The sequence below is a fragment of the Malus domestica genome, chromosome 13 (assembly GCF_042453785.1).
Source record: "Malus domestica chromosome 13, GDT2T_hap1".
In the NCBI taxonomy this organism is placed as follows: Eukaryota; Viridiplantae; Streptophyta; class Magnoliopsida; order Rosales; family Rosaceae; genus Malus; species Malus domestica.
The window spans coordinates 5819345-5887542 of NC_091673.1; the positions used below are offsets into that span (position 1 = coordinate 5819345).

At 38.9% G+C, this 68198-nt stretch overlaps 11 protein-coding genes across 24 annotated transcripts; 6 read left to right on the forward strand and 5 right to left on the reverse strand.

Moving 5' to 3' along the window:
• Positions 1 to 455: 455 nt before the first annotated feature.
• LOC103451930 (aldehyde oxidase GLOX1-like) lies at positions 456 to 2467 on the reverse strand. Its single transcript, XM_070811063.1, has one exon. The coding sequence runs from the start codon at positions 2317 to 2319 to the stop codon at positions 718 to 720; it is 1602 nt and encodes a 533-aa protein (XP_070667164.1). The 5' UTR covers positions 2320 to 2467; the 3' UTR covers positions 456 to 717.
• A 4826-nt stretch (positions 2468 to 7293) lies between these two features.
• On the reverse strand, positions 7294 to 8923 carry LOC103451931 (uncharacterized). Its single transcript, XM_070811064.1, has 5 exons — positions 8755 to 8923; positions 8479 to 8637; positions 8319 to 8399; positions 7746 to 7869; positions 7294 to 7642 (listed from the first exon to the last, which is right to left on the reverse strand). The coding sequence occupies exons 1-5, from the start codon at positions 8883 to 8885 to the stop codon at positions 7595 to 7597; spliced, it is 543 nt and encodes a 180-aa protein (XP_070667165.1). The 5' UTR covers positions 8886 to 8923; the 3' UTR covers positions 7294 to 7594.
• Positions 8924 to 24865: 15942 nt separating this feature from the next.
• On the forward strand, positions 24866 to 27394 carry LOC103451937 (xyloglucan O-acetyltransferase 1-like). The gene is made up of 2 exons (XM_008391384.4): positions 24866 to 25509; positions 25654 to 27394. The coding sequence occupies exons 1-2, from the start codon at positions 25263 to 25265 to the stop codon at positions 26745 to 26747; spliced, it is 1341 nt and encodes a 446-aa protein (XP_008389606.3). The 5' UTR covers positions 24866 to 25262; the 3' UTR covers positions 26748 to 27394.
• Positions 27395 to 28899: 1505 nt separating this feature from the next.
• On the forward strand, positions 28900 to 31913 carry LOC103451935 (GCN5-related N-acetyltransferase 5, chloroplastic-like). 3 transcript variants are annotated; one of them, XR_531731.4, is made up of 4 exons: positions 28900 to 29887; positions 30151 to 30456; positions 30565 to 30694; positions 31237 to 31913. XR_531731.4 is itself a non-coding variant. In XM_070810602.1 (2 exons), the coding sequence occupies exons 1-2, from the start codon at positions 29067 to 29069 to the stop codon at positions 30419 to 30421; spliced, it is 1092 nt and encodes a 363-aa protein (XP_070666703.1). In that variant the 5' UTR covers positions 28900 to 29066; the 3' UTR covers positions 30422 to 30547. The 3 variants fall into 3 exon arrangements, 1 of the variants encoding a protein (XP_070666703.1); XR_011574597.1 differs by having other exon boundaries at positions 30570 to 30694; XM_070810602.1 differs by lacking the exons at positions 30565 to 30694; positions 31237 to 31913 and having other exon boundaries at positions 30151 to 30547.
• LOC103451936 (probable serine/threonine-protein kinase PBL28) lies at positions 30894 to 33687 on the reverse strand. Its single transcript, XM_008391383.4, has 7 exons — positions 33191 to 33687; positions 32899 to 33089; positions 32608 to 32806; positions 32319 to 32482; positions 32117 to 32221; positions 31654 to 31776; positions 30894 to 31562 (listed from the first exon to the last, which is right to left on the reverse strand). The coding sequence occupies exons 1-7, from the start codon at positions 33258 to 33260 to the stop codon at positions 31323 to 31325; spliced, it is 1092 nt and encodes a 363-aa protein (XP_008389605.1). The 5' UTR covers positions 33261 to 33687; the 3' UTR covers positions 30894 to 31322.
• A 1250-nt stretch (positions 33688 to 34937) lies between these two features.
• On the forward strand, positions 34938 to 36023 carry LOC103451934 (MLP-like protein 423). The gene is made up of 2 exons (XM_008391380.4): positions 34938 to 35411; positions 35534 to 36023. The coding sequence occupies exons 1-2, from the start codon at positions 35222 to 35224 to the stop codon at positions 35803 to 35805; spliced, it is 462 nt and encodes a 153-aa protein (XP_008389602.1). The 5' UTR covers positions 34938 to 35221; the 3' UTR covers positions 35806 to 36023.
• Positions 36024 to 37295: 1272 nt separating this feature from the next.
• LOC103414313 (phytosulfokine receptor 1-like) lies at positions 37296 to 39885 on the forward strand. The gene has a single exon (XM_008352712.4). It carries the CDS (start codon positions 37538 to 37540, stop codon positions 39611 to 39613), a length of 2076 nt encoding a protein of 691 aa, XP_008350934.3. The 5' UTR covers positions 37296 to 37537; the 3' UTR covers positions 39614 to 39885.
• Positions 39886 to 47628: 7743 nt separating this feature from the next.
• Positions 47629 to 51281, forward strand: LOC103452357 (probable LRR receptor-like serine/threonine-protein kinase At3g47570). 3 transcript variants are annotated; one of them, XR_003767940.2, is made up of 3 exons: positions 47629 to 50457; positions 50575 to 51001; positions 51116 to 51281. XR_003767940.2 is itself a non-coding variant. In XM_029091370.2 (2 exons), the coding sequence occupies exons 1-2, from the start codon at positions 48990 to 48992 to the stop codon at positions 50931 to 50933; spliced, it is 1827 nt and encodes a 608-aa protein (XP_028947203.1). In that variant the 5' UTR covers positions 47629 to 48989; the 3' UTR covers positions 50934 to 51013. The 3 variants fall into 3 exon arrangements, 1 of the variants encoding a protein (XP_028947203.1); XR_003767941.2 differs by having other exon boundaries at positions 47738 to 50457; positions 50575 to 50988; XM_029091370.2 differs by lacking the exon at positions 51116 to 51281 and having other exon boundaries at positions 50575 to 51013.
• Positions 47893 to 48672, forward strand: LOC139190762 (putative receptor-like protein kinase At3g47110). The gene has a single exon (XM_070811231.1). The coding sequence runs from the start codon at positions 47893 to 47895 to the stop codon at positions 48670 to 48672; it is 780 nt and encodes a 259-aa protein (XP_070667332.1).
• A 580-nt stretch (positions 51282 to 51861) lies between the features above and the next one.
• LOC103451938 (WAT1-related protein At5g40240-like) lies at positions 51862 to 55267 on the reverse strand. The gene is made up of 8 exons (XM_070810629.1): positions 54841 to 55267; positions 54616 to 54678; positions 54359 to 54472; positions 53675 to 53918; positions 53423 to 53581; positions 53179 to 53330; positions 52836 to 53042; positions 51862 to 52147 (listed from the first exon to the last, which is right to left on the reverse strand). Exons 1-7 carry the CDS (start codon positions 55017 to 55019, stop codon positions 52889 to 52891), a joined length of 1065 nt encoding a protein of 354 aa, XP_070666730.1. The 5' UTR covers positions 55020 to 55267; the 3' UTR covers positions 51862 to 52147; positions 52836 to 52888.
• A 2013-nt stretch (positions 55268 to 57280) lies between these two features.
• LOC103451939 (WAT1-related protein At5g40240-like) lies at positions 57281 to 60245 on the reverse strand. 10 transcript variants are annotated; one of them, XM_070810932.1, is made up of 7 exons: positions 59925 to 60159; positions 59584 to 59646; positions 59385 to 59497; positions 58430 to 58502; positions 58153 to 58214; positions 57838 to 57989; positions 57281 to 57634 (listed from the first exon to the last, which is right to left on the reverse strand). In XM_070810932.1, exons 4-7 carry the CDS (start codon positions 58443 to 58445, stop codon positions 57418 to 57420), a joined length of 447 nt encoding a protein of 148 aa, XP_070667033.1. In that variant the 5' UTR covers positions 58446 to 58502; positions 59385 to 59497; positions 59584 to 59646; positions 59925 to 60159; the 3' UTR covers positions 57281 to 57417. The 10 variants fall into 10 exon arrangements, with proteins under 10 accessions (XP_070667033.1, XP_008389611.1, XP_008389608.1 ...); XM_008391389.4 differs by having other exon boundaries at positions 58430 to 58667; XM_008391386.4 differs by having other exon boundaries at positions 58153 to 58311; positions 58430 to 58667.
• Between the last annotated feature and the right edge of the window lie 7953 nt (positions 60246 to 68198).

Here is a 68198-nt window from a genome sequence, read left to right on the forward strand (position 1 = left end):
GGTATCCAATGCGCTACACGCAATTGATAGAAGGGAGATTCTCCCATGCAATCCATACTTAATTTTACCGGTATCATTGTACTCAATTAAAAAAATAGGCATCTTTATTAAAGAAAAAGACTCGTCACGTATTCGAAAGAGGCACTAATCGTTCAAAATTAACAATCAACATTTTCTACTCGGCTGCACCATTTTCTAATTACCAATCTGTCTACATACAGTGCATCGTTCCATTGTTCCATTGACGATAGTCATTGACATTAGTTGAATATGATAAATTGTTAAAAACTCTTATTAAGGGGAGATGAAAGATTTGAAACTATTAAAATAATTTAGAAAAGTGCAGTTTCAAACCCAGAACGCATGGGCAGAAATCACACCCTATCCACTTGTGTGCAGAACTTGCAAAATAAACTCTTTGCAAGTACATAAAAACGCACTGGCGCCAAAAAATGTTCGATGGAAATTAATACAACTTTATTCATTAGATTAATTACAGCTTGTAATCTTTGGTAAGAAAAATCAAATACAAATTGGAAATTGCCACATAGTCCTAATTCTTTAAAATGACACAGAATTAATCAAACTGTTTGCTTTTGTAGTTTGATCTGTCTATGAACATTTTTATTTTTTCAACTCACAATTAATCTTCTTTTTTTCAAATAAAATACAAAGGAAGAGGAAACATAGTATACAAATTTAAATACCTTCATTTTATCACATAATTTGGACCCAGATGGCAGCACTTGGAATTTTTTGATGAACCACATACAGAAGATAATATCCTGAAGGTGCAAGATTACCGGAAGCCGGCGTAGTCACCTGAACTTGGTAGGCCGTTGTTCCTACCTTTTTAACGTTCTCCGCCGCAAGAACTAGCAGCCTCTGATTCATTGAGAACGAATGTGAATTAAATGAGGGCGCCACCATCGACACTGACACTGATTTTGTTGCTAGGTTTCCCTTCACCGAAAACTGAATGGATAGTTTCTTTCCGTAGTTGATCTTAGCTTGTGATATGGGCGCAACAATTTGCGGACGCAAGTTATTGTATTTAGCGTCCAAATAATCAGGACTAAATGCCTCTAATCGCAATTCAGTTGGGAAAAGCACGTTGGTGAACTCGTATTTGTCATGAGGGTTACTACCTCCAACTAGTACCCTACCATCGCGTAACAATATCGCGGTGGAATGGTACATCCGCGGTATGGTGGTAGGGTTTTGTTGTTCAAACCGTGATCCAATTGCGTTGTCAGGTCGGTACACAACCGGGTTGAGAACCGGATTGCGCCCTATTTCCCAACCTGCAGCTCCTGATGATGCACCGTTGATGAGTAGAACAGTGCCATCTGGAAGCAATAACATGTCACCCATGACTCTAGCTTGAGGCATAGTCTCCATAACCCACTGGGGTTTCGGGTTGTTTATTTTGATCCGAGCGCACGTGTTTAGAGCTTCCACAAAAGTACCCTGATTTGCCTTGACAAAAGACCCCTTTGGAGCTCCGCCGCAAACCAAAACCTCAGCCTCAACAGACGGAGCCGCCAAGTTTTTTAACGGCAGCAACACGGCTGAACCTGTGCTAGGGAAACACCTTGGGTCGCCGCCCGGTATTTGTGGATAGGTTTTGACGACATTGTTCTTTGCATAATCGAATAGAATAGCTCGATTATTCGCAAAGATAAATAAATTCCCATCCACGTTGAGGAAAACAAAAGGGTAAAGATTGTTTTCCTCGCCGGCGTCATCGGTCTGCACAAGGAAGGGCAAGCTGTAGACTTTGCTCGAAGACCCGGTCTTTGGATAAAGCTCGTAGTTGAATTGCTGCCTACCGCCGATGATGATCTGCCGTCCATTGGGCAAAATATGATCGGTAGCGTACCAACGGCGAGCGCCTAAGCCATTCTCAAACTCCTTCCAATCACAACCCGTGCAGGGCTCGAAAACCCTAACGTTGCGCTCTCCGTCGCCGTTACCCCCAGTTTGGATTAAGCGTCCACTGGGGGCTACAGCTCCGGAAGAGCACCAAACGTCGGATAAAACAGTGAGAGCGCGGACTGTGTTAGTTTTGACATCATACTCGGCTGAGTGGGCGGTGCAGTCGTTTCTAACGCATTCTCCGTTGGGTAAGGACAGGTTAGATTTGCCGAAATCTGTGCGGTCGAACATGACGACGCGGTCATTGCGCAGGAGCTGCATGTGCATGGCGGAAATGCCAACGGTTTGTTGCAAGAGCTGCCATTTGCCACCAGCGGCGTGGGTAAGAGAGAAATGAATTAAGAAGAGGATTAAGGAAAGAATGAGACAAATTGACTTCATTTTTTCTGTTTTTGAATCTCTTAATTTGTGCTTTAGCCCTGTGGGTTTGTCTCAACTCTCAACCTGCGCAGCTCTTTAAATACACGTACCATATGTATATTAGAAACGCTTGGGACCGACAGCAGGTGCCCGGTAAGTGAGAGGGACTGTAACTGTTGAGTTGGAGAACAATTCAATCTAATTAATCTGAGTTTACACAGTAGGATCCTGGATAAGCATGCTAGAGTTTAGGTGTGTGCTTTGAATCCTTCTTCTTTTTTTTTTTTTTTCTTTTTTTTTTTTTGTTACTGGTTTAGTCTTTCGTTGGTTGATGAATTTATTTCGTCTTTTTATTATACATATGTTTGGTAAATGTGGAAATATTCATTTTTTAATGTATATTTTGGTTGTTGTAATATTCTTTTTTAAGAGACAGAAGTTTGGGACAAAAATCTAAATCTTAATTTACTCATGAAGAGTGAACACTGTTTTTTCAATTCTAATTTCAACCTTTTTCATTTTGAACTTTTTTAGCTCGATGATGTCATTTTGGTTTGCATGAGGAATTTTTGTGTAGGAGAGATGGATTGTAGAGGGCAAACTTTGGCGCAACGAAAATGTTGCTATTTTGCGACCTAAAAGTCACTGATTCGAGTTGTAAAAACAGTCTCTTTACAAATGCAAGAATAAGACTGCGTACCATAGACATTTTCTCTCCCTCTGATTCTCGCAAAGTGGAAAATTTTATTAGCTTGGGGTTGCCTTTTATAGTGATGGATCGTATATTTGGCAGCTGCAGTTATTTAATGAAAAAGAGCAAGAATCTTCCGTCTGATTGAAGATTTAAGTTTTTGCTTGCAGGAGGTGAAATTCATTCATATTAATTTCACATTGTTGCATGAGCTATGTCATTGTTTAGCTAATTTGCAATATCTATAGATAATTATGCAGTTTCAAGCGAGATTAAATCTTATAATATCATGCAGGATGTTCACCTCCAAGATTTAGTCTGTACTTCCTCTTAAAAGTCCAATGAAGTCAACGTTTCCTTTGAGCAACAACACTCAAGCCTAATTCTACCAAGTGAAGTCGGCTGTATAATTTTAGAACGTTACTATGATCTTTCCAATGAGTTATTGAGTTATTTTGCCGTCTTCTTCTTCATGTGAAACTACTTTTGTACATGATGAGTTTGTACAAATTAAGTTCACATTGGATCCAAGTTCTAACTAGACTTAGGTTCACCTGATGAACATTTTAGACTTTTGCATTCCTGATTCTATCTCGTTGTATTTATCTCTCATCACGTGATGAGCAAGAAATTAAAACCGTAAGGAGGAAGAATCACCTCCAAGATTTAGTCTGTACTTCCTCTTAAAAGTCCAATAAAGTCAACGTTTACTTTGAGCAACAACACTCAAGCCTTATTCCACCAAGTGAAGTCGACTGTATAATTTTAGAATGTTACTGTGATTTTTCCAAGGAGTTATTGAGTTATTTTGCCGTCTTCTTCTTCATGTGAAACTACTTTTGTACATGAGTTTGTACAAATTAAGTTCACATTGGATCCAAGTTCTAACTAGACTTAGGTTCACCTGATGAACATTTTAGACTTTTGCATTCCTGATTCTATCTCGTTGTATTTATCTCTCATCACGTGATGAGCAAGAAATTAAAATTAAAACCGTAAGGAGGAAGAATCACCTCCAAGATTTAGTCTGTACTTCCTCTTAAAAGTCCAATAAAGTCAACGTTTACTTTGAACAACAACACTCAAGCCTTATTCCACCAAGTGAAGTCGGCTGTATAATTTTAAAATGTTACTGTGATTTTTCCAAGGAGTTATTGAGTTATTTTGCCGTCTTCTTCTTCATGTGAAACTACTTTTGTACATGAGTTTGTACAAATTAAGTTCACATTGGATCCAAGTTCTAACTAGACTTAGGTTCACTTGATGAACATTTTAGACTTTTGCATTCCTGATTCTATCTCGTTGTATTTATCTCTCATCACGTGATGAGTAACAAAATTAAAACCGTAAGGCAGATTCTTCCTCCATAGTCCTTACGAGATGAGAAACTGTGTTTAACGGATCAACTTTGGGATCACGGATTGGTGATAGTTTTGGTTGAAGGACGACCAAGTTTTTAAGAACAAGATGCCAAAGAAAATGCTCCATTAATAGCGACCCTAATAAGCCTATAGGATGTCGTGGTTATCCCTAACTTTTGTTCGTGGAGTTTGCATGGGAATATATCCAGAATTCCAAACCATTGAACAGTTCCACTTAGATATAATTAAATTATTTCTTGATGTGAAGCTTCCCATAATTTCCACTGGATAAAAAGATTGAAATTGTCTTTTATTAAGTTTAGATCTAGCTCGTGTCAATTCATGAATTGATGAGGAGTGGTAGCAGTCGGCTACAACCTTTCATGGTTCTGACCTTCCTTCCCCAAGAGATCGTTTGAAATATCAAATATTTTAAAATTTTAACCGTAAGATTTTTAGTAAAAAACATAACAATTAAAATATAACTGCCAAAATTCAAGGTATTTTATATTTTGAGAAATGCTAAAAATTTTCTCTTAAAAGTGAGAATCTTCATGAACATTCTATCACCTTACAGTTTAACGTTAATTCTCGTGTTAATATTATAAAACATTGTTCCAAAAATGAGGGGATAGAGAGTCCCACTTGTGATGAGAGATTTTCAGTGTGCAGTGAACACGGTCCGGTACACTACATGTAACAATATAATCAGTAAGACACTTGAAAGAAAATATCTAAAGCGATTATATTATTATACTTGATATATCGAACCGTGTTTCAGACACTAATAAATTTACGACTTATGAAAGAATTCCCACACCATTAAAAACATAGCAACATGGGAAAAAGTTGTATTCCCAAGCCCCCATAAAAGGCCCCATCTTTACCTTCTTTTCCCTAACCCCAAAAACATTATATAAATAGATTACGTAATCAACTTTACAAAAGAAAAGAGAAAAGAGAAATAGCTGTAATAAACAAGAAAAGCTTACTCATCAGCCATGTAAAATGGGAGGGATGGCAATTGATTCTCATGTAACGGAGTGTCCTATCTCCCATGACTCCACCACCAAGTAGAATTGACTCATCATGGTTTGAAGAAGAATGATTGCTAAGATTTGCTTAGTTAAATTCACACCATAATTCTATAATCATCTCCTCTAGAGAGATTCTTAAGTCCTAAATCCACATCATAATCCTATAATCATTCTTAAGTTCGATCGCATATTTAGGGCACCAGACACAAGTGAGTGGGTTGTGGCCCAAAATACATGGGATAAGGTGGTTTGTGAGTAGGGTCAGACGATAAACGAGTGCACTTAAAAGTTTATTCTTTTATGAATTATAATTAAAATTGTAAGTGTAATTACGTGTATATCTTTTTATGCCTATTTCTCTTCTTGGTGATAAAAAGATATAAATCCGATTACTATTAAATTTCTCCCAACTCTCCGTTGGTTGGGAGATAATGGAATGAATGAAACAGTCTTTGTCCTTAAAAGCTGTAGCCCGAGCGGTGGCTATCAGAAACAGTGGCATAAGCATCATTCGTCATAATTCCAATCTTTTGCTAAAGCCTGAAGGAAACTTCACACTAGTCTGTCGGCAACACGTAATTCTGAGAATGGTCACCTTCAGCTTGACCTTCGGCACACAAATTTGCATTTTAGATAGTAAATCAATCTTACTATGTAGATGTAGGCCCATCAATTCCCTCCAAACACCTATAAGAGCATTCATTAGGAATTTAAATTTTCTCCGGATTTCTATTCCGAAATCAACAGACCTGAAAATTCGGATTACTCAATTAAAATTTAGCGGCCCCCGTTAGCCCATCCCCTAGGAGCCCCTTCCCTTCATGTTCAAGCTCATCCATACCTCGTCCCGTCTCATATGGAATAGCAATTGGCTCGTGTTTTCTTTTTTTTTTTTTTTTTTTAAATACTTGGCTCTTCATTTGTAAAGAATATTCGTTTGTGTCGACAAATTACGTGTCCTTTCTTTCCCTTGTGTTGGAATATGACCCATCCCCGTATTTGTTGTTTACCTAGTCCATAAACCCAAAATTGGAATGGAGTGCCCACAATTTTAAGCCCAAAATAAGAATGGAGTATTTATTTGGTTAATTTGTTCTATCCACGACGTTGGATTCTTCCGTCGAATCGAATCGAATCGAGATATCTGAAAAGTCGACCCTCAAAAGTAGCAACGCTAAATTTTTTTAGACTCAACTAAACGACCAAATCCCACAAGCCAGTTTGACATCCAGCTATAAACCTTTTACATATTCAACTTTGGTACACTCCTCACCACCTCAACCCTATTTCAACAGGATTTTCTAGTACGCTTCGGGGTATTCTATATTTCGGGGGTTTTAGATGTTAGATCTTTGGTTAAAGATACAATGGTCAAAATCCAACGTTTAAAAATCTACGAGTATAGAATATCCGTATCACTAACACCACAAGAGATGAAGCATAGATTGACAAGAGTTTTCCCACTTTAATTTGAACAAAAGTGCTGTTTGACTAACACCAAAGAAGAATATAATTAACAAACAGAACCACTAAACCAAAATGCAAATTTTACATCAATCTAGAACAGAGAAGAAGTTCAACCTGCCCTTGGGAATAGACTAAATTGCCTTCTTTCTTTCTTTCCTGTCAAATCACTTTGGTTTGGTTTTTTTTTCATTTTTTCTAGTTAAATTTATACCACACTTTGCTATTCTTGAAGTTGTGTGGAAAAGCCATAATGTAGAAAGGTATTCTGGTTAGACTGCGGCATGCGGTTATCTTTATTTCAACAGAACATAAAAACCAAATAATCCAAACTCATTCTAGTTTTCTAAGTCCTATCAGATTACTTGTTCGGTTGTTCCTATTTGTAACAATCATGAGATATGCACAATCACATAGAAAGTTCCCAAACATTCAATAGGTATAAGTGTAACAATGTTGGTATAGAACTCAATGTGAGCACAACAAACTGTCTCAAACTCAAATGAACAGCACTAGAAAACACAGAAGATGAGCTTATTGTTGGAAAGACCAAAGACTAGCAACAGATCTAATGATATGCAAGAATTTAGATTGATTCTTTGATTCATGCGTTCAACTGTGTCAAGAGAACAAATAACAAGTTCCCTGAAGAGAAGGCCAAGTATACAAACATACCCATCATGAGTTATCCCTCGAGGGAAAAGTCTTTTCCTATCAGGCAATCAGGTGCAAACGTGAAACCATCATTGACCACCACCACGAGTTTGCAACCTCCTCCTCTCCAGCTCAAGCTAAAACAAAAATCAAATATATTAGCAAAGGAACACAGTGTGCTCGTGCCTATGTTTCCCTTACGAAAAATAAATCTAAAGTGGTATTTTTCAAGTATCTTACCACTTTCTTCACCCGCTCATTGGCAGCAGGAGTTCCTCCACTGACAGACTCGGGAGTATATGGACTGCTTACACGGACCTCATTCATCACAACTATGACAGTCTTGTCCCAGCGCACTGGAAGCCTGATCATCACCATCATCAATGGCACTCAGTGATCATCATCATCATCAACGGCACTCAGTCCACAAAATGTAAATTTCCAAACTTGTAAAATATAAACTTCCTACCAAACCAAGGACTGATCTACATTGCAACTAATGCTAAAATATTACAATTTGCATCCGTTCTCATGCAAGACTCATAATCATTCAAACGTTCTCTAAACAAATGAAAATGACATAAAAATGATCATCCTCAGACGTCCTGACCGAAAACCTCATAAATTCCTAATCTTTAAGCTACTCAAAAGTCCAATTCTTATTAGAAACTCCAATACAATCAGCTTCATGCAACAACATTTACACACTACAGTCAAATGGGTTATTTTGGCTGATATCATGATGCAGAAACAGCAATCCTCATAATTTTAGTTGCAACTTAAATCAGCAAGAACTGAGTAAAAACAACTCACGTCTTAGACAAGGCATCGAAAATGTTCTGCGCCTGGCCAGTGACCCCAACGCCGATCCTCTCCGACTCTGCCTCCGCTTGTCTGCAACCCAACACAAAACCCAACACTTCAGCGATCATCACTCAAAGACATTTCCCAATTGGGTCATCAAATCAATTACCTAATCGCCAATTCCTCCCTGGCTCGCAGACTATTGAGATCAAGGAAACACTTTTTGATATCAAGTGGGTCTTCCGCCTGACCCAAGTACGACAGCTCCTTTATATAGTTCGCCTTCAGCAGCCGTATGTTCCGCCGCGCGCCGCCTTTCGAACCCTCTTTTGATCCCAAAAGTTAAAGAAAAATTGCAAGAAAGATCACATTTTTTCTAGGGTTTTAAGAAAAATTGAAACGAAATTACTGACTGAATTGATAAATTGCGAACGGTGAAAGGATATGAATGACGACGATGTTGGAGGGGCGATCGAAGGTGATGACTTGGCCTTGGAAGTCGTCGCTTAGCGTGGTCTTGACGGAGACCAAGCACCCGATGGCCAACTTCTCCGTGACGCTGCCATCCATGGCCATGCCTTATTTTTCCCCAAATTGGAGTTCTGATTTTGTGATACAGAAGCCCTAGTTAATTTCGTTGCTCCTAATATTTTGGCGGGCTCCTGAGCCAAGGTGGGCTTGCACTTGGCCCAAATATTTGTGATCCAATTAAAAACTTTAGCTTTACAGTGGGTCTTCGCACACATTTTATCTATGGACACCAAGTCACCAACCAATTTTTCTTATTTCAATGAACATTTTATCCAATGTTAAATTTACCAAAATACTCAACTAAAAATTGGGTTTAAGAATTTTTTTTACCTTTATTAAAGAGATAATACAAATGAAGGTAGTAGATGACGAAAGTCCATCCTAACCACTAGCCCTACTCGAATTCGTTCATGTCTTTTATTGGATAAATGATACTTTTGTGAAACAATAGATTTTGGGTCATTTACATTCTACTTACGACTTTAAATGACAAGCATATTAACAATTATGTAATCGAAGTGTTGTTACTATCAGTAATTGTATATATAAATGATATGTTGGTAACATATATTGATATTGGATGGTTTGACATGCTACAGAATCCGACCAACTAGCGCAAGATATTTCAGTATTAAATTTCTTGGAACTGGATTCTCATTTCTTGTACTTCATTTCTACTTGTTTATCAAGAAACCAGCAAAAAAAAAAACATAGAGCTATCAATAACCCTTTGCTTTGGTTCCTTCGACGGTGCTTTAAAGCAAAATATGTCTTGTCACTCTCTCATCTTCTTCACCTCGGTATCACTCTGCAACAGTGGTCCTTCTCCTTCACGATACAAAACTGGGAGGCAGGCAAGCAAGCAAAGCTCTTTTCTCTCTCTCCCTTTTTTTTCAATTTCTTTTATATACATTTCATCAGACCGTACGTGGAATCGAATACAGGAGAAGGGTTTTTGTCGGATGAGACGTCATTGATAGCGGATTTTCAGAAAGAAGCTCAGGTTTAATTCAAATATAATTATTAATATTGAGAATAACTCAACTCTATATAAATACATGTCAAAATATCTAGCATATCAGACATTGAACTTACACTCTCAACGGTTCGTTGAACATAAGTTTCTTTTCCATACCAAAAAAAAAAAAAAAAAAAAAAAAAAAGGATATGCCCCCACATCCCCCATTACTTTGACATTTTGCCCTAATCGTGGGTCATCTGAGCTGGCCACCACTCCATACATCCGGGCATGGCGTTCAATGTTTGACATAATTCAATTCATTGCACATAGATTCGGTTTAAAAAAAAAAAATTCATAGCTCATAGACTATAATATTTTGGATAAAAAAAAAAGACGAAAATATTTATTTCCAGACTTAATTGGTAGTATTTCTTTGGGTTCTTTAGAAAAAGACCATTGAAACTCCTATTTTCCAAACAAAAACCCACATAATATTAAACATCCAAATAAAACCCAAATTTCAAATAGAGTACCATGTAGACAAATATGTAACCAATTATTATCACATATTTACAACTTATGCCACAAAACTCTAATTATGTCAATAAATATTATTACTCACCCTAATTATGATTAGCAATTAACCCCATATGGAAATTTTACCTTTCTTGTATGATAAATATTAGGAATATATATATATATATATATATATATAAATTTAGCCATGTTCATAAACAATTATGGGCACATTTTTCGTATGGAAAAAAAAAATCCTTTGTACAATTAGTTATTTTGCATCAAATAATAATATTATTTGATAAAAACAACAAAGAACCAATTAATATTCTTTTATGTTGTAGGTAAATTATTTTACCTAGATTATTACATACATTAGGCATTTTTTGTTTGTTATCATATATGCTTGTTAAAAATAATTTATCAATATTTATATGTAAAATATAAGAAAATTAATTTTGAATCAAATAGCATTTATTTTGTAGGTAAATTAAAATAGTAGTTCCATTATTTTGGTAAAGTTAAATAGTGCCTAAATTATTTCGTAAAAATTAAACCAAGACAAATTATCTCCATTAAAATAAAACGGTACATATTCAACAAAATAAATAAAAAATAAAACAATAGATACATTATTTTCTTATAAGATTAAACAATAGGTAAATTATATTGTAGGTACATTATGTTTGTAATATAAAAAAAAAATTGAAATTCATAAACAAAAAGTAGTAGATATTTTATTTTTTAATCAAATTTCCTTTATTTGTAGGTGAATTATTTTCATGTATTATTATGTATATTGGGCACATTTTACTACTAATATATATGTGTGCAATAATTTACCTATATTATTATATAAAATATGGATGAATTTATTTTGAATCAAATAACATTTTTTATTTTATAAGTTTTTTTTTTTTTTTGAGTTGAAACGATAGCAATTTTATTAATGTCAAGAAGACGACATACAATCATCCAAGAGGGTACCCTGGAGTAAATTATTTTGCATGTATCATTACATATACAGGGCAAATTTATTACTAATACACATGTCCAAATAATTTACCTATATTTTTTAAATATAGGTAAATTATTTTATAGTGCTCTTTCATATTTTCATTTGGTAAGAAAATGACAAGATTAAATTAAAATTATCTAATTTTATGCAAATTTTAAAAACAATTACGAAATCTTAAGGAAAGTATAACATTATTAGTTATTTTTTGCCTTAACAGACAATTTGTTTTGATATATTAATGCAATGATTTTAAACATTAATACATTTTTTTTTCATTAATCTCTCTCTTCAAATCTGCATGCATAGAATTAAATGTCTACATCAAAACTGTAATTAGGGGTATTTTAGGCATCTGAAAAATGCAAAATGTGTAAAGGCAAACAAAATTAATGAATTTGCTTATGTGGAGCCTAGTCATCGGGTTTTATTCAAATAAAAAGACTATGTTGGGTTTTATGTAAAGAAATTTAAGTTTCAAGGGCTAAAATTATATTTTCAGTATTTCTTTTTGAATTTTCTACGTACCTTAAAAAATCAGTTCAAATTATTGCTGTACTTTTTTGCAGCTTCCGTGATTCTGAATTCTGTCGATACAACGTTTTTCATTTACTTATTTGTATCATGGTTTGGTTCGGGCCATTCGGGTTTACTGCGGCACTGCCAGCACAACGTGCATGGCTGTATGTTTGTTTTTCCATGTTTATAAAACTAGGGTTTCACTGACCAATATATATAAAATTAGGGTTTTAAAATTCGATGCTATTTCGGAGTATGAAATATATATTTGTAATGATTAGATTTTAATTTTTGTGTTCTATATATTAATATATATGGTTGACTAGCTGGCCAATCAAATCACACATGCTTAGCTAGATAGCTCCTGCAAGTGCTCCATATCAAGATGCACGGACCGATCTTGCTAGAGCTCATTAGTTTAGTGGGAGTTTTTTTAATCATAAATTTCCAAATCAGAGGACTCCATGCTGAAAAATTATGACTTGAGGGAAGAGGAAACTTCGCTCTCGAGTGAGTGAAAGGAAGTCCAATTCGGCGGTGTGAGCCATCGCAATGATGCTATAACGTGTTCTTAATTACTAATTGTTTTTTAATTACTACTTGTTTTCTAATATAGTGCTTAGATTGAGTGTCACTTCAACTAATATTGTAGAACTATGCTGTTACTCTCATGTATAAGATGTTCTCAAAACTTTTTTTTAATTAACATCTGCCGCTCATAATTTGAACTCAGAGATTATTTTATAGTATATGCAGATTGAACGTCATTAAACTAAATCTTCATCAAAAGATATTGCGGAACTTATGGTATTTTATGTGTGTCCCTTTCCTGGATTGCATCTGAATCATTGCTACTAATTTTTTTCACTACAAATTGTCAATAAGGCGAGCCGTAGCATAACTAATAAGAAAATCAATGGTTATTTGTTTCACTACAGTTTAATGGCTCGTTGGAGAAGTGTTTTTAAACGATTGAAAACGCTTTTAGAGAAAATATTTTTGGATTCAAAAGCACTTAAAGTATTTCTTACAAGAAACACATAAATAGTGCTGTGAACACGGAAAATTCCTGAAACGAAAGAGACAAGAACAACGCGCACAAACAAATATTTGTATTTGATGATGATTTTGGGTTACAATCTCTCTTAAATTTGATCATCTGATTCGATCTCCGTAAGGTGTGTATTTGTGGATGTGTGATTGATCCAAAGGGCCGTTGGGCTTGATCTAAGGATGAACGTTCTTCAAGGGCCGTGGACTTGATCTTGAAGGTGGATTTGAGCGGATCTTCAAAGGGACTTTTGGGCTTGATCTTTGAAGAACAGTGACGAACGGATCTCCAAGGGCTTTTGGGCTTGATCTTGAAGAACAGTGATGAACGGATCTTCAAGGGCTTTTGGGCTTGATCTTGAAGAACGATTGGATGTGTGGATTTGTCGACGTTGTTGATCAAAAGGGCCGTTGGGGCCTGATCTTGGATGAACGGATGATGAACGATGGTGCTTTCTTCAAGGGCCGTCGGGGCTTGATCTTGGAAGAACGATGAACGAAGAACGAAGAACACTTTCTTCAAGGGCCGTCGGGGCTTGATCTTGAATTGGTGGATGATTGTTGATCCAAAGGGCCGTTGGGGCTTGATCTTGGAAGAACGATGAACGAAGAACGAATAAGGCTTTCTTGATTCTTCGGGAACCTGGATGCTTGAGAGCTTCGGAGTTTCAGAGCTTCAGAGCTTCAAGGTGTAATATGAATTGGTTCCTCCTAAATGAATGAAATGGGCTTGTATTTATAGAATTTATCAAGGCCTAATTTTGAATATAATATCCCAGATGAAATAAGTCGTTTCTGCCAGGTGTTGACACGTGTCCTATTTGATGACTTTTCCAACTCATTTCAATTTTCGTTGAGTCACACGCTACGTGTAAAATTTATGTAATACATGAGCGTTGACACTTTGATTTATCGGTCAACATTTATTTACCGAAATTTTGATGTCTACAAATGCCCCCACTTCAAGGCACGTCGTATACATGTGCTTGTCACGTGTAGGAGATGCATTTTGAAGTCATTTACTGTAGATGTCGATCCAAGGGCCGTCGAGGCTTGATCTTGAATTGGGCTCGAGATTTCTTCAAGGGCCGTTGATGCTTGATCTTGAATTGGGCTTGAGATTTCTTCAAGGGCCGTTGAGGCTTGTTCTTGAACTTTCGTTTGAAATTTCTTCAAGGGCCGTCGAGGCTTGATCTTGAAGGTTGAAATTGGACCACAAGGAGCTTCATGTGGTAGATGATCTTTGGCTTTGGTAGTGGGTGAATCGGCACATACTTTTGTTGCGCTTGTTGACTTTCCACAGCTTTGATCTTGAACCGGGTTGGAGGATTTTCTGGATTCCTCCAATTGTTGATTTTCCACAGCTTATTCTTGAACTAGGTTTTGATTCAAGGGTGGTAGACACTTAATCTTGAATCGGACTTTGTGATTTCCTCAAGGGCCGTCGAGGCTTGATCTTGAATTTGGCCGGAAACTTCTTCAAGGGCCGTTGGCTTGATTCTTGAAGGTTGACTCGAACATATTGCAAGCAGGCACGAAGTGAAGGTGACGACCTGTTGCTTTGTTCAATCTTTCTAATTCACACCTGAGCAGTTTGGTCAGCGGTATGATCTTCAAGATTGATGGGCTCTTCTTCCAGTTGGTGACTTGATCTTTAAGGATTTGATTCAAGGGTGGTGAATCGGCACGTGCAGCCCACAACGCCTAGTAAGTCGACCCAAGAATTTGAGGGTCAAAACGAGTTCACCGTCCTCAGGCAGATGCGGCATCTTCTCGAGTTCTTCATCTCAGACTCTTTCTGCTGAGTTGACTGTGCATGCTGCATTCTTCTCTGCTTGTTTCTTCAGGCAGATGTGGCAGCTTCTTGAGTTCCTCAGTTCGGACTCCTTCTGCTGAGTTGACCGTGCAGACCGCATTCTTCTCTGCTTGTTCCTTCTGCACGTTGTCTCCACATGCTGCAAGGTATCATTTTCACTTGCCTTATCTGTTCTTTAGGTAGATGTGGCAGCTTCTTTGGAAGTACAGCAGCAGTGGGAGACGAGTACTCGAGAGCAGTGCTAGGTAGGCAATCAGGGAAGGGTTCCAAGCAGTTGGTTCCTTACCCGAGTTTGAGTGGAGGTTCCGGCATATTGTTTTCTTTATCCTTGTCTTTGTAGGTAAGAACAAGGACAAAGGAAAGGACAGGGAGAACGCATGATATGAGATACTCTTGCTTTCTACCCTGGTGATATGAGATACTTTTGCTTTGGAGTCATTGGCTTGCAGAGGTACCCCAAGGAATAAGGAACATTGAATGACTCGAGAGGCTTCGTTGGGAAAACATTTTTTGAGATGAAGAAAGGCTCTGTATGTCTGCCTTGCTATGGAAGGCGAAGGTAGACAATTATAGGAAGTTCTTTGATACCTGTAGAGGTACTATTCTTTCACTCGTGTCGGCAACCAACGCGTGATTGATCTATATGGCTTCACGTGCTTTCTTCTTTATCAGAAATCTTCGACAAATTGTCTGTAATTTCCGCCAAGCTGAGTGTGCATGTGATAGGTGTTGACGCGGCTGAAAAAGACTGGCGCCTCTTCGATAACTGGGATCGGCGCTTCGACAAATTACCCGTGATTTCCGCAAAGCTGAGTTTGTGTGTGATGGGTGCTGGCATGGCTGAAAAAGACTGGCGCCTCTTCGATATCTGGGATCGGCGCTTCGACAAATTGCCCATGATTTTCGCAAAGCTGAGTTTGCGTGTGACGGGTGCCGACGCGTCTGGAAAAGCAAGATGCTTTTCCGATTTCTGAGCTTGCCTCTTCGATTTTTGAATGGCCTCTTCGAATTCTGAGCTCGCCTCTTCGATCTCTGAAATCCCGTCGAGTGCTGATTTTTTATAGAGGCACGCTGTTCGTTTCAAAGCACACTTGAATTTTACTTGTGAAAACTCCCTTCTTGCACTTCTAAGATCTTGATTCGTCCGACCTCTTCTTTCTTCAACACTTTGAAAATGTCAGGACCCCCCGATCGTCATTTTGATTTGAACCTTGGTGAAGAGGCAGTCCCGCCTTCTCCCGACAACATATGACGCCCATCATTCATATCCCCTACTGGTCCTCTTACCGTTGGGGATTCGGTGATGAAGAATTATATGACCGCTGCGGTGGTGGCCCGGAACCTTGTCACTCCCAAAGATAGTAGACTACTTTCCAAGCGGTATGATGAGTTGGCTGTTAAGGAGTATCTGGCTCTTAGTGTGCAGTGTGCGGGTTCTGTGTCCAACATGGCCCAACGCCTATTTGCTCGAACCCGTCAAGTTGAATCGTTGGCGGCTGAAGTGATGAGTCTCAAACAGGAGATTAGAGGGCTCAAGCATGAGAATAAACAGTTGCACAAGCTCGCACACGACTATGCCACAAACATGAAGAGGAAAATTGACCAAATGCAGGAATCTGATGGTCAGATTTTACTTGATCATCGGAGGTTTGTGGGTTTGTTCCAACAACATTTGCCTTCGTCTTCTGGGGCTGTACCGCGTAATGAAACTCCTCATGATCAACCTCCGGCTCCTCTTCTTCCTGGAGTTCCACCGAGTGGTGTGACTTCAAACAGTCAACCTCCGACGTCTCTTTTTCCTAGAGCTCCACCGAGTACTGAGACACCACCTAAGCAATAAAGACTCCCTCCCGTTTGTTTGCACATTTGTAAATTTTTTTTTTTTTTTTTTGTATGTAGAATGCAATTTTATGTAAAATTTCCAGAAAAAATAAATAAAATGGACTTTTATTTCTCTTAATGCTTTTTTTTTCTATATATATATATATATATTATACACACATATATATATACACACATACATATATACATACATACATACATACATATATATATATATATATATATATATATATATTTCACGTGGAGTGATCCACCATCCCAAAACCCATTTTCCCTTTGTTGTTTTTTTTTGCATGGTGCTAGCCACCAAGAATCCACCTTCTCCCTTTTTTTATTTTTTTATTTTTTATTTTTTATTTTTTATTTTTTTTAATTTTATATTTTTTTTTAATTTAATTTTTTTTTTATTATTTTTTTCGTCTGCTTTCACATGGTGCTTGATCCACCATTCCCTTTTTTCACGTGGTGCCAGATGCACCACCACCTCCTTTTTTTTTTTTTTTTTTAATTATATTTTATTATTTTTTTTCTGTATAAATTTGGACAATGGGTAGAGGAATTTGCAGGGAGCGGAGCAAGGAGGACGGAGAAGATGGTGCTTCGAGCTTCACGACCAGCTAGTCGTTTGACGGCGGTCGTTGAAGTCGTTGGCAGCTGCGAGGCAAGAGACGGAGCCTTTGGTGGTACCATCACCGTCAGAATCTTCAGAAGTGACGGCGTTGACGGGGACGAGGTTTTGGAACTGAAAGAACGCACGGCGAGGAAATGACCGGGGCAGGTGAACCCAGATCTGAAATCGACAAGTTGTCACTCAATACGGTTCGGAGACGACGTCGAGCCACCTGATTCGAAATCGCTGCCGCGAGCAAAAGTGTCATCGGAGTGACGGTGTTGTGACGACGGAAGCGCTGTGCAGCAACGTCGTAGGCCTTCGCATCCGTTCAGTTTCTTCTGGAAGACTGACGGAGACGACGGTTGAGAGTGGTGGTTGCGGCGTGTGCATCCATCACTGCTATTGCTGGTGTTTGTATGAACGTGTTGTTTCGACTTAATGTCACGTGTTCCACAACCAACTTGATTTATTGGTCGACGACACCCTGCGGAAGATGAGGATTGTGCTTGACTTGAAGTACCAAAACAAGGACTTACATTGGTTCGTTTTCTTGAATCACTTGTTGTGTTGACGGAACTGCCGCTGCAATTTTTTACCAGCATCCATTCTTAACTTTGCAATTTCCATCATTTCCATGCTTTGTCGATATCACTTAAGCCACAACTGTCTCGATTTCTCGGTTGTTGACCACTTGTGGAAGATGAGGACTGTGTTTGGCCTGATCTTTCATGGATTATCACACCATTTTTAGGCTTTTGACTACTAATGCAGCCAGATTTAATTGATCTTGAAGTGAAGCTCAATGAACCATTTGGATGGCATTCCAATTTTCACGGAGTTCTTGTACTCGAGTGCACACATAGCGACGGTGAACCAATGTTCTTGCACCTGATGCTGCAACACTTGGTAGTGTTTCTGCTGGCGTGGTAATTACTTCATCCGCGATACTGGTAGAACTGTCACGGACAACTGGAAGTGCAAAGTGGTCTGGAATTCTAGGGATTCTTGGGAGATACCTATTAGCCGCCGAGCTATGACCATATGATTCTTGTTCAATGTCAAAGGCCGATATATTTGGGTATGATGGTCCTAAAAGATATTCATCGTCAGAATCAAAACTAGAATCAACGTTGTCATCGTGTTCTCCTCTAATAGTAGTGCAGTCAAGGCAGAACCAATCACCTTCGGGCACAGTATTACCCAGTCCAACACAGTACGTATGAGCAGCTGAATCGCAAATATCGCAGAGCAACAGAAGATATTCATCTGCCATGCCGGGGCACACTTGACACGAAGCTTCTTCGTGACGAAGAACTTGCCCAGCCATGTTGCTAGATGGATGGTGAGCATGATCACAAGCAGGAATCTTGCCGACTCGCTCGCGGGCAAAGACGCCGTCTCTCGGCGGCCGGCGAATGGTGGTGAATCTGCGGCGGCATAGTGGGCAGTGCGACTCCTTCTTCGTCGAGCAACAGCGGTCCAGTGACCCCCATCGGATTCTCACAGCACTGTCCCAGTATCGACTGATAATCGAAGCCCTCCAACGGCAGGCCCTCCAGCGAACGACCCGTCGTTTTCTGCAACGCCTCGCGCCGGATCGCCGCGGCTCGTTTGCAGTCCCCGAGCTTCGATTCGAGCTCGTAAGACGCTATCGTTCCGGACAACACCTACTCGACGATCTCCTCGTCTTCTTTAGAGATTAGCTGCTCGTCTTTCTTCTGCTGAGGCGGACGCGGCGGCGGTGATTCGAGAATGGGAGTTGCAGATGAACTCGAAAATGAAGACGAGGGAGTGGGTTTGTAGATCTAAATCCTCCAGGCCGAGAGGAGATGGGTAACGTGGGTATTGGAGGTTCGAGTCGCTGAGTTGATTTTCTTGCGGCGGTGCCGTGCCTCGTCACGGTATGCGTCAGGGGACTACGACCGCTGCTTGTAGAGCGGTGGAGGATTAAATGATAGATTTGATTATCCTTCTTTCGAATTTGACCATGTCGACATCAGAGGGAGAGCCTGCGACTGACTAGATGGATATGGGCCTCAACTTTGTAGGCTGTCATGGTAGTATCCACCGTTACGGCGGCACTTGGGCTTCATTTTGGATGGGCTGCTTTGAGAAATGCTGCAAGAAATGAGAAATGGGCCTGATTTGTAACTGAAGTCTGAGCAGGCATTGGACTTGACCCCGGATTGGGCTTATGGCTTGTGGCCTAAGCCTTTTGTTGCTGCTGGGCCGAGACACTCATACATATATTATTATTTTTTTTTTGTTTTTTTTTGTAAATACATAATAACATATGTATTCATTTTTTTTTCTTTTTTCCTTTTTTTTTTGTAATAAAATTGACTCTATTTAATAAAACATTTTTTTTTGATTTTGATGTGACTGAACTCGAAAAATTGAATATTCGAGCTGCCTACGTACCCCTCCAAAGAAGAGATCAAGTCGTAACGTAGTTCAAATACATACATATTTTTTGGTATTTTTTTTGTGCCGTTTGCAGTTTCAACTCGTGCAGGCAAGGAGCGTTGGTGTCGTTTGCAGTTTCAACTCGTGCAGACAAGGAGCATTTGGTGCCGTGTTGCAGTTTCAGCTCGTGCAGGCAAGGAGCTTTGGGTTGTCGCCTTTTATGCTCGTGCAGACCAGGAGCGTTGGTGTTGCCTTTTATGCTCGTGCAGACCAGGAGCATTGTGCCATGCAGTTTAGGCTCGTGCAGGCGAGGAGCATTTGTGAATTTTGTCAAGCAATCCGGGAGAGGCGTTCCTCACAATTTTCATAGCAAGGAGCTTTGACCGCGTGATTGAAGAAGTCTTCGGGCAAGAAGTCGCGCATCGTGATGGCAACGGACGATTTTTGTGTCGTAATTTCATCATCTTCAACACGTTCACGTTGCTTTGAAGGTTGACAAGAGCTGCTTTGCCCCCTTTCCGATTGGTGGACTTGTGGATGAGACGTATGCTTCTTGTGCAATTTCTTAGGAGTGACTTGAGTCCATCCTTCAATTTTGCTTGTCTTGGAGGATGCCCCCAGCGGTTGAGGTGAAAACTTCGAGTCGGAAGAGCCAGAAGCGAAGGTGGTATAGTTTGTGTTCACCACATCGTCAAGATCTAGCTCGATGATTCCTTTCTGAGCCAGCTTCATGATGAGATCTTTCAGCACGAAACATTTTTCTGTTGGATGACTGATGAAGCGGTGGAATTTACAGTACCTTGGACTGTCAGTGCGATTCATCTCTTCTGGCCGTTTGCACTCAGGCAAACTAATCACCTTCTTTTCCAGCAAGTCTTCTAACATGGCAACCACATCAGAGTCGGGGAATGGATAAGTTTTCTCCTCAAGCTCCTTCAAAGTGCGTCTACGCATCTCTTGATCACGAAAGCCTTCGGCTTGAATCGCCTTGCCTCGTGTAGGGATCTTGACGGGAGCTGTGTTGACTGTCATTGCTTCTTTGGTGGATTTCCACGCAGTCTTCTCCAACTTTGGCCCAAGAACTTTGTCGTTCTTGTAGTCGGCGATCGGTTCTTTCTTCCCATGATGGGCGATGCTCAACTCCATGTCATGGGCGCGGGTGGCTAGCTCTTCGAAGGTCCGTGGTTTGATGCCTTGAAGGATGTATTGCAAACCCCATTGCATGCCTTGGATGCACATCTCGATTGAAGAGGTTTCCGAGAGCCTGTCTTTGCAGTCGAGGCTTAGAGTGCGCCATCTGTTGATGTAGTCAATGACTGGCTCGTCCTTCCACTGCTTTGTGCTCGTTAGCTCTAGCATGCTCACAGTGCGGCGGGTGCTGTAGAAGCGATTAAGGAATTCCCGTTCCAATTGCTCCCAGCTGTTGATGGACTCAGGCTCTAGGTCCGTGTACCACTCAAAGGCGTTTCCTTTCAGCGAGCGCACAAATTGCTTGGCGAAGTAGTCTCCCTCCGTCCCCGCGTTGTTGCAAGTTTCGACGAAATGTGCAACGTGCTGCTTTGGGTTTCCTTTTCCATCAAACTGCATGAACTTTGGTGGTTGATAACCCCTTGGCATCCTTAGGGCATCAATCTTCTTGGAATAGGGCTTCGAGTAGAACAAGGAGGTATGTGAGCTCCCTTCGTACTGTGCCTTGATGGTGTTGGTGATCATCTCCTGCAGCTGCTGGATAGAAAGAGATCCCATGAGTGCCGCTGCTTGGTCTGGCTCCGGCTTCCCATCGATTTTCTTCACCGGGGGTTCTTCGTCTTCGCCAGCTCCTCCCTTTAGTGGATCATCCTCTGGGTCGGGTTTATCGTCGTCCTGCGCCTCCAGTCGGTTGACTAGTGCTGCAATTTGCAAGTCTTTTTCTTCCACAATTCGGGTTAGCCTTGCGATTGCTTCATTCATTTGAGCCAACTGCTCATCGATTGAAGTTGCTCCAATAGTCATGACTTGCATGGCTGAACTGTCGCTTGAATCGGCTTCGGAGAGCATGGATTCGGAGTATTTCCTTGGGCTTTCCCCCCTTGGTGCCCTTAGTGAGGCTAAGGTGATCAAAGGCTCGTGCCTTGGGTGCTTTTGTTCCCTTGGCAGAGTTGATGCAGAGGTGAAAGAGGCGGCAGAAGTAGCTCTTGCCATGCTTCGAGTCGTGATGCCCAAAGTGACACCAGTTGCGACGAGGACGCTTTTGTTCTTTGCGGCGGTTGCGGGAACAGTTTGAGCCTTCCTTGATGCCATTAATTTTGGAAGTGTGCTCGAATTTCTTGAACGGAGAAAGAGATGAGAGGCAGAGATTGTCCCACTGGGCGTGCCAATTTGTGAACACGGAAAATTCCTGAAATGAAAGAGACAAGAACAACGCGCACAAACAAATATTTGTATTTGATGATGATTTTGGGTTACAATCTCTCTTAAATTTGATCTTCTGATTCGATCTTCGTAAGGTGTGTATTTGTGGATGTGTGATTGATCCAAAGGGCCGTTGGGCTTGATCTAAGGATGAACGTTCTTCAAGGGCCGTGGACTTGATCTTGAAGGTGGATTTGAGCGGATCTTCAAAGGGGCTTTTGGGCTTGATCTTTGAAGAACAGTGACGAACGGATCTCCAAGGGCTTTTGGGCTTGATCTTGAAGAACAGTGATGAACGGATCTTCAAGGGCTTTTGGGCTTGATCTTGAAGAACGGTGATGAACGGATCTTCAAGGGCTTTTGGGCTTGATCTTGAAGAACGATTGGATGTGTGGATTTGTCGACGTTGTTGATCAAAAGGGCCGTTGGGGCTTGATCTTGGATGAACGGATGATGAACGATGGTGCTTTCTTCAAGGGCCGTCGGGGCTTGATCTTGAATTGGTGGATGGTTGATCCAAGGGCCGTCGGGGCTTAATCTTGGAAGAACGATGAACGAAGAACGAAGAACACTTTCTTCAAGGGCCGTCGGGGCTTGATCTTGAATTGGTGGATGATTGTTGATCCAAAGGGCCGTTGGGGCTTGATCTTGGAAGAACGATGAACGAAGAACGAAGAAGGCTTTCTTGATTCTTCGGGAACCTGGATGCTTGAGAGCTTCGGAGTTTCAGAGCTTCAGAGCTTCAGAGCTTCAAGGTGTAATATGAATTGGTTCCTCCTAAATGAATGAAATGGGCTTGTATTTATAGAATTTATCAAGGCCTAATTTTGAATATAATATCCCAGATGAAATAAGTCGTTTCTGCCAGGTGTTGACACGTGTCCTATTTGATGACTTTTCCAACTCATTTCAATTTTCGTTGAGTCACACGTTCCGTGTAAAATTTATGTAATACATGAGCGTTGATACTTTGATTTATCGGTCAACATTTATTTACCGAAATTTCGATGTCTACAAGTGCTTCTTCCATAATTAACTTGCATGTTTACTAAAATTTGGTTTAATTTTTTTTTTCTTTGAAAGCGTTTTCAGTCATTCCGAAACACTTTACAAACAAACTCTAAAATTGTTGTTTAAGACCTTTTTGTACTGGTATTTTTATACACAGATCATTTTTGAATTTCTTCCCGTTAATTAAGAAGTAGTTCTGTCCAATAAAACAAGTTTTACTTTTAATTATGATAATTTGAGTGCTTGATACAAAATGCTAACAATTAAGGAGGAATGCACGTGTCATTATATTTGAGGTTGATACATGTTAGATTACTCCACCGACTCTAATGGCTTAGGCCCCGTTTGGGATTGAGGTGATTTTAAAAAAAGCCACTGTGAAAAAAAACTGAGGGTCATTTTTGTGTTTGGTAAACTGAAAAAAAAGGGCTTATTTTGGAAGCTGCTGTGAAAATAAGCTGAAAATCAAAGGAAAAGCTGAAGCTGCTATTTGCTGCTTTGAAAAAAAGCCAGTTTTTTCAAAGCACACAGAGCTACAATGCTCCTTTAATGAAAAGACACACTATCATCCTGATTTTTTTTCCAAAAGCACTTTCACAAAAAAGTTTACCAAACACTCTACTGGCTTTATTTCACAGCCGCTTATTCTCACAGCACAGCCGCTTATTCTCACAGCAGCTTTTTTTCAAAGCACAGCAATACCAAACCAGCCCTTAATCATGTGAAAAATATATACAAACATGCCCTAATATATGATGTGAAAGTGATGATGAGTAGGTAAGAGAGTGACATAAATAATGAATTTGGATCATCGTCGGATTCATTTTATGAAAATTATGGAGATCCGTGAATTATATTTGTTCATCGTACATCGTGTAATCATAAATTATTTTAAATATTTTTATTTAAAATTAAATATAAATAGCACTTAACAAAAACTGATCACTACGATGAACGGACACGACAAAAACAGTACATGTTGGATAAATAATAATATAATATGTGATGCAGGTGCAATATCCCTCTCTTTAGGCTGTTATCTAGCTAGCTTCACATGATTGTTATGAGTCGGATAGTTTGTAGATACATTTTAAAAATAACATAGTTGGCTTTACTTGGAAAAAAAAATCAAGTAGGTGGTTTTTGGTATGGTAATTAATTTGCTAAGAGTCAATACCAAGGAGTTACTTCCATGAAGGATCTAGAACTAGCTAGAAACTTTAACCATCCATTTAGGGTTATGATCCAACGAACAATCAGTATCAACATTAAGTCATTGACATGTACCAAAAGGATTTCATATACTAATAGTTTTGGTCTCATATGAGTGTGTTGTCGCATACAACAATTTCACTCAAAACTCTCCCCTTTCATGAGTGGGATTTCACCTGACGGTAGTTGAAGGTGAATACTTTGTTGCCTATATATGATCAAATACTATTGATATCTAGTCGATATCAGATGTCGTTATGGTGTTGATATAGATGTTGACATGTTTTTGCAACATATTGATATAATTTTGATATATTTCCACATCTTATCAATGTGCTAACTGATGACTATTGATATGTTATCTAGTATCACGCTTCAGCTACAATGGAGCAAAATCCTTTAAAGAAGGATGAAGCAACTAACGAAAATGGTGAGACATTTAAGGTAATTCTATTTAGGGCTCAAAGCTATCAATAATTGCAATGGTTAAAGAACACACTTTACGGCTCAAAGACGATCATATCCTCACGCAGCCTCTGGTTATAAGGAAATGTTCCACTAAAGGAAGGGCAATTTGAGGTTTTTACTGTCCCAAAGTACAGAGTATAGGAACTTTACCAACAATGTACATACCTAGTAGGTATTACCTACACATCCTAGACAAAAAGAAACGGAACAAATAATAATATTCTTTTGTTTGAAGAAAACAAAAAAGGCAGCCCAAAAATGAATGTATAAAAAAAATAAAAAACCTGAAAAAAGAAAGGGGAAAGCAGAAGCAGAGCACCACATGTGGCGAAGAGGCGTGAAGACAACAATCACAAAACCAAAAAAATGGTCTGGATTTGGAATTAGTTGGCTAACCAGAGAGAAGGTTTCTCTCATGCGTCTTTGACTGAATCAATCCACCCCACAAACAAGCATCTCTCTCTCTCTCTCTCTCTCTCTCCCCCTCACTTTCTCTCTCTTAAACCTTAATCCAGCTCAAGAAAAAAACACTTTTCTTTCTTCCTCTCAGCTGATAGATTAAGCATTTTACCAGAAAGAAAAGCGAAAAAACAGTCTTTGAAATGGGAACAACAACAAGCCCTTTCAAAGACCAATATCATCACTCATCATCTCTTGCCAAAAAGCTCTTGCCTTATGCAATCTATGTCCTCCTCCCCATTGCTGTAATCCGCTTGTACTTATACACTCCCTCTCTCTCTCTCTCCTCCACAGATCACCTCCCTCACTCCACTGAAATTACCATCTCAACCTCCTCCTCCTCTTATTCTTCCTCTCCTTCCCCATTGCCCCCCATTTCCTCCTCTCAAGGTACTTACTAAAAGCACTTTTGTCTGCAGTAGCTTTTCTTTAATTTTTCCAGTTGGGTTTTCTTCTAGGTACTTAAAGTTTGAATCTTTATCATAGATAACAAATATTTTGCCTGAATGTTTGTTGGGTTTTTTCTGTGTGCAGAAGAGGAAAGGGCTAAAGAAACTACACCTTCATGTGACTACACTAGGGGCAAATGGGTCCATGAGAAGCTGGGCCCTTTGTACAATGGCACAACCTGTGGGACAATCAAGGAAGGTCAGAACTGCATCACCCATGGAAGAACTGATTTGGGTTATCTCTACTGGAGGTGGAAACCTAGCAAGTGCCAGCTCCCCAGGTTTGAACCCAGCACTTTTCTTCATCTTATTAAGAACAAGCACATAGCTTTTGTGGGGGACTCCATGGCCAGGAACCAGTTGGAGTCCCTCCTCTGCATGCTTGCCACTGCCTCTCCTCCCAACCTTGTTTACACAGATGGGGAGGAGAACAAGTTTAGGAGATGGAATTTTCCATCCCACAATGCCAATGTGTCAGTTTATTGGTCACCATTTCTTGTGAAAGGGGTTGAGAAATCACCAAATGGTCCAAATTATAATAAATTGTATTTGGATCAAGTGAATGAGAGGTGGGCTGCGGAGTTGGGGGGATTTGATATGGTTGTGTTGTCAGTTGGGCATTGGTTTTTGCACCCAGCAGTGTATTTTGAGGGGGATGATGTTCTGGGGTGCCATTTTTGCCCTGGATTAAACCACACTGAGATTGAATTCTATGATGTGTTGAGGAAAGCTGTGAGGACTACTCTCAAAACCATAATTGAGAGGAGAGGGAATGGGAGTGGGATTGATGTGGTTCTGACGACGTTTTCGCCTGCGCATTTTGAAGGGGAATGGGACAAGAATGGGGCTTGTTCAAAGACCAAACCCTACAAGGAGGGTGAGAAGCAGCTTGAAGGAATGGATGCTGAGATGAGGCAGCTGGAGGTGGAAGAAGTAGAGGCTGCTAGGGCAAATGGTGAGAAATTTGTAGGGTTTAGGTTGGAGGCATTGGATGTGACTAAATTGTCCATGATGAGGCCAGATGGGCATCCAGGGCCTTACATGAATAAGTTTCCATTTGCTGATGGGGTTCCTGAGAGGGTGCAGAATGATTGTGTGCATTGGTGCTTGCCAGGGCCTATTGACACATGGAATGAGATTCTGCTGGAGGTCATGAAGAAATGGAATCAGGGGAAGTGAATGGAGGAGAAGAACTTCCACGTGACGGTGATGCTACTGTGGTGGTATTCCAAGCCGCACTTCCATTTGCTGATTGGGTTCCTGATTGGTTGGGAACAGTGACGCAGTGGCATCCCCGCTGTGGGTAAGTTTCTCTCAAGATTTAAGGAGAGCAAAGTGAGTTATTACAGAATCATTGGTCGGTTTTGTTTGTTTGTTTCATTCTTGTTCCCAGTATGTGTGGTGGTTATGAAGCTGCGAGAAGGCCAAAGAAGAGGAAGACAATCTGCATCGATTGTTTGTTTTGTTTGGGCTCTCTGTTGTAATGGAAGAAGACAAGAATGGGTTGATTGAAGATGTGGTGGAGAAATTTTGAGGGGGGCACATACGAAGACGTGAGTTAGGCCGGTTGGTGTGTTTGCTTCGTTACATCCACGTTTGGATCTTCTCCTTGTAAATTAGATTAGTTTTTGTCAAAAGAAAAACAAAATAAAAAAATAAAGGGTTCCACAGATTACAATCTATACGGTTGGAAGGTGTACGATTGAGTTGAATTGGAAGAAGTGGTATAGAATTTTGATAGATGATTGGCAAGTCCCTGTAGTTTGTTTGAGAACTCCAAATATACTGTAAATCTTGCCACTTTTACTACAATTTTTCAGCCTTCATATTGTGTTCCAAGCCTTTCGGAAATAATTTTTTTTTTGTCAAAGCCTTTCGGAAATAATTAACAGGAATCCTTAAGATTAAGGAGATCCTCCTGAAGATAATCAAGGACTGATTCACCGAATTTTGTGCTCATGATTAAAACCGTTTTGTTATTAATTATTCTGTGAAGATCATATTTGCAAAAAAAAAAAAAAAAAAAAAAAAAAAAAAAATCAATAAAATATGAGATTGTTTAGTCATCAAACTATATAAAAACATATGGACGGATCCTATAAAAGAATTACAAACCGTTTATTTATCTACTTTTATCGATTGACTAAACGATCTTAGTTTTAATTGATTTTTTCCAGAGATAATCTTTATAGAATGATTTATAATATGAACGGTTTTGATTATAAACATGAAATTTTGTGAATCGACCACAAAGTATCTTGACTAGGAACTCCTCCTCATTCTTAAGGAGCCAAGCATTTCTCCTTTTGAGAATTTGTGTGGTTGCAAGTTTGTATCTTTCCTATTGTGTCTTGCTTCCCAACTTTTATGGACATTTCTAAACCGAAAAAAAAAATGGAAATGCCTTAAAGTTTCAAAGTATTATGTAATAATATGGAGTAGTTTCAATTTCTCGTGCATACAAAAGTAACTCACCTTCCAATTGGTAAAAGAAAAAGCCCTCTACCATTTCAACATACCCTCAATTATCCAAAGTTAGTTACTTCAATTGGCTAATATGTTAACATATGCACCTTAAAAATGGTATATTCAATAGATCTATCATCCAATGTCTTGGGTTCGAATCCCTACCTCTTGATTTTGCTTGTATGAAAAAATAGACAATAAAATGACAAATTTGAGCATTTTTAATGTTTGAGGATAAATTCTTCAATCTAAATGGTCTTAAAATCTAAATAAATTCTTTAATCTGAACGACCATAAAAATAAGTATCTTTCTTTCTTACCAAAGTTTTTGGGCCAAATCAAAGGTTGAGCCCAAAACAAAAATACAGAAACATAAAAACCCTAGCAACTTTGAAGCCGTCAGATCCGCCGACCTTGAATGATCACCTCTTGCAGCCACCAAAACATCAACCAAATAGAGCCTCCGAAACGGAAAGGACACAAAACTCAAATCCATAGCCATCAGAGAAAGGAAGTTGGTAGGAAAGACATCCCACATACAACAGTGCCGAAATCGGCACACAAATGGAAGAAGGTGGTGCGAGCTCCCGAGCTTAATAGCTCTACACACCTTCCGCGAAATCCGCAAAACGCGGTGGATATTTTATTTGCTTTGAGGTCTATATTTTAGTTTTGTGCTTTATTTGTATTGGGCCTCTATTTATTGTTGTATATTGTGTGCTTTGTTGGTAATGAATTACCTTTGTTCAAAAAAAAAAAAAAAGATTTTGGGCCATTTGTGAAGGGACTTTAGATGTCAGCAGCCCCAAAGTTGACTTTATGTTGCTTGTGTCCCTAAATATTTCTCCAAACTCCAATGGGCTTATGCAAGAAGTTATCTTTTGGAGCAGAAATAACAGCTTTTTCTGTGCAGTTTACAGGAAAATCCATAGGAAAAGTAGAAGAAAATGGGATTGCAGAAGATTTCTACTCCACACAAACAAGTAATAGAAGCAAGCGAGTGCAACCGTTTTGCTTTCTCATCTGCTTTCCATGGCTGCAACTGTTTCGCTCTCTTTCTCTTTGGATCCACAGCAGTACCACCAGCACCAGCACCAGCACCACTGCCATCTCTTCTCCGCCACCCACCACTTCAAACCCCACCAAAGCATTCCCTTCACTCCCTCTACCTCCTCAACTATTCTCCCCAAGTACCCACTTTCTATTTTCCCCAAATCAGACCGTTTCGCCTTCAAAGCCTCCTCCTCCCCATCTCATTCTCCCACCACCACCACCGCCACCACCACAGCTGCTGATTCCACTACTACTGATTCCACCACCATCACTACTGATTCCGATACTACTACTTCAACAACTTCGTCATTTCTCGAATACCCTCTTAGAACAGGTAAGTTTCTGAGCAGTGAAGAGCTCGAGCAGCTCAAACTCCTCGAGGATTTCAGGTACTACCAGGAATTGGAATCTGGGTCGATGTGGGTTCGGGTGATGAGGCCGGAGGAGTTGGACATCACCGTCGGGTTGCTCGCCGAGTCGTTCGCGGAGTCGATGCTTTTGCCTTCTGGGTATGTGTCTGTGCTGGGCTACTTGGTCAAGCAGTACTTGTTTGAAAGAATGGAGCTTCTTCCCAACACCGCCACGCTCATCGCGTTTTACAGAAGAAGAAAAGAAGAGGGCAAAGAAGAAGAAGAACAACACCTGGAAGAAGTAGAAGAAGAAGATGAAGTTGAGCTTTTGGCGGGGACTGTGGAAGTTTGCTTTAACAAAAAGGGTGCCGTTGCCTCTCCTCCTACACCAACTCCTCCCAAGAATTCGCCTTACATTAGCAACATGGCGGTGAAAAAATCGCTTCGGAGGTTTGTTTTGCTTCCCCAATTGAAGTTTTACATTAGCAATTGTTGTTTCTTGGGCATGTTACCTGCTCGGCATAATTCCATTGCATTGTATTCTTGTCGTAATTCGCAGATTGAATGCGTTTGGTTTTCGTAATTGTATTGTTTTTTGAACTGAATGATCACAAAACTACCCACATATAACATCAGATTTGAAAAGACAAAGCTTTAGTTCACTGTGTCTCAAATGAGACTTGATTTAAGATTATGACTTCGTAAATTTTCAGGAGGGGCATTGGATGGCATCTTTTGAAAGCAAGCGAGGAACTAATCTCGCAGATGAGTTTCTCAAGAGAGGTGTACTTGCATTGCAGGATGATTGATACAGCTCCATTCAACATGTATAAAAAAGCAGGATACGACATTGTAGAGACGGATACCATTTTGGTTTTGTTGCTGTTGCAGAGGCGCAAGCACTTAATGTGCAAGAAACTTCCAGTCTTAACCAACTTTTCAGAATCGGACACGTTCTGTTCTCAAGAGGAATTAACACCATGACTGTTTATGTGAAAATGATAATATGTGTCTCTGAGGTACATGCAGTTGCTGCCATAATCTTTTTTGTAGATTTGTATTGATAAATCATTATGCAGTAAATCTCATACTGTTGCCTTGTTCCTTAAATCCATTGCTTTGCTCAGGATAGATGATTAAAGGCCTTGAGGTTGTCAAGATTATCCAGCTGGGTTGTCTTTTGCGTAGAATGCTTGATCCTATGTGCCGATTGCTTGCATTTTGTAATGTGTATGGTAGAGACTTGGTTTGTTGCAGGTAATCTCAGCAGTCATTTCTATTTGTTGTATGTTGTATGTAGTCCTAGGGACCTAGACTTCTAACCTTAATGCAAACACATATAGTTCAATGACCATATCCACTCTAGTTTTGGTACACGTGTGTTAGATATTGAAGGATTCAAGTAAATAGAGGAAGGATGAAGGATTCAAGTAAATAGAGTAGGGAACAATAGATATATATGAAACAGTAGTATTATTCTTTCTGCCTTGCGACTTTGTAGGCTCGTACGGAAGACATATATAAAGTACAAATTACATATACTCTGAGTTTACAATACATAATTTACGAAAGGTTACAAAGTTTCCAAAACATAGTGATACAAGAAAATGATCCCCTCTTAGATTGGAATCTCATTCATTATTAATTTACATCGTAGGCTTTCTTGATCTTGTACACGAAAACCAACTTCAATTTGATTGTTTTGTGATGAATTCTGTCTAATATATCTACTCAACTGCATTCTGTATTTCTCAATCCTTATCAAATTCTCTTCGTGGGTCTTGTTTTTGAGATCATAGGTCACCAAGCTTTGAAGATTCAACAATTCTTTTATTAGCAGAAGTAAAGGATTTTGATTATGTTGTACCTTATCTTCATCCTGCAATTAGAACATGTGTTTGTTAGGAGCCACGGCCACTCCCAAGCCTTTCGCATTTGTATAGATACTCAACTGGAGCTCTTTCACACATTCTGCCATGGAGGGTCTCTCACTGCTCTCCGGACGCACACATCTTGATGCCAGGTTTGCAAACATAGCTATAGATTCCATGGTGTATGAACTTCGACTCAGCTCAGAATCTATCACCTTACGCAGTTTCTTCCTGTCGTTCAATATGTGTCTTACCTGAAACATATGAACTTTAGTCGTGTTTACTTTAACAACCTAATGTACCTAACCAGCATAATAAGCAGGAGTGAGAAAATATATACTCTACCTGTAGCACTAGGTTTTGATCGTTTGGTCCCAGGGTAATGTCAACGGCTTGACGTCCAGTCAGAAGTTCAAGAAGAACCACTCCAAATGCATAAACATCACTTTGTAAAGTGAGTTTTCCAGTCTGTTTCCAAATACACCTCTTGTTATGTAACATTGTTTTATTTTTATTTTATGAATAGTGTGATCAAAATTTCTTACAAGCATTCATTTGAGATGGGTGGTTGTGAATTAAATGAATAAGAGTGAAAATTACAGGAAGCAGTGTGCATCACAAGCATATAAACATGTCGCTTATGAAATTTCTGGAGAAAATCCGCCTTTGTGTCAAACCATATTGTTTTTGTTCGCATTTTTTACAGTACTGAACACAGAGAAGTTGCAGAATGCATGAATTTTGATAGACTATATTGTTTGAGAAACAAAATTTAATGCAGCCATATGGAATGTTCAAAGATGCGTACCGATGTATACTCGGGATCAAAATAGCCGAATGTTCCGAGCACTCTAGCAGTCACGTATATTTCCTTGCCCTCCGGCATCATCTTGGCGAGTCCAAAATCCGATATCTACATGAAATCGTGATTAAATTTCAGCTCTATATGTTTTGTTCAAAGTTCAAAACCAACATGAGGCAAAATTTCAAATCAAGCAACACGTTTTTACCTTTGCTTCAAAGTCGTCGCTTAAAAGAATATTGGTGGATTTGAAATCTCTGTGAACAATAGGAATCCCGACAGCAGAACTAGAATGCAGATACGCTAGTCCCCTTGCTGCTCCAAGTGCCACCTTGAGCCGTCGAGGCCAATCCATTTTCGCTTCCCCGATCCCTGTCGTACGATTAAAGATTGTTCCGAAGATTAGCAAACTGATTAATTGTTCCGAAGATTAGCAAACTGATTAGTTATTCGCACGTGAATTAAGCGTATGTATGCATTCCTAGTTGAAATCCAACCATTTAAGTGATCTTGCAGGTTCCCTTTCTGCATATATTCATACACCAGAAACCGTTGCTTCCCGTCAGCACAATAGCCGATCAAAGAAACCAGATTTGGGTGTTCAAGTCTGCTCAAGATATCTACTTCCACCCGAAATTCTCGTTCTCCCTCAGCTGCTTTGAAAGGAGGCAGCTCCATTTTCTTGATGGCTACAACCTTTACATTCCCAAACAGAGCACACATCAGTATGCGCCTGGACAACTGAGTTGTTCATAAATCCAGAAACTCATTCCTACAACGAAACATACCTCTCCTGACCGCAAAGTTCCCCGGTATACACGCCCAAATCCTCCTTTTCCGAGCAGATTTTCTTCACTGAAGGAACACGTTGCCTCTTCCATTTCTTTGAGTGTGAAAATTGACGAGCCATGATGGTGTCTTTTCGTCGGTTGGGGGGTTTGATCCTCGAGCTGCCAGTACTCCACCGGTTTATAAATCCCTGAAAGGGGATCACACGCAAATCATAACAAAACGTTGGAAACGAACACCCGCAAACAAAGCTGCAAAGAAAGAAAAGAACAATTAGAGGAAAGAACATACAAGGGTCTGTAAGGTCGTGGGACTTCGACCGCCGACGCTTGTTCCATGCCGAAACTAAACCGAAAGGCATAACGTCTCTTTAAGTTTGATCCAGTTTTTTTCTCAGGACTGAGGATTGAAATGCATGAGAGGGTAGAAAACGAAATCGAAATTTTCGTAATTTGAAATATACAGAAGAATAAAAATATATATATTACGAGAATTGGGTCGAGAGTGTACGTATAGAGCAAGTGAAGTTAAATTAGGAGAGGAGAGTACTCAACAAATCATCCACCAACAACCCTAAAACGGTAGCTCTCACTGCACAAACAAGTCCTTGAAGAAAAAGAAAAAGAAAAAGGAAAAGTTGGGCATTGCTTTTGCTTGCTTAATATTGGATGATGGGGAAGTTGTTTGACAAGGAAATTGAAGCTACTGCAACAGCTCTTGTTCCTTACATTTTTACGATTTAATTTCTCAAAAAAAAAAAAAGGATTTGCAGTTGAGAGGGTGCTTTCATATCTGTTCATCTCATTTTTTGTTGTTGTTTTATTTGTTACTATTTTCTAATTTTTGAAAATTTGACATGGAGCAATATGATAATTTCAGTCGCTATCAACACCCAAATGGGACCCAAAAGTTTGATATTATTCCAATCTTTCGTTTTGAAGTTACTTCCCAGTTCCTATATTTTTGAAGTTACTCAAAAGCATCACATATCGATCGATGGGAGTGATAAAAAGTAAAAAGGTTATCCAGAATCCCACAAGTGATAGTTGTGTGTGTGTGTGTGTGCCAACGATGAACTTTTTCTAGATTCTAGACCAAATGAATAGCAATTCTTTTCTGGTTGTGTGAAAAGGAGGCCAGGACATTACAACGTGTATGCTCACGTAAATCCTAACGTCTCGTTTGATATTTCGAATTGTATCAAATATTTAGTTAAATGATTAATTTGTGCATCGAACAAAATTGATTATCTGGTTCGGTGTTTATTAGATGGGTAAATAATGCGAGGCGTATCTCTGACACATCAAATATAAACTAATTTACAAAACAAAACGAAAAAAGAAGCAACATCAAGAAAAGTGAAAAGAAATAAGATAGCATTAATATCAATAATGTTTTTCATACGTCCTCACGCAACATTAATGATTCATCTGAAAATCGTCTTTTCCATTTCATATATGGTTGCAGTGTTGAGCAAACTCGCCTCTAACTTAGGTGAGTCGTCCTACTCTGTTAATATCATCTATACACCAGGTACATAATGTTGAAAATTGTATGAAATGATTGAGTTACATAACTCAATTGTTGAACAGATCAAACTTAAATACTAACGATACATAAGTTGACGTTATATCAATCGAATATTGACAATAAATTGATCAAACATTAATAAGGTATCAATTAACATTAATGACGGATCAATCAAATATTGAAAAGTGATACATTTCAATAAAAAAATTTGACGAATGATAAGTTAATTTACACTAAATTCATCGGGAAAGAAGAATCGAACACGGAACTTCAAGTCAAAGAGTGAATATATTCTTAATCAGCTGAACTACAAACCACTTGCAATGTTGATACATTTCAATAATTTGAATTTTGTAAACTCACCATTTCAGTCAATTTTCTAATAATTGTGAAAATTGATTTGAAAATGTGAATACTCCTTTAATTAATATCTTATGATATAATAAAACACTGCCAAACTACAAATTTGTAGCTAGGTTTAACATTTTCCTATTTCTTTTAAATGACTCCTGCAAACCAAAAACACCAATTAAAGTATTGGGCCCTTCTCCCATTCCTTGCACACACATGATGCATGTGAATGCTATCAGTTTTTCTGGTGTTTCTGAGGGAGGTTAATAAAGTGGCAGTTGCGCTTATTCTTACTGAATTTAAGACCTCCAAAGCACTCAAACTAGTATATATATGGATCCCTAATTCTCAGAAATCTCAAGCAATTCTTTAAGAAAATCAGTCAATTTCCTCTGATTACATTTTTGTTCTAGCTAAAGCTACCACATCTATATATATATAATGGCTTCATGTGATGGAAAGCTTGAAGTAGAAGTTGAGGTGAAGTCTCCTGCACAAAAGTTTTGGGAAGCCCTTAGGGACTCCACCACTGTCTTCCCCAAGGCATTTCCTCATGACTACAAAAGCATCGATGTCCTCGAAGGTGATGGCAAAGCTGTTGGATCCGTTCGGCTTATTACATATGCTGAAGGTAGTTACATGCATATATTATCTTACTATGTACTTAAATTATAAATTCACGTACATCTGAGACAAATTTACAGTTTGACAAGAGATCACTTCCTTATAAATAATGTATTTCCTTGCCGGTAGGTTCTGCACTTGTGAAAGTATCAAAGGAGACGATCGATGCAGTGGATGAAGTCGGAAAGGCGGTTGCTTATAAGGTGATCGACGGAGATCTGCTCAAGTACTACAAGAGCTTCAAGTGCACCCTAACCGTGACTCCCAAGGGAGACGGGAGCTTGGTGAAATGGTCGTCTGTGTATGAGAAAGCACACGAACAGGTTCCCGAACCAAGCATCATCAAGGATTTTGCTGCCAAGAACTTCCTGGAGCTCGATGCCTATGTTCTGGTTAATTAATTATTTGCAAGCTTAAATAAGCTAGCTTTGGAGATCATTGGAGTTTTTCCTTAATATACAATGGCCAAATAAATAAGATGAGTCGAAGTATGCATGCTAATGCACATAGCTGGTTTTATCTAAACCCAAATCTGTAAGCAGATTGCATCCTATTATATTTTGGGTTTGGATCTTGTACTTTTATATGCTAGTAATGTTTCAATGTTTGTGTCCCCTCACTTTCACTTTTATCGCACGTACAATTTGAAAGAAGAAAAAGAAAAACATGTCATTTGGAATAGCAGTACTTTTTTTCTAATTTATTTATTTTTGATTTTTTTTTAAATATAAAGATTTAGCTGGTTCCTTCACCATGATAATCCAACCTTCTAGTGGTCGAAAAAACTCACAGCATTACTTTAATTTTTGAGTTTGGAGGTAAGTTAACAAAGGACAGAGTGAGTTACCTCATTGGGAAGGAGATACTCTTTGGATCTCTTTCACCAAAGTTACCGGATCAAGTGATTTAGACTTTTAAAATTTTATCCAACGGCTCACTTGTTTTGATCATTTAAAAGCTATAATAATTTTTAACCGTTAAATAAAATTTAAAATGTTCGAATCACTTGATTTAATGATCTTGATAGAAAAGATCCGAAGATGATCTATTTCCCCCTCATTAGACCCAATGATCAATTCCCGAGTCAGAGCCTACCAATCACCTTGGATCACATTTATTTCTTCATTTATTTTTTACGAAAGCACATTTATTTCTTCTTTTGCCTACCTCTTTCCTTACGCTTAGTTCTTGTCTAAAGATAAGTCAATAAGAAAACTAGTGGTTGAGTTGAGTGGAGGCATGTTCTTCTCCTTATTTAATAGGACTTCGTTGCTGAAATTTCAGCAAGAGATCTTACTTACACTTAATTTCAAGTGAACATATATCTAAATTTTGATTTTTTTAATTAAAATTTGAACACGTATTCTTTAGGGATTGGATGTAAGCTGAAATTTCTGCTGAAATGTTCAGCTGCGAAGTTACTTCCTTTTCTAAATTGGAGGGCGGGGTATTTGCTACGGGATGGATAGATCGTCCAAAGACATGATTAATTAAGTCCGATATGATTTTGTGCCACTTTTGTAATATCAAAGCACAAATAAGTTTAATTATTGCTATTTGATGCAGTACAGGAGCTAGAAATTGCTGTCTTAAAAAAATTAGACCAAATATAGTAATAACTGTAGAAAATTAATTTTTTTTTGGATAATTTAAAAAGTTTATATATACCTTATCTTCGAATTTGTTGCAATGTCATACATTTCATTACTTGTTTATCAATTTCTCTGTTAAATGCTGATGTAGCATGAGAAGAGATTCACTTTCTATTAAAAAAATTAATAAAAAATTAAAAAATGAAAAAAATATTAACTAAATATTAAAAAATTAATTAAAAAAACAAAAAAAAAACGCCGAAACCTGGTTTCTTTGAAGTCAAAAGGATCAAAAGCAAATCCATTGCTCTCTCTTTATCTGTCAGGTTCGTCTTTGTACTCTCTCTTTTTATTACTTTTCTGCTTTATTTCTTTGAATTTTGTATTTTTGCTTCATTTCTCGGACATTATGTTTGATACAAGAAAACCCACCTCAGAAAGTTTGGTTCTTGGCAAGGGTTTTGCTGCTGCTGCTGCTACTTGATTGTACATACTCTCTCCTCTGTATCTCTCTCTCTTCCAGAGGGTGTGTTTCTGTGAAATGGGTGCTCAAGATTTCTGGGTTTTCATTTTTGTTATTGGGTTTTGCTTACAAGCTCGGGTTTCGAGCTCTCAAAACCTGACATGCAATCCAAATGATTTGAAGGCATTGGAGGATTTCATGAACGGTATAGATTCTGTGATTGATGCGTGGGGTAGCAATTTCTCATCTGATTGCTGCAAATGGGCAGGCATCACTTGCAATTCTTCTTCCTCTCTCGGATTGAACGATTCCATTGATACTTATAGAGTGGTTAAGTTGGAGCTTCCAAAGAGAAGGCTAGTGGGAAATCTCTCTGCATCTTTAGGCACTTTGGACCAGCTTAGAACCCTCAATCTCTCTCAAAATTTCCTCAAACACTCGCTTCCAATTTCGCTCTTCCATTTGCCGAATTTAGAGTTCTTAGACTTGAGCTCTAATGATTTTTCCGGCCCCATTCCTTTCGATATCGAATTGCCTTCAATCCGGTTGCTTGAAATTTCTCAAAACTTTTTGAATGGTACCCTTCCGGCCAGCATCTGTGACAAGTCTACTCAGCTTCGAGCACTGAAGTTGGCTGTGAACTACTTCTCTGGCAACCTCCCACCAGGTCTTGGCAATTGTACTTCCGTGGAGGACCTCCGTCTAGGCATGAATAATTTCAATGGCGGTGTGCCCGAAGGTCTATTTCGTCTGCGAAAGCTAACCCAGTTGAACATTCAAGATAACAAGCTTTCCGGGGTGCTCAGCGAAGAATTCGGTAACCTCATTAATCTTGTTCATTTGGATATCTCAACTAATGAATTTTCAGGAACCATCCCAGATGTTTTCCACAGGCTTGGAAGATTACAGAATCTTGTATTCCATTCAAATCGTTTTGGTGGTCGGATACCCCCTTTCTTGTCGAGTTCCTCGACCATCTCTTTGCTTAATTTGAGAAACAATTCATTGCAGGGCACAATTGATCTTAATTGTTCAGCAATGACTAGTTTGACCACTCTTGATCTCGGTTCCAATCAGTTTGATGGGCCTATTCCCTCCAATCTTCCCTCTTGTCGACATTTGAATAATGTCAATCTTGCCCGTAACAACTTCACGGGCGAAATACCAGAAAGCTTCAAGAGTTTCCATAGCCTCTCTTACCTCTCGCTGTCAAATTCCAGCGTTTCCAATATCTCTTCTGCCTTACAAATTTTACAGCAATGCCGGAACCTGACTACTTTGGTTCTCACCTTGAACTTCCGCGGCGAAGAATTTCCTGCTGATCCGACCCTTCATTTTGAAAAGTTGAAGGTTCTTATTATTGCAAATTGTAGGCTCACAGGTGTAATACCTCAATGGTTGAGTACTAGCAGCAGATTGCAATTTTTGGATATATCGTGGAACCAATTGCAAGGAACAATTCCAGGCTGGTTTGGCAATTTTAGCAGTCTTTTCTACTTGGACATGTCGAATAATTCACTTACGGGTGAAATCCCTATAAGCTTAACTGGATTACCGAGCCTCAATAGTGGGAGGATCTCCATTGAGGAACCTTCCCCTGATTTCCTTCTACTCATGAAGAGGAATGTAAGTGCACGAGCGTTGCAGTACAATCAAGTGTGGCGATTTCCACCGACGCTGGGACTAAGTAACAATAATCTTAGCGGACCAGTCTGGCCCGAGTTTGGGAAACTGAAATTGCTTCATGTTTTGGATCTCAAGTTCAACAGTCTAGCAGGACCGATTCCGAGTAGTTTATCTGGCATGTCCAACTTAGAGACTCTGGATTTGTCTCATAACAAGCTTTCGGGGACACTCCCGCCTTCGCTGGTCAATCTCAACTTCTTGTCCAAGTTTAGCGTTGCAGACAATCAGTTATATGGGGTGATCCCTACAGGAGGTCAGTTTTCGACCTTCTCAAGTTCAAGCTTTGAAGGGAACAGTCTTTGCGGATACGATGCTTCCCCTTGTCCAGCAGGACTGGATGCTCCTCTGCGAACATGGTTCGGGAAATCGAGCAAGGATTATACAGGAGTTATTGCCGGAGTCGGTGTTGGATTTGTATTTGGAATAGCATGTTTCATTGGAATAGATAGGTACGTCTGGACATTTTAAGGAGAGTACATCCTTCTTTTTATTTTATTTGTATTTGGAATAGCATGTACATTTACGCTCGTGGTCTAATGTATAGAGTCGTAGCTTATGGTTGTGTGAGTGAGAGAAATTCCAGCACCGACATATTCGTATGCATCGACACTCACACACGAATGATGGGAGGTGTCGCATACGAACGTGTGTGCAAGAATCTCTCCCAAGTGATGAAGGTGGATTCCTTTGAATGTAACAAAAGAACAGCATATGAAATGGAAGGGTTGCAAATTAGATAATACTTGGCTCAGACCATGCATGAAGAGCTCCTTAGTTTACCCACTTACACATGCCTAAAGACCATGCCTGGAGAGCTCCAAATTATGGACATAGATCCTCTCCGGTTCTCACTATTTAGAGTCCAAAGAGTAAGAAATCCGGATCACACAAGTTGAATCTGACAGTTCTTATTAACTCAATACCCATGCCCACTTCACACAAATTACAGACCCTAGTCACTCTTTCTCTCTCTTGAACTATCCAAATTTTCTAGTCTCCCAAGGCTCCAAACAATGAGATGCAACGATAATCCAAATTCACCACCACAATCGAATTATGAGGCCCGATCGTCGAACTAACTAACCGATACGACCTACACACGGAAAAAGCCACCCCTAATCGACGTTTGGGCTGGTTTAAGTCTCCCTCCATTGCCCGAGCCAAATGCAGGTCCTCACTTGTGCTTTCTTAGTTTCAAAAGGCCTTGGGCTAATTACGACCTAGGAACTATACAGCAATTAAAGTATTGGGCCCTTCTCCCATTCCTTGCACATTCATGATGCATGTGAAAGCTACCAGTTTTTGTGGTGTTTCTGAGGGAGGTTAATAAAGTGGCAGTTGAGCTTATTCTTACTGAATTTAAGACCTCCAAAGCACTCAAACTAGTATATATATGGATCCCTATTCTCAGAAATCTCAAGCAATTCTTTAAGAAAATCAGTCAATTTCCTCTGATTACATTCTTGTTCTAGCTAAAGCTACCACATCTATATATATAAAATGGCTTCATGTGATGGAAAGCTTGAAGTAGAAGTTGAGGTGAAGTCTCCTGCACAAAAGTTTTGGGAAGCCCTTAGGGACTCCACCGTCTTCCCCAGGGCATTTCCTCATGACTACAAAAGCATCGATTTCCTCGAAGGCGATGGCAAAGCTATTGGATCCGTTCGGCTTATTAAATATGCTGAAGGTAGTTACATGCATATATTATCTTACTCAGTGACGGATCCAGGTTTTCAAGATCAGGAGGTTCCAACATAAAAGCTTAAAAAAAAATATATATATATATATTAGACTAATTTGGTTCTAAATCACTATTTTCTATTGAATTTGGTTCATAGAATAAATCAAGATTAATCTCAAGGGTAATAAAACCAACAAATTCTCCTCAACAACTAGGGATGGACAAATACCCATTGATTATGGGTAATCGCGGTTACCCGCCCATTTAAATTAAACGGTTATGGTTATGGGTAACCGTTTAGATAAATAAACGGTTATGAGTATAACCGTTTACCTACGAAATTTAAATGGACGGTTATGAGTATTAACTGCGGTTATAAACGGGTAACCGTTTACCCATTTATTTTATATATGTAAAACTAACACAAACCATGTTCTCGATCCAATAATACTTAGCTCCCAATAAATTAGCGAGGAATTCATCGGTCATTCTCTCAATAACATTGCTACAGGAATGATGATTCTCATCATCAAGGAATTCGTCAAATTAATTTAAATTCCTTGCGGGTAACCGTGAAATTGACAGAAATGCTTTGACAAAAATGTCTTCTAAACAATTTTTGTAACCCAATAATACTTAACAAATATTATATTTACCTTCATTGGTAACAGTTAAAAATATCGTATGTAAACTATTATTTCAATTATTGGAATGGTATAAGGACTTAAAAAATTAAAATACGAAAATGTATGATGAATGTACCTATAACGGTGTTTAATTATAAAAAAAAAAAAGAAAATTATGACAAATTTTTTTAATTTTCAAGTTGTTAAAAAATATGTAGATGGGTGAAAAAGGGGTAATGAAAAAAAAAAAGATAAACGGGTTAAAAAGGGTAAATAAGTAAACAGGTATTAAACGTTTACGGTTAAATGAGTATGAAGTAATGACATGTTTTTCTTTTTCTTCTTTCAAATTGTACGTGCGATAAAAGTAAAAGTGAGGGGACACAAACATTGAAACATTACTAGCATATAAAGTACAAGATCCAAACCCAAAATAATATAGGGTGCAATCTGCTTACAGATTAGGGTTTAGATAAAACCGGCTTTGTGCATTAGCATGCATACTTCGACTCATCTTATTTATTTGGCCATTATATATTAAGTAAAAACTCCAATGATCTCCAAAGCTAGCTTATTTAAGCTTGCAAATAATTAATTAGCCAGAACATAGGCATCGAGCTCCAGGAAGTTCTTGGCAGCAAAATCCTTGATGATGCTTGGTTCGGGAACCTGTTCGTGTGTTTTCTCATACACAGACGACCATTTCACCAAGCTCCCGTCTCCCTTGGGAGTCACGGTTAGGGTGCACTTGAAGCTCTTGTAGTACTTGAGCAGATCTCCGTCGATCGCCTTTCCGACTTCATCCACTGCATCGATCGTCTCCTTTGATACTTTCACAAGTGCAGAACCTACCGGCAAGGAAATACATTGTTTATAAGGAAGTATTCTCTTGTCAAACTGTAAATTTGTCTCAGACGTACGTGAATTTATAATTTAAGTACATAGTAAGATCACTGGCGGATCCATGTAGGGACCCGGGACCCTTCGGAAGCCCAAAGAAACACTTGTGATCGACCTTCGGGACCCTCCAACAATTTGGGCAGGTGTAGTGGAGAGGCTTGTTGCCTCCATGGATGTGCAGGCAACAGTGCTTATAACAAAGAAGAAGAAGAGGTTTTTAATTTTTGTTTTAAAAGACCTAGCCAAAACGACAACGTTTTTTAGCTTGGTCATTATAAAAAATTTAAAAAGTAAAATATCTCTATTTCCTCTACAGAGCCCGAGAACCCCGGTCTTTTCCAATATCCCCAAATTATATTTAAGAACTCTCAGCCTCAATCGTCGCAACCTTCCAACTTTAAACCCAAATTACCCTATTCCCCACCACCATTTGCCATTCCACCGCCTTTAGCTGCCTAATTTAATTTCTTCCAAATTCATATAAGTTTTTTAATCCTAGACTCTAGTCCCAACTCCCAATTAATAAGATATATGTTACATTAGCAAATTTTATCTTTCTAGAGTCACTAATTGTGTTTATGTTGACCCTAAAAACTACAAAGCCTACGTGGTGCGCATACCGAGTAATCTATGAGCTAACTACGTCATTCGGTTGAATGCGGGACGTGCCAACTCAACGGCCGATGAGTAAAATGTGTTGACGTTGCGTTGAGCGTGCGGCTGACTTCGTCTTGCAATTGCGACCGAGGAAGGAACAATCTCGGCCTCTTGGGTTCTCGAACCTGAAGACAAGGCTACTATTCTTACGAAGTTCACAAATCGTCGTCGTCGGATTCGGTCACAGTGATGGTATTCGTCAGAGTGAACTCATGCCGAATCGACACCAAAGTGTAAGGGTACAAATACTCAAAGCGAATATAAGTCTTAACAGTAAACGTGGTTCGGCCGTCGGAATGCCGAACTCTAAATCCCACTTGTGAGTATCCAATCATAAAATAACTCGGCGTGCAAATTGCCGAGCCCAGTAAAATGTAACACCTCACTTCGCCGAGAAGGCTGATGAGATGACCTCGACCAATAAGGATTCGGAAATCCTTCTCGACCAAGACTTGGATAAATAACTAGTCGCCCTCAACGCAGTGCTGTTTATGCCAACTGAAGATGCTGCGAGATCGGCTGATTCTACGGCGTCAGTGCTGTTTATGCCAACTGAAGATATCACCGGTTGCCTTCACAGTGCTGTTTATCCAAACTGAAGGTGTGTCAGCGAAAAGAAAAAAGAAAAAAATCTCAAGGTTGTTGAGAGAATTTGCGCAAGGCAGTTATGTGTTGAAATTGTCGAGGCCCTCAATGCTGCACAACCTTTATGTATTTATAGCGTTGGATATCTACCTGGCACAACCTGATGGTGCTTGTAGAGTCCAACTGCAATTCTTTTCCGCGGAACTGAAATTAATCCGCATCAGAGAATTACCATATCCTTCAGATAGATGTTCACAATTTTCCAAACCTCACAAAAGCCTATCCAAATAAAAGTCTTATCATCATAGCCTAGCCTAGCCTACCTAGGCTTGTCATCATTATCTAAGACTATTAAATCTTAGACTTATCACATCACCACCAGAGCCAAGCCTATCTAGGCTTTTCCATAATCCATCCGTGCATGCACCATGACTTTTCAAACCTCATCTACCAAGTTTCTCCAGTCTAATAGCAGTAATCCCAAGTTCACTCGAACTGTACTTGTTTGAAGATATAATGCTAAGATAATCCAAATTAAAAAATAATTACTGTGACAAAAACCATAATATTATCCTTTAACAAAAATATCTTCACTTTTTCATCCGACAGTTGAGAACTATGCTTACTCAACGGCCTCGATTACACGGCCGATGGTGTAAATTTGAGTCCAAACAGTTATGTTGCTGATAGGGATGTGCAACGGTTATGGCGGGCGGGTAACCGCGGTTATTTACCCATAACCATTTATGCTCATACCCGCATAACCGTTTACCAGTTGGGTAATTGCCTAAACGGTTATACCCATACCCATAACTGTTTATAAATGGTTAACCATACCCATAACTGTTTAATTTTTTAATTTTTGAACTTTTTAAAATATAAAAATTTAGCTGGTTACTTTACCATGATAATCCAACCTTCTAGTGGTCGAAAAAACTCACAGCATTACTTTAATTTTTGAGTTTAGAGGTAAGTTAACAAAGGACAGAGTGAGTTCCCTCATTGGGGAGGAGATACTCTTTGAATCTTTTCCACCAAGGCCATTGGATCAAGTGATCTGAGCTTTTAAAATTTCATCCAATGACTCACCTGTTTTGATCTCTAAAAATATATAATAATTTTTAACCGTTTGATGAAATTTAAAAGACCCAAATCATTTGATCTAATGATCTTGATGGAAGAGATTTGGAGAGAATCTATTTCCACCTCATTGGACGCAATGATCAATTCCCTAGTCAGAGCCTACCAACCACCGTGGATCACATTTATTTCTTCTATTTTTTTATTTTTTTATTTTTTAGAAAGCACATTTATTTCTTCTTTTGCCTACCTCTTTCCTTACGCTTAGTTATTGTCTAAAGATAAGTAAAAAAGAAAAGTAGTGGTTGAGTGGAGGCATGTTCTTCTCCTTATTTTCTAAATTGGAGAGTGGGGTAATTGCTACTAGATGGATCGATCGTCCAAATGCATGATTAATTAAGCACGATATGATTTTGTGCCACTTTTGTAATATCAAAGCACAAATAAGTTTAATTATTGCTATTTGATGCAGTATAGGAGCTAGAAATTGCTCTTCTAAAAAAAATTAGACCAAATATAGTAATAACTGTAGAAAATTAAATTTTTTTTAGGTAAATTATATAAAACTACCTCAATTATTGGGTTATTAACAGTTTCATATATCGTCTTTAAAAAGTATCAATGTCATACCTTATCTTCGAATTTGTTGTAATGTCATACCTTCCGTTAGTTGTTTGTCAATTTCTCTGTTAAATGCTGACGTGGCATGAAACGGGACCCACTTTCTATTAAAAAAATTATAATAAATTAATAAAATATTAACTAAATATTAAAAAATAAAAAATAAACAAAACAAAATAACAAAACAAAACCCATATCCCATCACCCCACCCCCCCCCCCCCCCCCCCCCAAAAATGCCGAAACCCCATCCTTCCCATCTTCCCCATCCCATCCGTTGTCCCCCCCATGCCACGTCAGCATTTAACAAAGGGAGTGTCTCAACAACAGCCTTTTGGATTGAATGATTTGATTCAAACAAAGCAGGGTCAACAACCTTTTTGGCGTCCTTGAAAATTTGACACTTCACTCCATAAGAGGTACGTGTAGAATTGTCCATGAATTGTTAATTGACTTGGCATGCATATACACAGGCCACGAGGATCATGCATTATAATCTAGGATTATAATCCATAATTACAATCATTAAAATCGAAAAAACACTACTAGTATAAATATTGCAACGTTGACGCTACGAAAGGTTCTCATTTGCTCCTTCACGTGTAGAGATATTGATAACACACATAAAGTTAATGGTATTTCATAACTAATCGATTGAGCAGTAGCTCGTAGACCACCTAAAAAGGAATATTTATTATTTGACACGTATCCCGATATAAGAAGTCTAATTGGAGCAATACTGGAAATGGCAATCCATAAAAAAACATCGATATTGAGATATGCTAAAACAAGGTGATATCCAAAAGGAACTACTGAATAGCTTACTAAAATTGATATGACTGCTATGGATGGCCCGATATTGAATAAACGAGTATCCCCTAGATGGAAAAATGATTTTCTTTGAAAAGTAGTTTGGTCCCATCTGTTAGAGCTTGAAGAACTCTCAAAGGACTGGTGTATTCGGGTCCAATACGCTGTTGTATCCCTGCCAATATTTCTCTTTCTAACCATACAATTACCAGTACGCGTATTGTGATTCTCACTACAAGTGTCAAAATAGAAACAAGAACCCATAGAATTCCATAAACCTATTTATGTAAAAACATTTGTAATTACATTTGACAAGTTGACAACTAGTCACTAGTCACAAGTGTGACAAGTTGAACATAGTTACATTTGTAATTATGTGATCAAATGTCACAATCGAATCTCTCCATGTAGACTTTAATTTCCAACCATTATGTTGATAGACTTTGAATTTTCTTTCAAGAAGACTTGGCATTTGTCCACGACATCCTTCACAACGAGAAAATTTTCGATGGTGGAGAAGCTACTAGGAAAGTTACTTAGTGTAGGGTTGTGGGTATGATATTTCTGTTGTGCCTTGGCCCGTTCGTCAGTGCAGAAACGAGATTCAGATTACAACTTCATCAAATCACACTCAGTTGAACAGAATAAAATACAAGAAATAAAGACACCAAGAAATTTACGAGGTTCTGCAAAAATCCTGCCTACGTCCCCAGAGAGATATTGCTCTTCACTATGAGAATAACAGTACAAGTACACATGAGTTAAATCGACATAACCTAATCCTAAATCCCTTGTACACCCACTCATAGAATTTTCCAAGAGCCTCACTCTACCCCAAGAGTTCTTTCACTAGAATACTTTTCACTCTAACTCTCTTGATTTTCTCTCAACCCATGTTCAACCTTTCCCATGGTAGAGCCAAATGCTCTCACCATCTCCTTGGATGCTTCCCTGATGCAAGCCTTCTCCCTCGGCAAGCACACATAATGCAAGCATTTCCTTGCATTAAATAAAGTCCAATCCATCATCACATTTCTTCATAATCATTAAAGCAAAAGCAACCACATTTTTCTATTTTCTTACAAGCATCATCATTGTGTCTTTACTCATAATGATGTCCACCAAACTTTTCTTTGTTTAGTTTACTAGCCGAAATGCATTTGGCTTGTTGTCCACTTTTGCTTTTACTTTGCAGCACTTGTCTGCAACTTTCATGCAGCCCTCACCATGTGATATTTCCACCGAAAGAAAACACAGGTTACTTCATTGTTGCCAGCTCAAAATATGAACCAATCACAACAATTTCTCTACAACTCCTTTGCATTACAGGTTCAAATCTTTTCATGTCTCCTTAAGCGTTGAGTAGTAATTTTGGTTGAAATAAAAATAATAATGCACTTACCATACCCATAAAATTACTTATGATCGGAGACTTTGCATGAGACCGCATAAAATTCCCACCCCAATGTATTTGGATTTGTAAGTTTTTTTATAGATTGTTTTTTTTTTTGGTGTCAATTTTCTAGAAAAGAAAAGAAACAGGAAGTGATGTCATCGTCGGAGATTATATCCGACTTCTTCATGCCTTATAATTCTATAAATATCAAACTGAAACCTTAGGTGAAATGTACACGTACCAATTTCTCAGTCTCTGCATGCACACTTACCCAATTCAAACATGGGGTTTTTGGCCGTGAGATTGGTTATTTTACACTCACTTTTTAACGTATTTCTCTGCTGCTTCAGCTTCTCCATGCATCCGAAACTAGGCGGGAACGAAACAGACAGGATGGCGTTGTTGGCCATCAAAGCGCAGATAAAGGAGGACCCCGACCAGTTCCTGAGTTCATGGAACGAATCATATCACTTCTGCCTATGGCAAGGTGTCACATGCAGCCAACGACATCACCAAAGGATCACTAGGTTAAACCTAGGGAACCAAAACTTGGTGGGTACCATATCCCCACACATAGGAAATCTAAGCTTCCTCAGGGTACTACGTTTGAGCGACAACCGTTTGTCGGGTCAAATTCCACCAGAAATGGGGCGTTTGCGCAGATTGCAGGTATTAAATTTGACCCAAAACTCACTCAGTGGTGTTATTCCTGTCAATATGTCCAATTGTCTTGACCTCATCGGTTTCCATTCAGGCTTCAATCATTTGGTGGGTAAAATTCCTATAGAGTTTGGCTCCTTTCCTAAACTTGAAAAACTTGTTCTTCAACGCAACACTTTGTCAGGGGCAATCCCTGATTCCTTGGGGAACATTTCATCACTTGATGTTTTTGCATTTTACGACAATCACTTGTCAGGTGACATCCCTAGTTCCCTAGGTCAGTTGAAAAAATTGAGATTTTTCTCATTAGGTTCAAATAAGTTGTCTGGTATTGTCCCTCCCTCCATTTATAATCTCTCTAATCTAGCTATTTTTTCCATCGCATTCAACTCAATTCAAGGGACTATTCCCAGAGAATTGGCTACAATTTTCCAAATCTCAAAGTATTTCACATTACCGGGAATCAATTCTCAGGGTCCATTCCTATATCAATATCCAATGCCACAAATCTAGTGCAATTTGAAGTTTCAGATAACAAACTAACCGGACAAGTTCCAAATCTACAAAAGCTTTGTAACCTCGAAACGCTCCTTCTAGATTCAAACCGCCTTGGAACCGGTACAAATGGGGACTTGAGTTTTGTTTCGGACTTGAGCAATGCCACGAAGTTTAGGTGGTTGGTTACACAGACTAACAATTTTGGAGGGGTGCTGCCCACAGCCATATCCAATCTCTCAACCACGCTTGAAATCCTTTGGGTTGGAGGAAACCAACTCTATGGAAACATCCCAGCCGGGATAACCAGTCTAGTCAGCTTGAAATTATTAGTTATGGGGAATAACCACTTGACAGGTAATAACCCCACTGATATTGGCAAGCTTACAAGGCTTCGGAAGTTGCGTCTTTTTACCAACAAATTATCAGGGAGCATTCCATCCACTCTAGGAAATTTAACGATGCTAGATACACTTGAATTGCAAGGAAATAATCTTCATGGTGACATCCCTTCAAGCCTAGGGAAATGCCAGAGCCTATTGCAATTGGATATTTCGCAAAATAACCTCAATGACACAATACCTCAGCAAGTTTTTGAGCTCACCTCCTTATCGCTTTCGTTCAACTTGTCTAGAAACCGCTTAACCGGTTCTCTTCCATTGGAGATCGGGAAATTGAGCAGTTTAGGCAAATTGGACTTCTCGGACAACTTCTTGTCAGGAGAACTTCCCAATACTCTTGGAGGTTGTGTAGATTTAGAAGTCCTACACTTTCAAGGCAACTTCTTCAACGGGACCATTCCTTCTTCATTGAGTTCATTGAGAGGGATTGAGGATTTAGACCTTTCTCGCAACAATTTGTCCGGCGAAATTCCAAAGTTTTTGGAGGGCTTTGCTTTCTTGAAGAATCTCAACCTATTTTTCAATCGACTTTCGGGAACAGTACCGATTGAAGGTGTTTTCAAAAATGCAACTGCAACTTCAATTGTTGGAAACACCGGGCTCTGTAGCGATATTGGTAATCTCCAACTTCCCAAGTGCAAGAATAAGGGCAGATTGTCTCCTAGATTGAAACTAATAATCTCTTTTGTAGCTGGGTTTGCCTTTCTGGGAATGGTTATAGTGTTGTCATTACTGTTTGTTCGTTCATCAAGAAAGAAAGGGAAAGGAGCAGGTCCAAGTGCTTTGGGGAACTCTACTTTTCAAGTGTCATATAACGCCCTCTTGAAGGCTACTGATGGGTTCTCCTCAACTAATCTGATTGGCATGGGCAGCTTCGGGTCCGTGTATAAAGGAGTTCTTGATGATGACAATGGAACTCGTCAGCTTGTAGCGGTCAAGGTGTTTAACATGTTACGCCAGGGAGCCTCTAAGAGTTTCATAGCCGAATGTGAGGCGATGAGAAATATCAGACATCGGAATCTTGTCAAGGTTGTAACGGCTTGTTCAAGTGTGGACTTTTCTGGTAATAATTTCAAGGCTTTAGTTTATGAGCTCGTGGACAATGGGAGCTTAGAGGAGTGGTTGCATCCAACAGCCGGAACACCCAAAAATTTAAGTTTTCTTCAGAGGCTAGACATTGCCATTGATGTTGCTTGTGCATTGGATTATCTTCATAATCACTGCGAGGCACCAATTGTCCATTGTGATCTCAAGCCTAGCAATGTTCTTTTGGGAAACGACTTGACTGGACTTGTTTCTGATTTTGGACTGGCAAGATTTCTCTCAAACCTGACCAGTAGCGTTGCGGAAAGTCAGACAAGTTCCATTGGAATACGAGGAACGGTTGGTTATGCTGCTCCAGGTAAACATCTTCATGTGCTTCTCTGTTTTCATTTTGTTCATTCATTTACTTGGCTGGAAAAATAAAGTTAATTAACTAACGAGTTCATGTTGCTCTTTTGTGATGTTTGAATTGTAGAGTATGGCATGGGAAGCAAGATTGCAACATGTGGGGATGTCTACAGCTTTGGTATTCTCTTGTTAGAGATGTTTACAGGGAAGAGACCCACCGACCCTATGTTTAGTGACGGCTTGAACCTTCACAATTTTGTAAAGATGGATTTGCCACATCGAGTTGCAGAAATTGCAGATTCACTATTCGACCCTATTACTTCCAACCAAAGCAGCATCATCAGTGCTGAAAAAATCCAAGTGTGTTTGAGTTCAATATTTAATATCGGAATCTCGTGCTCTGATGAATCCCCGAGAGACCGAAAGGATATGAGTGATGTTGTAACTGAGATGCAATCCATCAGGGACCTTCTGTCCTCGGCCTGAAGCTTTTGTGATGACCCCAAATGATATCAATGATGTTGTAATTGACAGTTGAAGTGTGAGTAAATGAGGTATTTTTTACATTTCAATTTGTTCATTTGTGCATTAATGTGCATCTTGGCATCTAGGTTTGTCTCACTTTTTTTTTTCCCTAACTTTGTGGTGTTGCTCAACTTGTTTTGCAGGTTTAGACCTTTAGGTTTGGTTTTAGAGGAGTTAGGTTTCATGTCCCCCCACTTTTCTTTGTATCTCTCTTGTTTTCGTTTCTAGAAGGGTACGGTTTATGTCCCTCATTTTTTTTCGTGTATTGTTTTTGTTATCTCTATTTTATGAGGCGTAAGGTTTATGTCCCGCCCTGACTATGTGTAACTTCTTTTTTCGTTATCAATAAAATTTCCCTCGTACCGTCGAGGTTTCCCAAAAAAGAAAAAAAAAAGTGTAACTTCTTTATATTGTGTTATTGCCACTATTTTTTTTTCCTTTCCTTTTCTTTTTCACAGCTAGAAAATATAGTCCTGGCCTGCACTCCTGGAGATTTTCCTTACAACATTTCAAACAGCCTTGCCAAGAAATGTTGTTAAATTAAAGCTAATAAGTCCACCCAATTACTCAGCTATAAGTTCATAACAAGGATCAATGGTGGTGCTTTGTTTTTTTCTGATAATATTTTGGATGTGATTTTATGTCAACCTTTAAAGCTCAGCTCAGGCTTCAGGAGGAGTTACTGAGAAAATAGCAGTAACTCTTCCTTAATTACTTTTCTCCTGCATTTTTGTTCTTAAAAGAAAATGGCGGATTCTTGAGCTGAATCCCACACCCCCATTTCAACAGATTAGCAAATTTCCACAACCGAATTCCCAACTGCACGAATACGTTCTTACGTCCAGATAACCCTGCATTTCAATTTGAACTCACCTAGCAGGCTATCACATTTGAAAGTAGGAAAAGCCTATGCCCACACTACTAGTCATTAATCAGAATAATGGTATAAGTTTATACAAGCTTCATATTTTATTTGATTAAGTGTAAACAATCAAATATGGAACTTCAATAACTTTGGCCTTTGCCACACATCTATTCATTTCCAAATAAGGAGCTGCTTTTCACATGCACGTTGTGTTGTTGTGGTTATCTTAAGACAGCTTTGACCCTGCAAACTCAATGTTCAACTCCTGCTGCTGATATCTGTGATCATGCTCCCCATGTCCATGATGACCCTACATTATCCATGGAAAATCAACAGTTATTTCCTGTTTAATATTCTTTTCGCAAACCTTTTCCGTCAGATCAGTGCATGTTATGAAGAAGACTTAACAAAACTAACAAGCAAACTTTCTTAAGAATATCTATGCAGGAAAACATCAAACATATCTGCAACTCATTGGAAAATTGTTGAAGTTTAAGTACGATACCAGTGCGTTGACAATAGAAAATACATAGAAACTCTACAAATTATTCACAAACGCTTTAGTAGCTCGAAAGGTTGATTAACGGCCAGGCAAGAAAACTGGCTCCTCATTGCAGGAGGAGACAGCTAATGTAAGATACATGAGCTTGCATTGTCTTTTGAGATTTCTACTCTCTTGGACAATATATAAACTGAAACAGGGGAGTCATAATATTTCGTTAGTATCAGTGCCAATGGGCATGGCATGCTTCTCATGACAACTCACGTTTGCAGCGAATTTGCAGCTATGCTCAGTTTACACCAACACACTGTGTTTGAATCAATGTATATAGGATTCCAATAACAAATGGATCTTCATTGCAACTGCATTACGTAGGGTGACTTACACTCACTAGTCACGGCCTGAGCAAACCAATCCCACAATAACATATCCCAGTTTTCGGGGATCAAGGAAGGGGTAGCATTCTAAAAGAACTGACAAAAGCAACAGAGATTACCATTTTGTTTGGCAAGAGAGACCTCACAGGGTGATCAACTGAAAAAAAAACTTCTATATTTCTTCAATGTGGCTTTGCAATAGAGGGACCTGCTGTTTGATTGATGCCAGGCTCTCTTCCCCTGCATCCTCATCCATCTTCTCTTCGTTGGCTTTGCCCCACATCACAGAATAAAATCCAATGACAATAACAATTGCCCCTATCAAACTGCAGCATTTAGCAAATGTAAATTGAGAAGCTAAATTATGTCCTTTTTGCAATTTTCAACACAAACAAAATTGGTGCCTCTCAATCGACAACATATTGATAAGGTAGTTACAGGGAATAAAGATTGAAACCCTACCTCCCAAGGTAGAAAGTATCCCCTAAGAAGGTAACACCAATGAAAACTGTAACGATAATCCCCAAAGGCTTGAACATAGCTACGAAAACAGGCCCTGTCCTTCTAAGGCACCAAGTAGATACACCAACCTGGAATGCTGAGCCAAACACTGCCTGCAATAGTATAACTTAGCAACTTAGGTTCATGTGTTGGAAAATATTACATCCGATAGGTATATCAGGGCTGTGTTTAGTTATCTAATTACCGAGTATAGAACAGCGATCCACCTGATTTTAGGAGTTAATTCCCACGAACGCAGGTCTCTTTCTAAAATTGAAGAGACTACTACAGATTGAATAGCAACAAAGAAGCAATAATAAAAGACCATGATCAGCTCGGCGCGGTATTTCTTTAGGACTGATGCCTGAAACACAGAAAAACGGAATAGGAAGCAGTCTTAGTTTCTAACCAAATTCCACCCCTTCATGAGCGTTTAAGTAAATTTTACAGATTTCACCTGTACGATAATCCAAGCTGAGGCCAACACACAATTAGCCGCTACACACACTCCTCCAAGTACCCAGTTTGACCGTTCTGAGATAAGTTGTTTATGAGACAACACATCAGTCATAACACTTGAGGATGTCTTCAGAATTGGGGGTCCCTTGTAAAGAGTCACAATGAAAGCCCCTGAAATTGAAACTATTGTTCCCACTGTTTTGGCTAGGCTACTGAAGCTTCTCATGTCAATTCTTTCCATTCTGAAATCATCCAGTTCATCGAATTTAGAAATCGGTGACAGTGTAAGATTACCAGTCTACCACTGTCTAAGAATTTTATTGTATCTTTAAGGAGAGAAAGCTCATCAGCTGAAATTCTCATTGGAAACAAACAAGATAATCAAATATTTACACTGGCTCTTCTACAAATACCTCTAAGAACAGAAGAGCTACACATTACTAAGGTAAGGACTTACTAACAAAATAAGACAATTGTGATAAATTAGACTTCAGAATAAAGAAAAGAAAAACAAGGATTTTGAGGTCAGCTGGTCAAAGCAGTGTGCCCTCCCCACTTGCACCTGAGCTCGAATTCCCCTCCCCATGGATTATCTTTAGAGTAGTTTAAAATATCGTCTTGTCTAAAGGAAAAACCAGGGTGATCACAATTTGCAGTGTGAGTAAAAAGAGGAGGGCATAACCTGAAGATAACTGCAAGTACAAAGGTAAAAGCTGGAATGAGGTTGAGCATAGCTGTACTCAGAGTAGGAGAACTAAAATTAATCCCAGCATACCCAAGAAACTGCGCCATGAATCTGCAAAACCCTAATATCAAATTATCAATCAAACCCATTAAACAAAATCCCACTAATCACACACTCACAAACAAAATAAAAATGCAACCTTCAGTAATTTCTAACATGGGGATTTCATCAAACAGATGAAATTATTAACTTACCCAATTAAACCAAGCAAGAAGAACCATCCGATTATCGAGATAGTGAGAGGAGGACGCTCAGATCTAACAAACACACCACAGTGAAAAATCAAATCTTTGGTTTCTAGGTAGTTGAGAAACAGTGAGATTATTTGATTACCTTTGTGATCAAAGTAAAAAACCCGAGTGAAAAACTACATCTTTGGCTTCTGGGTAGTTGAGTAAGAGTGAAATTTAAGTAATTACCTGTGGAAGACTAGAGAAATTGGGAGGAGAATGAGGGCGGCGAGTGCGTTGGAGTAGCAGAGGAAGATGAGGTTGCTCATGCCATTGGACATGGCTATTTTGCTTATTATAATTAGCCCAGCTTGTGCACACTCAGCCAACACCATCCCAACAATGGGCAGTGCTGCGATCCTTCCCATAACTCTGCTTTTTTCTTCAATTTCAGAACCAAAATTTCTCACAGGAAGATGCAGACATGGAGTTCGCAGAAGGCGAGTCTAGTGGGAGTCAATCAAATAATATGGAGGGTGAAGACAAACTCTAATTAGAATTTGATTGTTTAAGCACCCAATTGCATGGTCATGGTGGCGTAGTCAAGTCAAGTGGGTGGGAAGCCGTCGAAAACGTGAAACGATTCTTTTATTCACAATCTGGTTAGGTTCATTATGAATCTAGCCGAAACATCGTTTGTTTTTTTTGTTTAGATTAAAGAAATTATTATTTATTTAAAAAAACGATATTATCTATACAATAGGCTAGTAATAATATGGTTCAAATTCACATTTGACGAGAATCGAATGTAAGACTTCTCACTTATAAGTAAAAATGAATATCACTAGATTATAGTACTAAATGGTAGATAAAAGAAATTAGTTTAAATGGGAAGAATCAAATTTACGAGCTTCCGAGAGATTTTTTTAGGGCCGGTACTATTTACATACCATTTTATCTTTCATACATCTTTTGAAATTTTAACCGTTGGATCGGATGGATAAGGATGATTAAATGACAAAAACTAACCGAATAAGTGGAAAGTAAAAAAAAAAATTGTGTGAATACCCTTAGTATTTTTATGTAATCACTTTGTCACGTAATAATCGTTTATTAAATGGATAGGACATTATTTGAATATGTGATAAGCGACATTGACATTATAACAAAATCTTAATTGTATGAGAAAATCTCTTGATGACACATCGTCATTTAGTCTAACTGCACTATTTTACTTTGTTACAAAAAATATTAAAATTTTGGGTAAATATCAGTTTACTACCCTCAAGTTTTGTGGTTTTCAACATTTAGTACATGAAGTTTTTTTTGTCCCAGAATCATACCTAAAGTGTTAATTTTGGGACAGTCTCGTACATTCGTTAGTCTGGCTGTTAAGTCTCCCGTTAACTGATGACGTGGTGCTCATAAAATAGTTAATTAAAACACACACACACACAAACACCCAGAACCCTTCGTCTTCCCCCACCCTCCACCCCTCCATCCCACACACCTAGAACCCCTTCGTCTTCCCCCCCCCTCCACAGCTCCACCCCTCCACCCCCTCCACGGCTCCACCCCTCATCCCCTTCACCCCTCCATCCCAATACAAGAATAATTAATTTTTCATCTCCAAAACCATAATAGAGAAATTGAATCAAAGACCCACTTTTACCAAAAATTGGATAATCCAAACGATGGAGGAAACGAAAATGAGAATCATAATCTATCCATATATTTAAATTCCACACATTTAACCTCAAATCTAACAGATCTTATCCTCAACGATCAAAACAGACTCGGAGGATGATAAATCAATTCAATCTCTGAAAAATACTCAATCAATCACAAATTTTCACCAGAAAAAGTTTAAGGTTTGGTGCAAAAACAGCTTTAGATCCAAATATCATAGATTAATTAGGCATAATAAGAACAAAAGGGAAAGAAAGAGAGAGAGAGAGAGAGAGAGGGATCTGAGAACGAGACCATCGCCGTCCTTGTCGAATAGGCTGAACGCCTCCTTGAACTCGGAGATCTGGTCGTCGGTGAGCTAATCGGCCATCGTTGAGAATGTTTGGCTTCTGAGAAAATCACAAAGAAAGTGTCCAAAATGAAAAGGAAAATATGTTTGTGCATGTCTCGAATGTGGAAAAATGTGAGAGACGGGTAGGCTTTATATATCCAAAGAAAGAGTGGTGGGGGATGGAGGGGTGGAGGGTAGGGGAAGACGAAGTTTTGGGTGTGGTTTGTTTTTTTTTTTTTTAAATTTTAAATTTTAAATTTATAAATTTTTTTGTTAATGACACGTGCCGCCCAGTCATTGTCCACATGGGTGCCACATCATCAATTAACGGGAGACTTAACAGTCAAACTAACAGATGTATGATATTGTCCCAAAATTAACACTTTAGGTATGACTTTGGGACGTAAAAAACTTCATATACTAAATGTTGAAAACTACGAAATTTGAGAGTAGTAAACTGATATTTACCCTAAAATTTTATGTACCTTTTTGAAATGTTCACTGAATTTCATACCTTTTCTTTGATGTCACATTTTGAATTGATAAAATGTATCTCATTTCCAATTTTTTATGAGCCATAAAATGCTTCCAACTAGAAATTCACTCTTATTCCTTCATGTTAACAATTTTTTAATTAGTTCTCATGTTGCAGGTGTAATGGGCTCGATATAGCATAAGTCATGATGTGTAAGTCTTAGATTAAAAGAGCGACATAATAATTTACACTTTACAAGTTAAAAGTTTATGTCCTAATTGCACATAAGTTTTATATGATGAAAAGTTCATTAGACTTTTCACCTAGATGGTTAAGGTGGAGATAACCCTGTGAACCAGGAGTTGAGATGTGTGTTTACATAGGACAGTTGTGCACCAATACTTCTGCTTCTCTTGTCTTGTATCCCGTTTTGTAGCAAAGGGAGCTTATTTTGGTGCAGTGATTCTATTTCGATCAGCTTCTCTTCTGTGGCCTTCCCCCACATCATGGCATAAAATCCAGTAACGATTATGGCTGCACCAACCAAACTGCAAAGTTGTTCTATAATCATCATTAATTTGCTAATAAGAATGTATTATTTCTTAATCGTGATTCGTGAGCTAGATTTTCTAACAACCCAAAGACGTTGTCAACAAGCTGTAGCTTTCACCAACTTTCAATGATTAAATATCATACAAAATCAAACACAAGAGGTTGTACAATTGATATGAACAACAATATTAATTTATACCTTCCAAGGTAGAATGAATCTCCCAAAAATATGGCACCCATGATCACACCAAAAATTATGCCAAGAGGCTTAAACATAGAACAATAAAAAGCTCCAACCTTTTCTACACACCAGACAATTACACTGAAATAAAGAACCGTCGCAACAATTCCCTGTATGATAATAAAAAAAATATTTTAACATAATAATCAACCCGTATACTCAAATACGCTAGAATACATGCATACAACTCAAAAATTAATAATTCTAATTAAGGGGTTATGCTAGATCACTTCCAAATACTGAGTAAATGCTACAGCGTAAAAAATTGCTTACAGTGTATAAAACAGCAATCAACCCCACATCCAGCCTTATTTCCCAGGCACTTGCATCTCTAACTGCAATTAAAGCAAATATTGCAGACTGAATGGTTGCGAATAAGCATTGGAAAAAGACTGATAGCAAAATTGCGGGGTACTTCTTAACGACCGTTGCCTGCAATGCAAACATTTGGAATTTTGAAAGAAAAACGAATAGAAGTAAAACTTGTTATAATTCGCTTGTTCTTTACTTTCAGCTTTATAAAGGGTAGCTGAATATTAGGGGTAGTTACCTGCAGAATGTACCATAAAGAAATTGAGAAGGCGTGAACTGCAAGAAAAAGCCCTCCGAGGATCCAGTTTGATCTTGATGAGGAAAAGATTTGATAGAGTGAATTAGGAAGTGATGCAGATAGCCGTATGATCGGTAGACCTTTGTAAAATGTTACAACAAATGCTCCTCCGATTGACATTACGGTTCCAAAAACTTTTGCTTGGCTGCTTGAGCTTCTCCAGTTTACAGTTTCCATCCTAAATACTCATTTGAAGCAATGCATGCTAATTACCTCTACGTAACATAAAATGTTAATCTAATTCCATCACTTTCATTTTCTCTTCCAATCAGTGTAACAATGGAGCGTGCATACCCATACAGGCAGCTGACCCTTTGAAGTTTCAACTAAAACGAAGTAATAAAAACCCTATTTATATAAGAAAAGCTTATAATATAGACGCACATACACATTTTTGAAAAATAATTTATGTTCTCTATATCAATGATGCAGAAAAGTACATGATTAAAATTGAATGTACTACGTATTAAAGTTCTTACGTGTTTTCACATAATTATTTTTCTATTCAATTTTTTTTCTCGTCCCGTACTTTACTAACTACTATAAAAGCTGTAGTAATAAGTCTTTTTCCACACTCTAGTTTTGAATATGAAATCTATTATAAAATTTTCAAGCCAATTGGAGTCGAGAAGGAGGTACTTGAGCAGTATTTCTCATCACCAACTCCTGTGTTTAGATGGATACACCCGTTCTAATTGGATTTTATAAGAAAATCAACTTTGAAGAGAGTTTAATATCTTTAGTCATAGTCGTACAGTAACAGTACTTGCCATCAGTTCAAAAGAACTTAATTACATAATTACTGAGAAGCACTATATATAGTGCTGGTCCCCCAAAATTCAAACAAATATTATTACTCTCTCACTATCAAGAAAAAGGGGAAGAAAATTAGTACCTAAAAATTATGGCAAGTACGAAAGAAAAGCTGGGATGAGGTTAAGCATGGCCGTGCTAAGCGTGGGAGAGCTGTATTCTATGCCAATATTTCCAAATATTTGTGCTGAACAACTGCACATATGATGATCTCTGATTAAATTTCTAAAAAATTGTAATTAAATTATAATTCACATGTAATTAATTAGTATGTTACCTACCAAAACAGGCCAAGCAAGAAGATTCTGCAGAGTATGGAGAATGTAAGGGGAGGGCGCTCCGATCTGCTAGTAACCAGAAAATCAAAGTGAAAAGAAAAAAGAAAAGAAAAGGATAGTTAAAGAAAGTTGGGTTCCATCATAAAACCAATTGACAATACGAGGAGTAATCCAATTTACTAATTAGCACATGCAAAGTCCCTCAGATTTGGGATTCGCTCTGAACAATAATACTATCAAGACTTTAGAGAGAGACGGAGCAGAAGTACAGTAAAATAATAAATCAGCTGATTTGATCAAATAATTTGTATGCACGAAAGAAGGAAGGATTATATACAATTAACCTGTGGAAGATGAGAGCAGAAGGGAGAAGAATGAGGGCGGCGACCGCGTTGGCATAGACGACGATGATGTATGCATTGGTCCCTGTGGACATCGCTGCTTTGTTTACTACCACACTCCCAGTCTGAGCCATAATCGCCATCACCATTCCAATAAAAGGAAGTAAAATCTTCATGCTCATGTTCATCCTCTCTCTCTCTCTCTCTGAGAAACAAAGTCACAAACACTGGTACACATGCATATTCTCACATCCCTGTTAATTATTTTGTGATAATCTACTTTGTAGTTTTCTTTTTTGGCCCAATTTTACTACTTGTAAATTTGTTCTAGTGGAGGAAATGCATGGTTGACATGCATGGGCATTTTGGCAAAAATCTCTTTCTTTGTCGAACGTGTACTATTGGATAAGAGGTAGATATTCTATGAGCATAACTATTTTTACGATAATTTTGTGAGCATAATTATTAAAAAATACAAGAATTTATTGTCACGATGACATCTCGATCATTGTAAGTCTTTTAACTAGCTAAGCTAATGAAGAGTAAAGTTTTCTTGGACCCAAAGTTTAAAAAAATTGTGATCATCCCATTTGATCTTAATTCTACAGCAAAAGAAAAAATACGAAAAAATAAAATTAAATGACCACTTATTATAAAGTTAAATTTAAATTATGAATAATGTCTGATAATGTGGGGAGAACAGATCTGAAAGCTGCTTTGTTCCTTCCCATTGTTAACGTGAGTGGTATTAAAAAGGGTATGTAAATATATTGTAAATATTAAAATTCTTTATTAGGAAGGATAGTTGTGTGTCATTTATTGTTTCCTTATAGAACAAGGATTGTATCTTGTATATATTGTCTATTATGCAATACAATAAAAATTAAGCCGTAAAATTCAATTTGGCATCAGAGCCAACCGTAACCCTAGAACTCCCACTGTGCCGCTGCTACCGTGAAATCAAAAAAAACAAAGAAGGTGTTCGCTCCCTAAATCCGCCATGGCGCCTTGCGGGCAAGCCGGGGATTTACTTCACATACGAGATTGGTGGGTGCGGGCGTGCCACTACTAGATGCCGCTAGTAGACAGGATTTGAATGATTGAGGTTGCGCCTTTTGACTTCAAATCAAGAGATTGTGCCATTTGAGTGGGAGTTGCTCAAATTAAGGTTCTTTGTTTGCCTTAAAAATAAGGACTTTACTTATATGGAGAGATAGAACAATATGTAAATGACAAGGTTGCTTGGAAATATAAATGACAGAGGAAAGTGACTAAAATTGCAGATTGCTTGTAATTTATATGGCTAGAAATGAGTACATAAAAGCTACAAATGAGATCGATACCGCAAGTGAGCAGCAGAGCTAATAAACAAGATAAAAGAAGGCTTTTGGCAAATCTGGTTTGAGCAGAGTTTGTGCTTTTGTTTGTTTGTTTGAGTGTCCTTATTCCTGGTTTCTCTTTCTTCTTATATAGACAACTCGGCTTGGCCTCCTGTAGCAGCAGCCTTGCCCGAATGTGGTTTGAGGGTGATGACTCATTAGTTTTTTTACATGTACTGCCATCATAAAGTACTTTATGGGCTGTGTAGCTGATCAGTCTATACCACTTGGCCCTTGGGTAGGTAAGCAAGTGGTCTTTATGAGCTGCACCAAGTCAAAAAAGGCCATTTCTGCCTTCTGGGCTTTGACTGGGCTTCAGCTGTCTTCCCTTTCGGGCCTCCTTTTAGGCCAGCTCCTTTCTTGAGCCCAAAGTTCAAGTTTTGATCCAAACAGAAGGTCCGGCAGTCTGCTGTCTCTGCCGCATCCCTGCAGCAAGCCTAGACTGCTGCCCGTGTATTGTTGCCGCAGGAAACCGACTGCAGTTCAATGTGCAGCGTATTGCTGTGACGTGTGTGTGTGTTTTTTTCTGTGTTGTACCGTATCTGTTGCTGCATCCTTGCCGCAGGAAACCGACTGCAGTTCAGTATGCAGCGTATTGCTGTGCCAATAAGGTTTTTTCTGCTAGAGTTGATAAATAAAAAAAGGGAAAGAAAAAAAAGGGGCTTGGCTGCTGTCTGAATTGCAGCTTGACAACGTGTTGCTATTTTTTTTTTTTTTTGTTGCCGTGTGCTCTGGTTTTTCTAGTTGTCATGCATCAACAATCACAAAAGCTCTCAGTGGCGTGCTGCTATTATAGTGTTGTTATTGTCCGTATGTTATTATATTAGTTTTGCTGAGTATCTACAAGTTTTATCCATGGAGTCTACTGCTTGTTTTTCCTTTGCAGTGTGTGGTTCTATAATTGGTGTGGTATTGTGATTGTCGTGTATTATTGTCTCGTAAGTTATTACAATGACGAATGTAGGTTGGATTCTGGACTCAGGTGCAACCGATCATATGACTTTTGATAAGAATTTATTTACTAGTATGACAACCAGTTCATGGAAGTGTATTGCAACTGCTACCGGAACAACAGCACCAGTTTTGGGGGCCGGCACTGTGAACCTCACGCCAGCCCTTCCCCTTCATCACTGCCTGCTTGTTCCCTCGTTGTCTCATAATTTGTTATCTATTCCTCAAGTTACTGAGCAATTAGACTGTGTTGTACTTATGTATCCACTGTTTTGTTTGCTTCAGGATATTCAGACCAATGAGATAATTGGACGTGGCACTAAGAGATAGGGGTTATATTATGTGGATGACGTCGTTCCTGGCAGAGCTAATGCAGTTCAAGCATCCCGTACCAATAATTTACATGAAGTTTGGTTATTGCATCGTCGGTTAGGACATGCTTCGTTTGGGTATTTGAGGCGTATGTTGCCTAGTTTATTTCATGAAATAAAAGAATCAGACTTACATGGTGAGGTATGTATTCTCGCGAAGAGTCATCGCGTTTCGTTTCCTCCTAGTATGAATAAAAGATTGTTTCCTTTTGAACTTGTGCACTCTGATGTTTGGGGTCTTTCTCCTGTTAGTACTTTGTCTAGAATTAAATGGTTTGTTACCTTCGTTGATGATTGCACTCGTATGACTTGGATTTATGTGATGAAGAATAAAAGTGATGTGGGTATGGTGTTTCGATCATTCTTTCAAATGGTTGCAACACAATATTCCTCTGTTATTAAGGTTCTTCGCTCTAATAATGGAGGTGAGTATATTGGTTTCGAGTTGTCCAACTTTTTTCGGGACCAAGGAATTCTACATGAGACTATTTGCCCTCATACCCCACAACAAAATGGGGTTGCTAAAAGAAAGAATCGTCATATCCTAGAAACTGCCTGTGCCTTGCTCATTGGTGCATCTGTACCTAAACGGTTTTGGCTTGAAGCTGTCACTTATGCCGTGTATGTGATTAACCGTATGCCATCCCGGGTTGTGGGTTTTTGTACACCTCTCCAAGTATTGACAGAATTTGTTCCAGTAGTGTCAACCAATACTCTTTCTCCTTGTGTATTTGGGTGTGTAGCCTATGTTCATATTCACAAGATTCATCGTAGTAAGCTCGATCCATGTGCTCACCGTTGTGTTTTTTCTGGGATTTGCTCCTCAACAGAAAGGGTATAAGTGCTACCACCCTGAAACTTGTCATATGTATGTAACTATGGATGTTACCTTTTCTGAATCCGAGTTCTTTTATGTTTCGACTCCATCACCTTCCGATCACCTGGGGGAGAATATGAGTGGTGATCTTGGGTGGTTGGAAATATGTAGCTCAAGGGGAGTATTTATTGACAAAAAATATTGTGAAAGCTCTCGGCAAGACACTGCCGAGAATGGAGACGGTGAATCTCGGCAAGACACTGCCGAGAATGTGAGTATCATTCAGCCAAGTAGCACTGAACCAGTTGAGTCTTCTAGGCAATGTGTTGCCAAGTGTGATGCAGAGTGTCAGCAAGGAGTTGCCGAACCAGTTTCACCGCTCCAGCAACCATTAGCTATCGAACCTGCAACCCCCTCTCTCTCAAGCTCAATAGTGCCACCCAATATGTCTTCTCTGAATATTCCTGAGGTAAGTACTACTAATACTCATGTAACTAATCCAGATAATGTTATGAGTACATATAAGTTGCCGCCAAGGAAAAATTATGGTGTTCCTCCTGACAGGTTTTCTCCTGAAGGAAAAGTGAAGTATCCAATAGCTAATTATGTGTCATGCTCAAACCTTACACCAGAACGTCAAGCCTGGGTAAACAATGTGGAAGCAATCCAAGCACTAACCCAAGTTAAGAAGGTCTTGAAGGATCCTAAATGGGCTATTGCGATGGATGAGGAAATGATGGCACTACATAAGAATGATACATGGGAGGTAACGGAGCTACCTAAAGGAAAGAAACCAGTTGGGTGTAGATGGGTCTTTACGATCAAATACAAGGCAGACGGATCGGTAGACATGTATAAAGCAATGTTAGTAGCAAAAGGTTATACTCAAACTTATGGTGTTGATTATCAAGAGACATTTTCTCCAGTAGCGAAGATGAATACAGTATGAGTTCTGATTTCTTTAGCTGCAAATTTGAATTGGCCACTAAAACAGTTTGATGTGAAAAATGCTTTTCTTCATGGGCACTTGGAAGAACAGGTATATATGGATTTTCCTCCGGGGTACGATGCCGGAGGGAAAACAGAAGTATGTAGGTTGTGAAAGTCACTCTATGGACTTAAGCAATCGCCTCGTGCGTGGTTTGGTAGATTTACCCAAGTTATGAGGCGGATTGGGTATTATCAAAGTCACTCAGATCATACATTATTTGTGAAACGAGGAAGTGGTAAAGTGACAGCTTTAATTATTTATGTGGATGACATGATAATAACAGGTGATGATTCGGAAGAGATGATGAAGCTAGAACAAAACCTTGCCATCGAGTTCGAGATGAAGAATTTGGGAGATTTGAAATATTTTCTTGGCGTGGAAGTTGCTCGGTCATCTAGAGGTATTTTCTTGTCTCAACGTAAATATGTTCTGGATTTATTGAAGGAAACAAGGATTCTTGGGTGTAAACCTGTAGATACTCCCATTGTGGAGAAACATTACTTGGGAATTTATCTGGATCAAGAACCAGTGAATAAAGGCAGATATCAGAGACTGGTAGGAAGACTAATTTATTTAGCTCATACCCGTCCAGATATAGCCTATGCAGTGAGTGTGGTGAGTCAGTTTATGCACTCGCCAAGTGTGGATCATATGGCAGCTGTTATGAGGATTTTAGCTTATTTGAAGTCGGCTCCAGGAAAAGGAATTTTGTATAAAAATTCTGGTCATCTGAGGATTGAAGGATTTACTGATGTTGATTGGGCAGGTGATGTAACTGATAGACGTTCTACTTCTGGATACTTTACGTTTGTTGGGGGAAATCTAGTTACTTAGAGGAGCAAGAAGCAAAACGTGGTGTCAAGATCGTCAGCCAAGGCCGAATTTAGAGGTATGGCACATGGAATATGTGAAGTCCTTTGGTTACGTAAGTTACTTGATGGTCTAGGTTTCAAAGAAAAAGAGGCGACAAGTTTGTATTGTGATAATAAATCCGCACGGGAGATTGCAGAGAATCCAGTACAACATGACAGAACAAAGCATGTGGAGGTTGATCGTCATTTTATTAAGGAGAAGCTGGAGAAGAAAATTGTTTCGATACCGTTTGTGAACTCGGAAGAGCAACTTGCGGATATCCTCACACATGCCGTGTGTAGTAGATCTTTTGGTGACTCACTTGTCAAGTTGGGAATGTGTGATATCTATGCTCCAACTTGAGGGGGAGTGTTAACGTGAGTGGTATTAAAAATGGTATGTAAATATATTGTAAATATTAAAATTCATTATTAGGAAGGATAGTTGTGTGTCATTTAGTGTTTCCTTATAGAACAAGGATTGTATCTTGTATATATTGTCTATTATGCAATACAATAAAAATTAAGCCGTAAAATTCAATTACTACATTGTTTATTCTTGAAGGGCCCGTTTGTTTGACATGATTAAGAAGGACTAGACTAGACTATAGTCATTTGTTTGGTGTGCACCAGGATTAGCTTTAATAAGCTTAGCAGAGATTCACTCGGATTAAAGACCTCCTTAGCCGTTCTTAACGAGGATCTCCAATTTTGGGCGGACTCGTAAGCCAAAGAAAACACGAGAGATTTTCTGCGTCTTCCCTCATCGTCCTCATCTCTGTGTCTTCCCTCATCGTCGTCCTCCTCTCCCTCATCGCTGCGTCTTCACTCATCTGCATCTGCTCACCCTTATCTGCCTCGAGTTGTCTGGTAAGCTTCGAATCTTTTATTTATTTCGTCAATTTGTGTGGATTAGTTTGTGATATTAACTGAGCTTTATTTGATTTTGTTGTTTTGGGTTTGAGAAATTTTCAATCATAGACCTCTGCACTTGAACAAATTAGGGTTTTGATATTTAGGTGAAATTGAGATTAGAATTTAGGGTTTTCATAAGATGAGATGGAACTTGGGAATTTAGGATGTCAAAGTTGTCAAACTTGGAAGTCTTACCCACATGCTGTTTTCAATTTTTAAAATTTGGGGTTTCAACAATGGGAGTACTCTGTGTGTGTGTGTGTGTGTGTGTGTGTGTGTGTGTGTGTGTGTGTGTGTGTGTGTGTGTGTGTATGTGCGTGTGTGTGTGTGTGTGTTTGTGTACTCTATGTGTGTGTGTGTTTGTGTACTGTGTGTGTGTGTGTGTGTGTGTATGTGTGTGTGTGTGTGTGTAATTTCTGTGTATGTGTGTGTGTGTGTGTGTGTGTGTGTGTGTGTGTGTGTGTGTTTGTGTGTGTTTGTGTGTACTCTGTGTGTGTGTGTATTTAGTTGGTGTCTCAGTGTCTGTGTATTCTGCACATTTGTTTGATGTCCGTGTGTGTGTGTGTATTCTGCACATTTGTGTGTGTGTGTGTGTATTCTGCACATTTGAAAGGATAATGTGTGTGTGTGTGTGTATTCTGCACATTTGAAAGGATAATGTGTGTGTGTGTGTGTGTATTCTGCACATTTGAAAGGATAATGTGTGTGTGTGTGTGTATTTAGTTGGTGTGTCTCTGTGTCTGTGTCTGTGTATTCTGCACATTTGTTTGATGTCTGTGTGTATGTGTGTATTCTACACATTTGAAAGGATAGTGTGTATGTATTCTGCACATTTGAATGGATAGTGTATGTGTGTGTGTGTGTTTGTGTATGTGTCTGTGTAATTTCTGTGTGTGTGTGTGTGTGTGTGTGTGTGTGTGTGTTTGTGTGTACTCTCTGTGTGTGTGTGTGTATTTAGTTGGTGTGTCTCTGTGTGTGTGTGTGTGTGTGTATTCTGCACATTTGTTTGATGTCTGTGTGTGTGTGTGTGTGTTCTGTACATTTGAAAGAATTGTGTGTGTGTGTGTGTGTGTGTGTGTAATTTCTGTGTGTGTGTGTAATATGTGTGTGTATTCTACACATTTGTTTGATGTCCGTGTGTGTGTGTGTGCGCGTGTATTCTGCACATTTGTGTGTGTGTGTATTCTGCACATTTGAAAGAATAGTGTGTGTGTGTGTGTATTCTGCACATTTGTTTGATGTCCGTGTGTGTGTTTGTGTGTGTGTGTGTGTGTGTATTCTGCACATTTGTGTGTGTGTGTGTGTGTATTCTGCACATTTGAAAGGATATTGTTCGTGTGTGTGTGTGTGTGTATTCTGCACAGTTGTTCAACTTTAGCCGTATATTTGTTGGCTCGGATTGTGACTTGGCTGGTTATTTTTTTTTGTTGATCCAACATTAATTGTGACTTGGCTGGTTATTTTTGGGCTGTTAATGCAGTTACTTGTTTCAGAATTCTTTGTAAACCGTTTGTTTTGATCTAGTTCATTTCGTATCATAATCACTTCATTTTCATCACCCTTAATAACAGTAAATATTACATATATAATGTCCTTATTTTTTTTTCCTTTTTTTTTGTTTGGATTTGTTTGTACCACACTTGACCAATCCCGAAACTACTAAGCACCGGTTAACGTTATACCATCAAGGACCCAAAAGAGTTTCCTTCTAACCAGGAGGTCAATCACAGTGAGACACGTGTCGACATCAGAAGTCAATCATAGCACGACACGTATTAACATCAGAAGCCAATCACAACACGACACGTGTCAATGTCAGAATGAAACTAGAAACTCTCTTATATAAATAGAGATCATTCTCTCACAATATTTCCTAATGTCATTTGCACTAAATCATTCACTAGTACTCACTAAAGGAGAGCTTGAACCTATGTACTTGTGTAAACCCTTCACAATTAATGAGAACTCATCTACTCCGTGGACGTAGCCAATCTGGGTGAAC

Excerpts from the sequence above, each read along its gene's own strand:
- LOC103451931 (XM_070811064.1), bottom strand. The coding sequence starts at position 8,885 with ATGGCCATGGATGGCAGCGTCACGGAGAAGTTGGCCATCGGGTGCTTG. Across the intron at positions 8,400-8,478 it reads AGGGAGGAATTGGCGATTAG|ACAAGCGGAGGCAGAGTCGG; the intron begins GTAATTGATTTG and ends GTTGGGTTGCAG. Across the intron at positions 7,643-7,745 it reads ATGAGCGGGTGAAGAAAGTG|CTTGAGCTGGAGAGGAGGAG; the intron begins GTAAGATACTTG and ends TTTTTGTTTTAG.
- LOC103451934 (XM_008391380.4), top strand. The coding sequence starts at position 35,222 with ATGGCTTCATGTGATGGAAAGCTTGAAGTAGAAGTTGAGGTGAAGTCT. Across the intron at positions 35,412-35,533 it reads GCTTATTACATATGCTGAAG|GTTCTGCACTTGTGAAAGTA; the intron begins GTAGTTACATGC and ends CCTTGCCGGTAG.
- LOC103452357 (XM_029091370.2), top strand. The coding sequence starts at position 48,990 with ATGGGGAATAACCACTTGACAGGTAATAACCCCACTGATATTGGCAAG. Across the intron at positions 50,458-50,574 it reads GGTTGGTTATGCTGCTCCAG|AGTATGGCATGGGAAGCAAG; the intron begins GTAAACATCTTC and ends TTTGAATTGTAG.
- LOC103414313 (XM_008352712.4), top strand. The coding sequence starts at position 37,538 with ATGGGTGCTCAAGATTTCTGGGTTTTCATTTTTGTTATTGGGTTTTGC.
- LOC103451939 (XM_008391387.4), bottom strand. The coding sequence starts at position 58,666 with ATGGAAACTGTAAACTGGAGAAGCTCAAGCAGCCAAGCAAAAGTTTTT. Across the intron at positions 58,312-58,429 it reads CTTTATGGTACATTCTGCAG|GCAACGGTCGTTAAGAAGTA; the intron begins GTAACTACCCCT and ends TTTGCATTGCAG. Across the intron at positions 57,990-58,152 it reads TGATTGCTGTTTTATACACT|GGAATTGTTGCGACGGTTCT; the intron begins GTAAGCAATTTT and ends ATTATCATACAG.
- LOC139190762 (XM_070811231.1), top strand. The coding sequence starts at position 47,893 with ATGGCGTTGTTGGCCATCAAAGCGCAGATAAAGGAGGACCCCGACCAG.
- LOC103451936 (XM_008391383.4), bottom strand. The coding sequence starts at position 33,260 with ATGCCTTTCGGTTTAGTTTCGGCATGGAACAAGCGTCGGCGGTCGAAG. Across the intron at positions 33,090-33,190 it reads CCACGACCTTACAGACCCTT|GGATTTATAAACCGGTGGAG; the intron begins GTATGTTCTTTC and ends ATCCCCTTTCAG. Across the intron at positions 32,222-32,318 it reads GCGACGACTTTGAAGCAAAG|ATATCGGATTTTGGACTCGC; the intron begins GTAAAAACGTGT and ends GATTTCATGTAG.
- LOC103451935 (XM_070810602.1), top strand. The coding sequence starts at position 29,067 with ATGGCTGCAACTGTTTCGCTCTCTTTCTCTTTGGATCCACAGCAGTAC. Across the intron at positions 29,888-30,150 it reads GTGAAAAAATCGCTTCGGAG|GAGGGGCATTGGATGGCATC; the intron begins GTTTGTTTTGCT and ends GTAAATTTTCAG.
- LOC103451930 (XM_070811063.1), bottom strand. The coding sequence starts at position 2,319 with ATGAAGTCAATTTGTCTCATTCTTTCCTTAATCCTCTTCTTAATTCAT.
- LOC103451937 (XM_008391384.4), top strand. The coding sequence starts at position 25,263 with ATGGGAACAACAACAAGCCCTTTCAAAGACCAATATCATCACTCATCA. Across the intron at positions 25,510-25,653 it reads CCCCATTTCCTCCTCTCAAG|AAGAGGAAAGGGCTAAAGAA; the intron begins GTACTTACTAAA and ends TTCTGTGTGCAG.
- LOC103451938 (XM_070810629.1), bottom strand. The coding sequence starts at position 55,019 with ATGGGAAGGATCGCAGCACTGCCCATTGTTGGGATGGTGTTGGCTGAG. Across the intron at positions 53,919-54,358 it reads GTACTTGCAGTTATCTTCAG|AATGGAAAGAATTGACATGA; the intron begins GTTATGCCCTCC and ends GGATGATTTCAG. Across the intron at positions 53,331-53,422 it reads GGATCGCTGTTCTATACTCG|GCAGTGTTTGGCTCAGCATT; the intron begins GTAATTAGATAA and ends ATACTATTGCAG.